This window comes from Perna viridis, chromosome 3 (genome assembly GCF_037379345.1).
Source record: "Perna viridis isolate PV_CMFRI_1.1 ecotype Kerala chromosome 3, ASM3737934v1, whole genome shotgun sequence".
NCBI classification, from domain to species: Eukaryota; Metazoa; Mollusca; class Bivalvia; order Mytilida; family Mytilidae; genus Perna; species Perna viridis.
Genome location: NC_142447.1, coordinates 2,318,295 through 2,390,383, shown reverse-complemented (window position 1 = coordinate 2,390,383; position 72,089 = coordinate 2,318,295). Strand labels below are relative to the sequence as shown.

The following is a 72,089-nucleotide window of genomic DNA, read 5'->3' as shown; positions in this document are numbered from 1 at the left end:
GGAGAATACCACAGTAGTGTTCTTTAACGTGCGAGGAACGTGGCATCTTTCCTTACACGGTGCACCACTATGGTTTGCGGTCAGGATTTCCGTATTATAGCCTGACAACCCCAGCATGTAACACGCCAGGGGTACCCCATTCCACCACCTGGGGCACACATCCCAGTTGCTCTGTGGGCAGAGCGCCCTAGCCCCTGCTAGGGTTCTGAGCACTTTTTAGTCGCCTTTTACGACAAGCTTAGCGCTCCTGCAGGCCTATTCTTTTAACACCCGGACCTGCACGGGGCGGTTTACCTTGCAATTAGACGAGATGCTGGAAAATCCCCTTAAAAATATCCGTGCACAGCCTGATGGAAAGACAAAAAATAATGACATACAATAGATCAATTATAAAACACTACGCTATCACCAAGAACAATGAGCTGTCGACAGTTGCGCACTTCCAATCTTCATAAAATTGCTAATAGCATTTTGGCAGTTTGGTATACTACCGGTTTCGTATAAACATTCTTGTATTTAACTCGGATATTTCAGCGCCCTCTATCGGTCGAATGGAGCAATCGGAGATCGGCGGAATATAATGTTTATCGGATTATCTTGCACTGGTAAATTTACCAGTTTTATCAAACCAGTGATTCGTAAAGACGTTTCCAAAACAGTAGTTCGTAATTTGGTTCGTTCATGTTAAAAACAGTTGAATCAGCTTCTAGACATGTGAGCTTGTTCCAAATCCTTAGCAAAGAATCCGGCATCTCTTCCGGTGTAATTTTGTCGATTAAGATAACAATAAGCATGTCTCTATTTTGGCTAAGCATTTTCATCCTTGCCAAATCTAACTCGTACTCACACCAAGAACTTCGTAGAAAACTTTTGCTTATGACAAGAATTACTTTTTCACTCTCTGAAATTGCGTCAAAAATGTTGTCGGCGATTAAATTTCCAACTGTGAAATCTCGATCATGAATACACAATGTTAATTTTTTCTCAACCTCAAGGAAATAAAGAAGAGGCCCACAGGCCCACCTCCCCATGTCTTGGTGATAGGAAACGAATGCTTTGTATTTGAAATGATCCGTTTCTTCTAATTTCGAATAGAGTTTGTATTTTCTACGAACTTTCAGATACCAATAACTAAGAGTTATCCTGTACTTATAGACAATGCTACTTAAAACAATACATAAGAACATGAAGAAAGTCAGGCAAGAGGCAAAAATCACCCAAAATAATGTAGAACATTGTTTTGTTAATACATTCATATGCTTAAAAGCATAGTATGTTGTTTTGAAGCTGCCATCTATATACCTACAAGAGTAATTCCCCTTGTTGTCTAGCTTGATTTTGGTAGTAAATAGCCAACGTATGAAGGACAAAGAATTGCAATCACATTGAATCATATTTTTGTCAAGTACAAGCTGAAACTCATGGTTAGCACCTTGAACAAACCTCTCCAGAGAACTGATTGTTTTATCGTCCAGGTAAAGCAAGTTATTCGATTCCAAATTGAGAAACGTCAAGTTTTTGAAGTTCGAAGTATCAAACGGAAATTTTGATAGTTTATTGTATGAAAGATCGATAATTGATAATGAGTTGTACTGAGAAAAGAAGAAGTTCTCGTGTATATCCTCTAAACCATTATAACGAAGATCTATTTGTTCCAGTCTTTCTAGGCCATTCAAAAATGTACCGTTTGGGTCAGCTTTCAGTCCTGAACTCAGATTTGTATGTTCGCAAGATAAATTCCGCAGACGCTTAAAAGGAGAAAGAAGCCGTGGGTTTAAAACTCTGCAATTAAAATACGACATTCCAAAAAACTCTAGATTGTTTAGTCCTTCTACAATGCCATCACAATTTTCAAAGTGTGTACCACTGAAATCTAGTTTTAGTAAATTGTCACCATTTCTGACTTTGATATAAGCTAAAGGTGTACTGTGAACTACCAAATTAGTAGCTATGAGAGTACCTAACTTGGGAGGCAGGTTATATACAAAATGTGAGGTTTCCTTTATAGTTCTGTTCTCGTCTCTAGTTATAGCATGTGCGCCAAGTGTCGGATTTTGTTCGGAGAAATCAAGATATTTTAAGTTAGAAAGGAACTGCAACTCAAGGAAGACATTAAAATGAACATTGAAGTAGTTTTCAGACAAGTCTAAACTTTCCCAACATTGTTTATATTTAAGATTTAAAATTGCTCCACTGTCAATATAAGATATTCTATTGTTACTCAAACTTATCTTTTTGACGCATCCATTCCCAAGAAATGCTAATGCTTTCTTACTTAACTCGTCAGTAAGATAATTTGTTTTGTAATTCCCGTGGAAATCAACGTTTGTCAGATTTTTGTCTTCAAAGGGAGATAACACAGTTAATAAGTCCGAAATTTTTATGAAGTAATTTTTCGATATAATTATGTTCTCAAGAGAGATGAAGGGTTTTAATGACCCAGATTCAACAGATTGTAATCTGCAATGCAAGTATAGAGATGTAATTTGTAATCCAGCAAAATTCAAGAAAGTGTCATTCGTTAAAACGTTGATAAGACAATTGTTAAGCGTTAAAGATGTTAAATTCCGAAGGTGTCTAAAGTTTCTGCCAAAGACAGCATATTTGCTGGGGCTTAGGCTCAAAACCTGCAACTTTTCAAGATGCTTCAAACCATATCCCGGATAGTGCGACCAAAGATTGTTTCCATCCAATATGAGACTGATTAACTCCGTTGCATGACTGAACGTTTCTGGCGGGAAATCGCTTCTGGACGTAAAAAGGTTCAAACTTAAATCTAGGTGACTGAGGTGAGATAATCCCTTTAACGCACCCGGTTCCATTTTCCTAATTTTTGATGAATATATACAGAGTCTAATAATATTAGGAAGATGACGGAACGAATTTTTCCGTAGAATGGTGATATTATTTCTAGCTAGATTGAGAATAGTTATCTTTCTTGGAAGTTTTTTTGGTACCTCCGTCAGCCCTTTAGATGAACAGTCACAAATGACTTCATTTTCCTTGACCTTCAATGAACATGGGTTGTGTTTGGATATAACCACGTCCACTAGATGTAATATAAAGACTAGCAATTTCAAATTAAAACTCATCTTATTCCACCCAATTCCAAATTCAATCTGATGTTGACAACATGTAGTCGGGTATATAGTTCCCACAAGCGTAAGTAAGCATGCAAGTACACAATGGCCAAACAATTGATAAAATTAATTTCAATTAGATTACAACAATATAGCGTTGCGGAACATGTCCATTATATCAAGTATCTGTCTCTCTGATAATTAGAGAATTGTCGATCGTACTTGCTTTGAATTCGTAGGAATAATATTTCCACCAAATCAACACAGAAAAACAATCGTGAAATTACAACGGAAGTACTCGAAATAGTTAACAATAACACTGGATGGAAAAGTGATAATCGAAAATGATGATTAATGATATTTGGTTTAACGGTGGAAATGAACTCTACATGTTGTCACATGTTTTCGTCGGTTTTATTTGTCGTCGTCTAGGTATAAGAATTTTACTTTGCTCTAAAGTATATTGAACACAGAATATGGGAGCTGGACTCATGTATTTCGTTGATATTTACAATTTTATGTTAGCGATAGATACAGAATATTATGCAAAACCCGTTCCCTAACCCCCAATATTATGACGAGCACTGACAGCGTGATCGCAAAACACCATCCCAGATTTAATGACGAAACAACATATAAACATCATGTTTGAAAATAACTGACCTCTCAGCTTGGCCTATTGAATTGTGTATTTGAGCCTTAATGTACAAGAAAATGATGCTTCAGTACATTTTTGCCGATATCAATTGTAGACTTGACAATGAGTTTCCAATGATCCTGTCTTAAACTGACTAAAAAATATATCCAGTCCATCAATAATAACAGATGTCATAGATTTTTTTTTCTTCATTGAATATAATCAAAATGTCTACGCGTATATGTATCTAAACCATGATATAACAACACGTAATTTATGCAGGAACATTTTTACTTTTGTTTTCAACAACAAAACTTACTAATATTGACAATTGATTGGAAAAAGTTATTTCACAATGCGTGATTTTGATAATGGAATACTTGTTTCATCTGAACTACATGTATTCGTCATCCTATACCATACAAACTGTGTTAGGCAGTTCGTTATTTGTCTTCGTTGGGTACAGACAAATGAGCATAGGGTAAGTTTGTTCGGTTTTTGAAAAGTTAGAAATGAACATTTTTTCGGGGTTAGGGGTGGGTTATTTATGTCTTAAATGGTGCATAAACTTTTATACATTTATGACCAAAGTTTTTCAAAACAGTTGAAAATCATCCGCCTTAGATTTTTGTTCGCCCATCCTTTATTTTGTGTCGTTTACATCATAAATTATCCGTCTGTCCGTTTGCTCTTACGTCTTGCAATAAGTAAGAAAACCTTTGATATGCATTTATATTTCCAGATAAATATTTTCATAGAAAAAGAACTAGATATCTTTTTAAGTACCATTCTGTGTAAAAAATCAGGCAATGCATGGCACATCATTTTTCTCAAATTGGTCTTTTTTGTCTCAAACATATTCAAATACATCTAGAAAACAACTGAAAAGCTATTTAAATTTATCCGGAAGCATTGATAATGTAAATATTTTTACTGCTTATATAAGGAAAAAGTTCGGGAAATTTTCCCGCGATTTGTCCATAGTGCATTACATTAAATTTGACCTATCAATATATTAAAATGGCAAACTTTGCAAACACTTTGACAGTAATTTCTTGAGGTTACGAGGTATAAGTATTTGAATAATGCAATAAAATCTCTGTGTATTTTTTCTTAATGTGCCACACCTTATACACATTTTGCCTGATTCTTAGACGAAGAAGTACTTAATTGTTGGCGATTTCTATGATATCAGACTGAACATAAAAAAAAAGTGGACGAGTGTGTCATTTTATTTTCAATGTACATGTATGTTACAGTGTAAAAAAAAACACATACTTCGTCCGTGCATATTTGCTTTGAAATATTCTTATATTCATGAAACGTACCCTTTATCCCGGTCTAGAAACGAATTCAACCTCCCTAAGTAATACCTACTTTTAATTAGTTTAAACAATATTTCATTCAACACAAAGTGAAAAGTATTACGCTGCAAACAACGCCTATGTAAGCCCTCTCTACTTATTTTTGTTACTTTGTATGTATTATGATTTTTGATGGTTATTTTATGTTCTTTGTTCTGTGTCTGTTTTCCATGTCTGGTCTTTGCCCCTGGATTCCATTCTTTTGATTTCCGCCAGAATCTTGGTTCCCTTGATTACTCTTAAACCTTTTGTAAGACTCGGACTCCACTAAAAACTGGGATCATAGACCAGGTGCACCGTTAGGGTAAGCGTCCTCTGCTTTTTTAGTAACATTCGCCGGGCTGCTCATAAAAAGTCAAGTCCGATGTAGGCGAAAGAGGAAAGGAAAACTATGACACGATGAACAAATCAGTTTTCATAGTGCAGATGGATACCCGCGAGTTCTTGGTGACAACCATAAAACTTCTGTATTGATGACTTCAATCTTACAGCAACACAACCTTTTTCCAGATGCCTAATTGTAAGAAGTCTAGCGCGATACAAAAAAGTCTGTGTCGTTACAGCAAGCTCTGGCATAATGTATGAGTTGTGAAAACTCATACTCAGGTGATGGATAGATGGCGCCACAGATGAAAGGAAAGTAGACAATACTGAATGAGAAATCACCATGTTTGTCGTAAAGTTTGGTCAATAGTTTTCCTTTACCATCGATCTCTAAGTGTATGCCAAGATATGAGGCTGTCTTCACAGTTTCTATAGTATCCTTTATCTCAGGTTAATTGGAGTAGATGCGATGTATCAAATCCCCGAAACTAGGATTGTTTAATGATAATACGTATCTATATAGCGGAAATTGAGCTTAAAGAATCTAACTAAACGATGTTCTTTCTTTCGGATCAGATTAGGTATATTAAAGTCAGCCTCATAAGAGCGAAGGAATAGGTCTGAAAGTAGAGGAGCACAATTTGTTCCCATTGGAATGCCGAACATACTTATTCATGACTCTAAATACAGAAAACAGTGTATACTTTTCACGTTTTGCTTTTTTTCTGTTGTTCTTGAATCCTCCGCATAACGTCGACTGAATGCACAATATCAATGACACAACATGTACTTTCATATCTAATTCTGGCTATTTCCGCCTCCGCAATCATAATGGAAAGTCACTTGAGTCAGACAATGAAATTAATATTTTCAATTTAAATCAACAATCTCAAAACTATTTTTTTAATATGAAGGCGTATCATGTGACATGAAATAAAAGTACACTATATTGGCGATCAGCCAACTGAAAAAAAAATCGGATTATTTCCTTCTATTAAACAAATTGTGTTTATGATTACATACTAATTTTTGATTTGCTATTTCGTGTGCAAGCTACATATTTCTTCTCCAGGTAATAAGGGAAATATGGCTGCTTTGCATCCGGACACCTACCCCTCCAATAATGCTTGACGTAGAGCAATCAACCGATAATCTTATTTAAAAATGTACGATAATCTTACATAGTCATGAACGGTTGGTAATCTTGAAATTGCGTACGCACTGTATTTCATGTTCTTTATTTAGAAACAACATGAACGTCTCTGCGTGCATTCTTGGGGTATGTTTACTTCTTATATCCGGAACAGAAGCTGGAGTCTTGATTGAATACGAGAAACGTATTGTCAGCTTCAATGCCGAGCTATATCGTGGTTACTGCAGCAAATTTGAAAACGAGAATTGCCAGGACTTTGATATTCGGTCTAACTACATAGCTGATGCAGTCCCTAAGTACTTGAGCGATTCTGATGTTATTTGTCTGCAGGGTATATATTATGACAAAGAAGTCGATAAAATAATACGAAAGTCTAAGTCAATCTTCCCTTACTCCTATAGTTTTAACCATAATAAAAATGGAGGTTATACGAAAAAGGCTAACGCTCCGTGTGATTCGAGTGACAAACCGCATGTGCGAAAGGTTGCCGAATGCGAGGAACATTCCTGTCATAGCGAGGCTGATAATGAAGCATTCATTGCTTGTATGGAAAAAACATGTAACATCAATAGAACAACTTCTATTAGTGACGTTTTTAAGATGCTTACTGACACTTGTATGAGCTGTATCGCCGCAGGAACAAACAAATACGCCCTCGATTGTCTCCATAACGACTATGCCTTCAATCCGACTGGCCTACTTCTGCTTTCAAAGACCAAGTTTCTAACTTACAACAGCGAATATTTCAACCATAGTAAGGAACTCATACGTCATGGGTACTTATATGCAGATGTAAGTATAAATAAAAGACTATGTGCTGTTTTTACCATGCGCGTGTTATAATGTAGAATTATAATCGTTCAATATTGACTATATGTCCCTTCATAGAACATCAGGGTTAGAAAGAAAATAGCTAAAAACAGATTTAATCATTGTTGTCTTCCCTAGAAACGATCGTTTGCTATAACCAGTATACCCCCTGCATTATTAGAGGTAAATAAGTTTCTGCTGACCTATCGTAACTGTTTTTTCGTTTTAAAAAATGCTGTATTAGATGCATCCGTTTTTTTGCATTCGAAAAAAAAATGGTAGACATATCTACAATGTGAACTCTGTGTAAATCATAGTTAAGGAAAGACGCAGAACGTCTTGCTGGGTCAAACAAGCATTTAATTTACGAGGGCCGTAATTAAAATATTTAGGAATCTCTTTTTTTTTGTCTAGTTTATGCAAGGACACTTCGCTTCGGATGGCATGTTTAAATCTTGATATTGAATTTACATTTCGCACGTGTTCGCTTAACTTGTTCCATTCTTTTATAGCAGAGGTTTTAAATATTTCACCAGTTAATGTTAATCTACAGAAGGCTAATATTAATATGATAATTAATTGGAAAGAGTGAATAACCAGAATATAATCACTAGTGCCGAAGAATGCCTAGATTTAATGATTGTGCGGAACTTGTTCCGCGTACGATTAAATCTTTTTTTGCATTCTTGGCACGAGTGATCGTATTATTAATTATCATATTTATTATATAGATTTCCTCCATTATTCATTGCTATTTTCAGTATGAATATTATACTTTGTGAACGGCGGATTGATATTCGTGTTGCGAAGTTTTGGCGAGAGAAGGCGCGAGAGTGAAATTTCCCAATTTATTTCACAGTTTGAATTATGATCGACTTTTTTACAATTGGAACATTCGGTAAATCACTGCTATCTATAAAATAAAATATCAGATCCATTGCGTAGCGAAAAGACTTGTACTCCAAACAAGAGGGGTGGTAAGTTCGCGAAGATAGTTTGGAATATTTGGATATTGTAATAAAACATTCGTAATTTTCTTTATTTCGCATTTCAGACAATTTTTTACACCCTGATTCTTCGTAGAAAATATAGCTACATCATTTCGTAAATACTGGAAGATCTGTTACTATCTTCGCGGCTTCTAATTGTAGTTTCCAATTTGTTAGAGTAAGTGATACCGCCATTATCCCAAACCTCACTGGCATATTCTGAGATGGAGCGTATAAAGATAAGATATTACTTATCGGGATTTTTTCTACTTAAACTTAGAATAAGGTTATCCATGTGGGTGTTCCATTAACAATTATAAGAGAATGTTACTGGGTGGAGGGGTATTATATAATCACAGAAAATAGAACTTACTAGTTTGACAACACACTAAATTGATCTCATCGGGAAATTACTTATAGGGGAAATCCGGCTGTGATATTGAAACGGTTATACATGTATACATGCACATGTGTATGATTTGACAATAAAAACAGAAATGTTATTCTAAATCTGGGTTGCAAGTATTATATACAAACATTAGCTTTGTTGAGCTTTAAGCAGATACATGAACTTTCGATTCTGATCTATTAACATAGTTTATTTTAAACAATAAAAACTGATTATCATTACAGATCGAAGAACTTGGTCAAGTTTATTGTACGATGATGCAGCCGTACATTGGGAATTATTACATCGACAGTAAGTATCAAGATCATTGTCCAATCTGTGAGTCAAAGGTAGCGCCAAAACAAAAATACGATTACCGTAGCACATATATGTATCGAACAAAAACCCCAGAGTTTGTAATCGGTTTTAGGACTGTGTGTAGATACAATGTACTGTAAGCTATACATACCGGTATAACACAGAACTTTTTGTTCAAACCAGAACCAGTAAGACGATATTATCCAAACATCCAACTAAACCGAAAAATGGTATTAACCCCGCCACATAATTTATGTGCCTGTGCCAAGCAAGTAACCTGCAGTCCAGTTTTTTTTTTGGTTTTTTTTCTATAGATTAGATCGATTTCCGTCTTTTATGAATAGTTTCACATCTTTTTGGGGGGCCATTTTTAGCTTGCTTTATGGTATGGATTTTGCCATCATTGAAGACCGTGTGGCGACCTGTAGAAGGTTAATTGTTAACAAAGGACACAAAGTAACTAAAATCATACACATAAAGCAACAAAAGCAAAAGATCAACTCTGATTCCACTATTAATTGTTTCTTGGCATTTGGTGGATGACTATATTATTTGCAATCATACCACATCTCCTGTTTTTATATTACAATTTCTCCTGCAACTTATCAGTGATACATATAGCTTAAAACCATTTTGATTGCTATCAAATTTCCAATATTGGGAATATAGATAGAAAAATACACATAACTATTTGACCTCGTCTTTTTTTTATCGCAAGAAATAATATATATTATGAAGTGGATCATTTAACGTAAAATAAAAAAAACAAATAAGTGAACAATAGCCGCATTTAAAAGGTAAAAGGAAACTAAATACAAACAAAAAATACAAACAAGGCATATAAAAATATAGAAATGAGGCCCAAAGGAAAAAAATTTCGGTCTTAGAGCCTTCGTCAGGGGCAAAAAGTTTTAAAAACTGTCGACCAAGACTGCAGGAACAAGGTTTAGAACTTTTTGAACCTGACAAAGGCCGTATGGCCAAAAACTTGGGTTTCATCTCTATATTGTTATACGTTCTATTTGAATTTTATTCGTATCAATTTTTAGAATTTTGACTGAAATACAGGTGTCGCAGTCACTAATATGAAACTATTATTTACAATTTCTACATTTTCTACATAGATTTAAGACCATATAGGTAAATTGGAAGTCTTCACACTCATAATTTTTCCTAAAAATGGCATTTTAAAGAATTCTGACAGGAATATATTGTTTAGCAGCTGCAATCACCCATTTAATGATAAAATTGTCAATTTCAACATTTTATAGAATGATTTGAGACCCTGATATTATTTTAAAGTAACTTTATAGTTTCACTCAAAAATTACTTTGTCAATCTTGAACTTTGTGAGAATTACCAAAAATCTGAGTTATCCGTTGTCGTAAACCATTTTACACTTAGAACCGAATCATAGACCATTAATTATATAATTAAATAAATTAAATTACAAGTCTATGACAGAATGTAAAAAAAATATACATGTAAACAATGATGTTTTTGAACGATGAGTGACTGTGCTATGAGCGACGAATGTTGGAAAATGAACCACGATCGAGTGATTGTGGGATGATGATCATGATGAGCTTTTAATATAATTGGAAATTCAATGTAAAGATTTTTTTTCTAATCGGATTATCTAATTAACATTACGTCACAGTTTCATTTATTAATCGCAAACTTCCAGTTCTAAGTTACTAAGTTATGTCACGCAGAATAGATATATTTAGTGTCAGAAACTGTCCAGGGGTATGACAGTTTAGAACATGTTTTCGTATTTCATGTGTCATGGCCCAGGACAATTTCTGTCAGGTTCTGTCAGGGAATAGAGCAAAATGTGCCCTGACCCAGGACAGCCTCTGTCAGACCCTGTCAGGACCTGTCAGGATTTCTTCTCCATCTGCTGTCGTAGAACAGTTTTCCTGACAGATTCTGACAGAATTAAAGAGAGGTTAGAAGTGATCGCAACTGTATTTACATGTGTATCATTCTTATTCCCTATAGGGTTTCTGCAATAAAATTGATGTATTTTGAGTTAGAGTTATCTTTCTTCGGTTATAAATATCTGCTTTCTCTACTCGCTTTTAAAGTTACGAAGAACATTTCATCATATGAGGAGAAAAACATCATAGAAGCAGAATCCCTAGTAAACAAAACTGCAGATATGGAAAACGTAATCATAGCCGGAAGCCTAAATGCCAGTCCTAGTCTAACAAAAGGTTATATCAAACCTCAGTTTGAGAGATCGATTAATATATTCAAGTCTGCACGTTTTCTTGATCCCATCAGTGATTCTTTCGAAGGAAGTCATGCTAGCTGTACATTCTGCTTCAACAATATTTATGTAAAGAACAAATTCAAAGACGAACACTTTGATGGCTATATATTTGACCATGTGCTTGTAAAGGGCTTCGGAGTAGAAAATGAAAAATTAAAAAACGGTGCTAATAAGAATGTAAGTACAAATACAAAAGTCATGTAATTAAGAATATTTTTTAAGTTACATGTAGCAGTATACAAAGTAAAACCCGTTTGATCCGAACATCTTAAGGACTGATGGAGTAGTCCATTGTTTGTCGTTCGGTTTACACAGTTTTGAAATGTATTGATACATGTACATGTATGAATATATGAGGACACTTCGGAAAGTGTCTTGTTTAGACAGGTTTCATGTTTATTCAGGATTTGATCACGATTTTAAACATGTTGTACTGTATATAAAAACACCAACAATCTTTGATAATGACGAATGTAATGTATTTATCAAGCTAAAAATTTCAAAGAACTTTAGAGGATCGGGACTTCCCTTTATTTTTAGAATGTCTGCAATCAGTATTTATCAATTGTGGAATTTTAACGAAGTCAATACGTTCTACATGGGCCTGTGCAGATTATATTGACCAAGGACAATATCCGAGGTCAATATAATGTAACGTGATCATATGAACAAAGAAGACTGTTACACAATACATGTATGTAATATAATGTCATATTTGAGACCGGAATACGATATAAATAGCTCGAGAGTGTTCTGTCTGTTCTACTTGACACAACAAAATGGAAACATGTACTTGCAAAACGTTCTGATAAGAAGGCTCACATTCATAGTACTGCAGATAAGTAACAGTTATTATATTAAGACACCGCCAATAGTAGAGGTGATTCACGGTATAGAAAAAAAACACCGAACGAACTGTTTTCTATTAATCTACATACATATACGCCTTGTTGTAACTATATTCCTTTCTGCATATTTATCTGTACTTTTGAGAACACTATGCATTCATCACTCGCTTAAATCAACTAAACCAAGAACGACAACTCTTGCAAAGTACCAATTTCAAGTACTTTCTACATATTTTTTATCTAAAAATATTCAACAACCAAATGAGAAACTATGACTGGTTGTGTGTTCAGGAACTGTGTCTGAATAAGAAATCAAAGTGAATTTGATGGGTTTTTTTCTGTATGTGTGAATCACCTGTTGTCTTATTTATATATATATTTTTTCAACTATAAACCAAGTTTTTTAATGACATGGCTTAATAAGTTGATATACATGTATTTCATTCTTTGGAGATTTACGGCAATTGATTATTCCCAGAACAAATTTCTCCTCTATGAAATGATAAATATAAAAATGTGAAATGGTCTCTAGCTATGATCTAATTTACACAATATCATGAGAGGTTCTGGAACTATGAACATACATGGGAGGAAATTTTATAAAACGGCAAGTCTACATAAGTGGAATCATTCTAACAAACCTAGATAATGTATTGTCTCATTGATAGAGTTGACGATATAGCAATACGTATTGTAGTTTTATGAATATTATCTGCCCTTTTGTTGTCTAGATATACAGAGTTTTGATGCCAGTTACAGACGAGGAAGAAGACTTACCGCTCTCCGCTCATTATGGCGTTTCAGTTCTCGTAAAAATTGACAAAAGAGTGAGCGATGCTGATGAGCAACTACCGGGCGATGATAGTGATGATGAGCAATCCAGGAGCGATGGTAGTGAAGATGATGATGATGAGCAACTCTTAACCTATGTCAGTGGTGAAGACAGGCAACCCTTGACCGAAGTCAGCGTTGACGAAGGTCAACCCTCAAACGATGCCAGTAACTACAACTTGTAGTGAGCATCCTATGACTAGAAATACATGTGATTAACCAGTACATGGCTAGTTTGTTATGATGGAATAAAATTTACTCCAACATTCTTTGATATTTTTCAGAAGTACACAAATGTATAAAAAAAATTCAAAGAACACAAGCTAGGACCCTTTGAACAACAACAAAACCAAACGCAAAAAATCGTCATAATTCTCATGTTGAAATGTAAAAATGTAGAAAGTAGATTTCAGAGCATACATTGTACACATGTTTAATTTTTGTATGTTTAAACAGGTATGGAGCTGACATGTCAGTTAACTGCTAGTAGTCTTTTGTCCATTTGTGTAACTAACAATCAGTTTCTTTACTTATGTTTTAACAAAGGATTCAAGACATTTTAACTGATTTTTAGGTAACAATGTTTAATTGTGTAATATTTTTCTAATGTGGTCAGTTTAATCAAAGCACCGAGGGTGCTGAAACTCGGAAGTCGCTTGACGTGCAACCTGCAAGATAGGTTCCCGATGTTTATTTTTAGGCAATGTGCTAGAAAGCCGGTCATGACATGGACTAAGGTTTGATAATGTTTTGGCGTTGAACCCATATTTCCTTTTCAACCAGCAGCAAAACAAAACAAAGATGTACACAAATTTAGTGAAAATAAGATTATTGCATTTGTTTACGTTCTTGAGACCTTAAACTTGAAAAAAAGGCAGCTGATGATGTTGATTGTGACGCTTCTTGATATATTCTTTTTATTATAATACCATTCACGAGCATAGTTAAAATCCAACACCACCCAAAGAAAGATAACTCCAATTGAATTGTATTGGCTATTATTTATCTTCTTTGAAATTACTACGCGGCCAAGCGCAAAAAATAGTTTGGCGTTTCGATTCACCAATTCGAACAACATTTAGCTGAAAATTAACACTTAAAATGTTTGCAATATCATTCATTTGGGATATCGGTGAAATATTTAAAGTTTAAAAGAGAATTACGCATTAATTTGAAGAAAGCAATTCCGTCCATGAAGTTATCTGCGGAAGCCTTTTTGTCATTCTTATACTCACAATACTCGAAGCCACTGACTTGACTTTCGAGTAAAAAGGGGGAGGGTTGTAATCACGCCAAAGTACTTTAACCGCGCCGCATTTTTTACACCTGTCCTAGGTCAGGAATTTCTGGCGTCTGTATGTCCTGTTTCGTTTTCACTTTACTCTATCTTGCTGTAGTATATAGAGGCAACTATTTCGCTGTACCTGTGTTTAATGTTGTTTTGGGATAGCTGCAGCCTACCCAGTGGTGTGAGGGCTTCCTTGTGGTTCATATATGACCCATGGGTAGCTTTGAGCTGACTTTTTTTATCCCATAGGGTTGTTCTCTCTTTGACATATTCACCATATTCATTCTCCTTATATTTAAGATATAAAGTCTGCTCAGTTTGGCTGGTTGCGAAATCATCTCTGGGATAATGTGCATACCATAGCAAATATACAAGAGGTTTGATGGTTCTAAATAACAAAAGAAGTAGCTTGAGTACTTTTCCGTCTACATAAATTTTCAGTTATAAACATAATTAGGGGAACATAACTTCTTGTAGGTTTTAAAGGTCTAGAGCTAGCATGTCAGTTAACTGTAAGTAACCCTTAATTAGTTTGTATATTTGTGTTATCTATATTCAGTTTCTTTTATTGCCGTTGTAACAAGGGATTTATTTTTGAACTGATTTTTATCTGCAAAAAAAGGAGTTTTGATACCGGTATCACCACTTACTAGTAGTTTATCCTGTATTGTTTGCTTATAAACACCATTTACCATCATACGGGTCCAGATTAACACCGTAAACGGTGTATATTTATTGCTCATTTCCTATCTAATTGCTATGACAACACCTTCAAGTGGCGGATCCAGGGGGATGGTGCAGGGGCGTTGGCACCCTCTTTTATTGGAAAATTTGTCATTTTAATGTGTGAAGGGAAATAATGTCTCAGCACCCCTTTTTATGAGGAACCCAGGCTTGCACCCCTCATTTTCAAGATGTCTGGATCCGCCCCTAGCTTTTAAAAATGTATTTGTAGGTGGTGTCACGGTGATTGAAGCTTTTTCTGTATCTTGAAAGCATGACATGTGAGACTTTTATTAAAGTAAAAGGAAACATCCAGTTAAGTAACATTTTTTGAAATTTCTCATTTCTTGTTCCGTCCAGTGCTTTCTAAGAAAAGATAAATTAAAAATCATTTAATACACTTGTCAGGTGTAACATTTTTTTTCAAAGAATATTAATTACGAAATAGCAATTATACATTTGCATTAGGATCGGCATGTATACAGTCATGAAAGAGGTGTTCGAGTTGGACTGTTTTCCGGTACTTAAATTCGTGAAAACCAGTGTCCGTGGATAAGGGAAGAAACACAAGTTCGTGGATTCTTGAATTCGTTGTTGGAGGTTTTCAGTATACACATCAATGGAAATATCCTATTCGATTGGAACCAAATTTCGTGGATTGACCTTCCCACGAAAACCACGAAAATTGGTACCCCCACGAACAATAGTACTTCCACAGTAATTATTAGGGCTTCCACCAGATTATTGATGCACTTTATCGGTTTCCCAGTTTGTGACGAAATCAGTGTTATTAACCTATCTATGTGCTATATGATACAAATATTATTGTATTGTCTGTTTCTTGTTCTTGTCATGTTTTTTAATATTTGCATTTTGAGCTGTGTTCAACGTTTTTAAAACAAAACACAAGATCATAGTAAATATTCTTTACAAACAACCCATCTCCTGCTCGGAGTATATAATATATTCAAAGCTTTCACATCTCTTCCCCACTGGTCCACACTGAGAATTACACCTAGCCTCTTTCAGTGGATTAAAAATGAGAAGTGCTCGTGATTTGTGCAATTTATAACATTTACGCCCTGGATAGCTGGATTAATTAGTTAACGGAGTGATATCTATAGTAAACCAGGATCGAAGCGGTTATTGGGTCTGCGGAGGAAAATTAGATATAAAATAAACGGAAGTCGACTTGCATTCAGCATGACTCAAGGTTCAAATTCAGCAGAAAAATCGATTTTCAGGAACACATTTTTTTGACGTTTTTGCACAAAAATGTGCGAATGTCATTTTGCAAATGAAATAACTCAATGACATTAAGTGACAAGAACCCACCCAACATTTCTGATTTCCGCCATTCCTGTATGTTTCTGTATGTACAGTGAGTGGAAAGCTTGTCTTTGATCTGCATGCATCCTCCTTTGTAAAGGTGACCTAATGGTGACAGACACAAAAACGAAACCTCGAATACGACGTGAAGAATTGACCAGTTTCTATAGGGCTATACACAAATATTCATAGACCGCATGGGCGTGTAATATTAAACATTTTAAAAATTGTGACAACTACCGAAAAAAAAATCCAATCTCAATGGAGTCTATATCACATAGATATTTAAACCTAGACTAAGTATCGTCCTATGATTATTTAAAATAATGTCATCATAGAAACCATTTTCACTGCCCGCCATCTTGATTTCCCAATGCGAAGATATTTAACTTCGTCAGAGGCTACCTTGATATATTGTAGAGTTTGAAATCCTGACAAGCTTCAGTTTTATTGCAGTTTTCAGACAGGAAAGGAACAGCAGAGCCGTGAACAAATCTGTTTAGAGTATATTTTCGGATATATTTTGCTCGATCCAAACGACTCCAAAGAGAGCCATTAAAAATTTACGCGGACCAATTAAATTACTGTTACAGGTTTATTAAGTTTTGGCACCTTAGTACGTCGTATTAATAATACTTTCATTACACAGTTCTGCCCTTAGTGGTTTAAGAATTCCTTCTTAATGAATTTATAAACTGTTTAGGCAATCACAGAGGGGTAATGTAAGCTAATGATCAATGCGTTCTCAGTTGATGGTCTATCACGCCGAGTCTAAGGCGCGAGCTCCAGAGGTGATAATCAAATAACAGTCTTCATTGTTGTGGGAAAACTTTCGAAACTTGTGCGTAAACAAAGAAGACGAAGATTTAAAGGCTGACTTATTGATCTTTCATGGTATTTTCCAGAATGGGAAACTTCAATTTTCTGAGAATGATTGAAATTGTAGCAGTCGGTTTGTAACACATTTAGAATGTTGGTGTTATAATTATGTCTGAACTGATCGCGAATTAATTCAATAAATTCAATAATTCATAATGTACTCACAAAATGATCTGCAGAATATAGTTTTCGTTACAGCACCTTCCGTTTCGCTTAGCATCGTATAATGGTTTTGAGATGCGGGCACCTGTGATACCGGACGACTTGCTAAATAAATAGTTCGTCTTTACTCAAAATACAACAATGGACGTATACTAAGCTAACTAAGGCATTTTGTTATTGACGACTTTTTTTTTTTATTTGGGGGGGGGGGGTAACAGAGTTGGCTGTGTAAAGAAAAGGTTTAAATGTTCTAAAACACTAGATGGTATGTATGTTACCCTTTCCACTACATGTACCTGTACATGAGATTTTTTGTCGTTACCTAGGACTGTCCACTACATGTACCTGTACACGAGATTTTTATCGTTATATACAAATAATGCGCCTGTTGCTTTCACAATATAAAAGACCTTTATACTTTGAGAAACCTCGAAATAATTCTTGTGTTGAAAATATATCCTAAGAACAAAAATAAAGAAATAAAGAAATAATTGAATAGATAAATAAATAAATAAATAAATAATAAACATAAGCACTTTTCAATTGTCGTCTTGTTTTTTGTGTATTAAATTGAATTGATTGATGCAAAGAATAATAATAATAATAATAATAATAATAATAATAATTTCTCATATCATTTTCAATGTACTTATTATTATTATTAAATTGTTATTATTATTATTATTATTAGTGGTAGTATACTTATTATCAGTATTAATATTATAAACTTTTTACGATATAACTTTGAAATTGTTGAATTGGAAAAATAGATTCAGAAAATATTACTTTTTTAAGTTTTACGCGTTTAAGTGAAATTTACTTACAAACATATTTGAAGTTATACCACTTTTCGAATCGGTACACAAAAAAAAAAAACATTTATATTATCTACTTTCATCAAAATTTGCGTATAAAAAAAGGACCGGGAAGAAATCTTTCAGTATTTATTTTTACAAAGAATTTTTTTTAAGTTAACATTTTCCCCGTTCAAATATGGCTTAATAAACGGCATCTATCTGTTGTTTTAATTAACTTAGGTTACAAAATACCACATTTTAATTTGGATAAGATAGTAAAATATCTTTAAAACTTTGATTATAGTCTTTGTTTCTGTGCATTTAACATGGATACATGCAAATTGGTCATAAGAAACAATTTTCTTTCCTATTTTAAACAACAATAAAATCGCAATAACTCTGTTTCGTACCGTCATTAAACAAATCAAAAATTGATACGAAAACAATTAAAAGTATCGAAAACTAAGTCCAAAACACACGCCAGAGGAAACGGTAAAGGTTTTTCAATTCTTTAGATTTAAATTATGAATTAGAATAAAACTGTGGTTAAAAGAAAGAGATTTTATTGTCACGCGATCATTGAATTTATTTTATATCTCTGTTGCACGTTTTGATGGTTTAGATGCCTTGTTTGTGGTTTTGTTTTAATTAAACTCCGATTAAAATGAATTAAACGAAGATAGAATTAACTTAGATATGCAAAATTTAGTAGACATAAAAAAGATTTTCATGCAAAAAAATCACTTAATTTGTCGTTTGTATTTATTTGATTTGAAAGTTACGTAATTCAGCTGGGGGTAATGAGAAGAAATGCAGTTAAAATCATAAAATTCATCCAGACAAAGATTTTTGTTAATTGTGTAATGAAAATATTAACTAGATTATTTCAGTCATGAATTTGAAATGGGAATTCCAAAGTAGTTTGTAAGATACTTTCATTTTTTTCTCAATAATGTCGTCTTCTTCACATTCATTTTAGACGAATACATAAATTTTATCAAATAAATGAATGAACATAATTACATGTATCTCAAAAATGAAACAAGATATCTTTATTTAAGTGTTACGTCTACCTGGATTTAAAACCTACGGAACCTGACAATTTATTAGTTTAGCAAAATTAATTTCACTCACTAACAATGTGAATGGTACCGCTGGCGGAGTAAAATATTTTATCCGTGCACGTGCATTTGTAACTCATGTTGTTCTGCGGGGTTCACATTGCAAACGCTTTCGCTTTTTTTTGTATCTCTTATAATTAACTATATTTTCAAATTATTCTGTGCTCTACATTGCATGTGTAGATCGTTTCACCTTTTGAGCATGTGTTTCAATTGTTTATCATTTTTTTTTATCTTTTGCCCCATGCGGATGTTGAGACTCTTAACTTCAGATTAACTATGTCGTGTATTTATCGCGTTACAGATCTGTTATATAAGCATGGTGTTCTCTGTCAATTTCAAGTATGATCATTTAATTTCTTTCCCCATCTCCGATTATGTTTGCTTAAAGAGGGTGTAACTTCCATTTGTAATTCATAACAATGATTGAAACCTTACATAATTATATCAGAAATATTTTCTCACGTTTCCCTTTTAGTTTAAGTTCAAATTTGCATACTGAAGACCACAAATAATTGAACAAGCAATTCGTAACCGTATGTTTCCCGCCACCGCAAAAACAAAAATGACGTGCAAAAGTCCCATAATTCCTGTAAAATTTGTCGAATGAAAATGGTGGTGCAACTACAAATGATAACTAATAATCCTATAAAATTTGAAGGAAATCCGTCAAGCGCTTTCCGAGGAGTTGTCTCCACAAATGTGACCGGACGGGCGCACAGATGAACACCAGTATTTCTACTGTATGTCCACTTCCGCGTAGCGGCGTTGGAAAATCGCTTACTACCAGCTCAAACTGATATGAATAGAAATTTGGTTGTTCTGTGTTTCGTTGTTTCTTGCATTACATGACGTCCGGTTGGTCTAAAAATTTCGAAGGTGTACTCCATACCATGGAAACGAAATCACTTCGGTTGTTTAATAGTAGCTATTGCCTGCATTGTTGAAGGTCGGTAGTTCGTAGTCAGGGCAGTCATACGCAATTGTTAGTCACTGTCTCTCCTTTAAGAGAGTTGTCTGTCTTAGTGGTCGTGAATAAATTACTTTGAACAATTTATGTAAAAACCATAATGTTATAGTTATATTATTTACATTTATATGGACAATATATATTTTTGATTTTCAGCAAAATGTTTTAAGTGTCAAATCTTGTAGTACTACTGATAATTTTGCATATCAAAATATTACATAATACCATTTGATATGTTCACATTTAATTTAAATGTATTGTTAAATAAAGATAAATACAGTTGTTTGACCAGGATTACTTCATTGTGGTGCCCTCTGACATATTTGACTGTAGATATGCATGATTAAGTGACTTCATACTCTTTATTGATTAAACTAATATTCTGTGTATTAGATCAAATGTGGAGGAAGATAAACCTTGGAAATAACTCGCCATACCGTGGACATATTTGTGATAGTTATCTATCTGAAAAAATATAGAAGTTAAATATATGTTTATGAATGAATTTTAGCCCGGTCAATGACAACATGAATATTAGACATGACAAGTATTAATTGACAGACCCTGTGATATGAATCTTGGTGAAATCATGAGACTTATTTTAAAGCAAACTTAAAAAATCTTTTTAAACACTACAAGAGTTTATTTTAAAAGGAAAATAATCAAGTCGACTTCACAAGTATGTTTTATTTTAAAAATCTCCAGTTGTTGAAGTACTTTAAGGAATACCACTGACACCAATCGAAGTCGATACATACAATTTCATGAGATAATAACATGTTATGCACTGCCTTGGAAAGTGTATGACTCCTGAGTTCCGGGGCAAACGCTAATGCAGAAAGCTCCCAATAAAACTTACATAACTAATATGTATATGCATGCATATATGTATATATATGCATCATTTAACCTGTGTACTCTTCAATGATTTTTTTTCATGTTGACTTTCTGATTACATTACATCTTTAGTTTGAACTTGATCGTTTGGCATTATATCTTAATGAGGAAATAAAGATACAAATGAATAACAAATGAATAACAAAGGAAAAGAGCCTGTTTATACTACATAAACCGAAACAAAAACAAAATGTGCTCACAAAAAAAAAATTAAAAATTTAGTAGTCTTCAACATGTTCAAGATGTACACCTAAAACTGTTATCATAGCCTTCACAACTTCTCAATAAAGACGTCATTGATTTTTACCCATATTTACCCCGTTAAAGCCGAAATACCTCAATCATGGACTCAGTGGAATTCAGAGGTTGGATATAGCTTTATTCAGAGACTATATAATACTTACTATTAGGAATATAAAGTCCATGTCTTATTGGGTTAAACATGCAACTGAGTTCCAAAATTAGTGTAAAAGTTATATGATCAAATTATTTCTTTTTTTAAAAACTTGATGCTGAATTAATTTGATGTTTATATGAACAAAATAAACGAATGAAATGTATTGTGATGCAGGGGCGTTTCAGAACCCTGCATCCAAATACATTCCATTCATTCAGTTTACGTATATAATCGTCCAAGTTTTAATTCAATGCCAGACTGTAACAACTGAAAGAACTAGCCCACTTTGCGACGTATATACAAAAAATCAAATATTTGAATGACCAGGCATAAAAATAACCACTTTTGGAAGTATATACAAAAAATCAACATATGAACAAGCCGGCATAAAAAATAGGAATATTGACAGCTATCTTAACATCTGTCTTATGTATTGATTAAAATAAAATTCTTATTCATGTAAAGAAGCATGAAATGTATATTTATAACCAGTCTATGTCACAGGCTGTTAGAACGGCGAATTTTTTGTCTATACTATCTCGTCAGATAGTAATGATAAAGTACTTAAGTCGAAGTCAAGTAAAAGGGTCCGTTTCACAAATGGTGTAACTAAATACCCAAAAAATCTTCCACACCTTTTGTAATGGGTCCCCCCATACTATAATACCTCTGGTCCAAGTTACTTTGATGCTTACATAAAATGCTAAATACAAATGTTCCAATGATTTCTTAGAGTTGTGTCACCCTAGTCTACCTCCTAAAATGTATCTTGAATCTGAACATCTGTTTAAACCATAGTCTACTGTCCAAACGATGCTCGTTTAAGACAGGCTTCACTGTGATACTATAAGGCAGAACCTGGTCCAATGACCAAACGTCTCTGTTCTGAAATACTTCACAAAATGCCTGCCAATGGATGTTAAACTAGTATCAATCATTCGATCGATCGATCTATTTACGCGTATAATCCTAAAATTGTTTTCTCATTCTTCATCTCATTATAAAACATTCCAAAGCCTCTTGATGGCGTCAGTGTATAGGTTATCAAGCTCTTGACAAATATAAAAAACATAACATCAATTAACAAAAAATATTATACTACCCATTCAGAACTATAAATCTATTGTCTCCCTTATGTTTACATAAGCAGTTCTATTACGGGATTAAATTGTTATTATCTGTTTTAAATGAACATATTATTTAGCAAATATCGAGGCTTTCTACTCAGTTAAATTTCAATTCTGTTTGAAATTGTTCACATCTTCATTAATTGTAGTTACCAATTAATTCAAGGTCTACGTTCGCAGCTTTATGTCTCGTTAAAGTTGTTGAAAGCCGAACAGATGAGAAATAATTTTTAATTATGATTCTTTTCCTTTAAAAATGACAACTTGTATATCAATCAGCCATAATTGAAAAATGCATTGAAGCCTTTTATATATTGTTTATTTTAAAATCAATTTTGTTTGAGATGTTTGTACCTAATAATACGAACATTTTTGTAATATTTCCTATTATTGTACTTTATGTTTAAATTCACTCCTGGATCAAAGTTTTGAAGATGAAAAAAACAAAGGGTACATTTTGTATCCATCATGAGTACAGCTGATGAAATTACACGGAAATGAAATGTTTATTAATAAACTATTTATGAATTTGTTTAATAGTTGTAAAAATGTGAATGTGACGAATGCGCAAACTTAAATAATCACAAGGTAATTACACTTGATCATAATTTAGGAGACGAATATGTAATTGTACCCATACTGTATATATGGCAGAATTTCTAAGAAGATGCAGTAATGTCATACCGATCCGTAAAACCTATGATCCTTTCCATTTTTCATCACGTGACCTTTGATTTGTAAATATAATTTATTTGAATATGCATGGCATTATATTTAATTCGTTCCAACGAAAATTCAGAAATGATAATTTCGCGTTCAGATCGGGTCACTGGTCATTGGTTATTGGTCCGTCAGCGGTCGTCGGTCCGTCTAATAATCGGTTCAGAAACTGTATAAATGATACACAAAATCTACAACACAATTGAAATAAATCAAACAAACTGTTAAATACCAAGCTCCATACAGCGTTTTACGTTCGTTCCGTCTCTTACTAACCGCTGCAGACTGGCCTTTCGAAATCCTCGGACACTTTTCAAATAAAACGCCGCATGACAATCGGATTACATCGCGTGAAATCATTCACTTTTCCCGACTTTGCTAGATTGTTGCATTTTCTGAGCGAGCTGGTTTGCAGCGTTCTGAATTTCGAACGTCCAGACGCTGTTTCGGAGATTGGTGTACATGTCCAAACGTGTCTGCACTTGACCAAAACAAATATTCATGTTAGCCTTAAGAGGGCGTCCATCCAAATAATTAGGTAGTCAGTGTCACATGACAAAACTTGTTTTAAAAAACATCTAATAATATATTATATCGCAAATGCACCCTTTCTCAAAGTTGAATGTTGGTTTTTGATTACCTGCAATGGTTAAAGCAAAATAAATTAAATGGAATGATGAGAATTCATGGAATAAGGGAGATAACTCTTTCATTAGCAAAATTTGTTGCTTATTTAGGGGACTGTAAAATCATTTTCTGAGTCATCCATTGTCGCTCTGAAAAAAATCTTTCTAATATTGGACATACATATGCTATAAACAGAGGAACAAAAAATTAACCATGTGCCATCCATATTATAGGAACCGCCTGGCTTCTAAATGGACAGTCTCCTATTCAAATAATATCTTTTTACTTTAGTTCTATAAAGTTCTTACACTACTTCATTCTACTTACTGTTCAGATAACCTTTCTGCTCTGCCAATCAGCTTTCCGTGATTAAGAAAGTATTTTACAAAGAGAAAAAAAACTCCTGGATTATGAAGATACCATCTGAGAAGAAAATATAAAGTAGAATTTGTTCGCTTTCAGCAGGTGGTTGGTTTGTCAATGTTCAAGATAATTTAAACTGGTATAAATGGACTTTAAAATGTATTACGTTTACACAGGTTTTTGGTTAATCAAGGTTTCGGTTTTAACAGATATCAATGTATTGAATGGTCACTAAAATGTTACAAATTAACTTATGATAGTTGATGAGATATAATCAGTGTATAACTGTTATATGGCGTAGCTTGAAAAAAAAAACGTGTAAAACGCACGGCATTAACTAAACAAAACCCCCCAAAAAAAGAGGCGTACAAAAATGAAAAAACGCTCATGGATCTGCACTTGTAGACACTTACTTCACAGAAAATTTATTTTAATTTCTGTAGAATTTCATCACATTTTATATTCACGATGAGAGCACTTTTGAGGACATATTAAAAGCAATTTATACCCAAAGGGTCGTGCACGTTTATAATTCGCCCCTTCATTGTTTTGAATCGTCGTATTTCTTGTTGCACCAAGGGAGTTTTCTCAAATCATCTCAAAATATGACAAGAAATTAATATTTTATTAATGTGAAGGGAGCCTTGAGTACCTGGCGACCTTCGCCGCACACGACGACATCACTCATCAACTCAATGCTTTTTTTCAATTCTTATTTGTCTCGATCAAAAGAAGTTTATTGCTATTTAGTTTGCACAAACATTTAGATGGTAACTGTCAAAATATACTATAGATTTTTCACAGATAATTACCAGATGAAAACATGCGGTATAGGCATTCAATGCAGGCTAAATGACACTCGACCACTCCCCCTTTTTAAACATGTTTGTAAAGTAAACAGAAAACCGATTGATCATCAGTTGGTAATTGAAATTTTTGAGACCAATCGAATAATTGAAATACAACAATTACAATTTCATAACATCTCTCTGTGCTTTGACTGTCTCATTTATCGCGATATCGGGACTGCAATCATTCTTTTAACCTTTTAAATTGACAAAACTTTTTTTCATTACTTATCAATTTTTATAATTGTATGTTCTCTGGGTTTAATTAGTGTTTATCGATTTTATAAATATGTATCTCGCAAATATGGTGATAACTTTGGCGCTGCTCGAATTAGTTCATTTATAATTCAAATAAAAGTTTGTATATAAACCCACCGACTATTTGCTACAAATCCTATTCTCCGACGCACAATACATTAGGATGATTCATGACATTTCATTTGTTCTGAGGAACAGACCGGCATGGTCTATGAAGCCACCTTTTTTTCCTCCCTTCTTCGTTCTACAGGCGAAACCCGTGTAGTATACTATTTCTAAATAAAGCTCAGAAAACCAGACACTCGGATTTTTTATGCTAACTGAAATGGGAAAAGAAATACAAATTTAGATACTAGTATTAGAAAGCTAAAAAATGCTGAGAACGAGAAAACGTCTGTCAATTGTTTCATTTTTATTCATGAAGAAGGATCTCAAACTTAAAGTCGATACCCATTATTCACTGCAGTGCATTTTTGTAGCATAATTCATAGATTTTCAAAGAAAATTCCGTATTGCTCATTACATTAACAGACCAACACACGTGCCGCCATCCCGCAAATATAATGATATATTCATCCTGATGTTGTAAAAGATGCTGATCTCTCATGATTAAGATGATAATAAAGGTGTATTAAATATTAATGAAAAAGAGTTTTTAACCACAATAAATAAATGTAAATAAATACAAAAAATAAAATAAAATTTTAAACAAAACATGAATATTTGATTATGAGACGTTAAATGCCAGGCAAAAATCCATAAAATATATACAAAAAACAAAGGTATCTTCTCTTTGAACAATTATTCTAACGCCCTCTTTAAGGATCATAGTTTACATAATTCTTTCTGTCAATAATTTCTCTCTCAAGTGACATTCTAAATGTTAACATCTTGTTATCCACCAGTTGATAACATCGCAAAAACCATTTTCTTGCAATCGAATATCACAAATAAACAATAAAAGTAACGATTTGCGGTTTCATCGAACACTTAATTGGATTTGTATTTCCTACGCATAAATATTTGTTCAATTAATACCAAATATTTTCATCAACAAAAGACTATTAGGTAAAAATGTCATTTTTACTGAAATAATTTTTTCGGTCCTTTTTCTCATTAGGGAAGAAATTGAGAATAATTCAAATCATGAAAATATTATATGCGGCGACAATTGTTTAGTAATCTATTTACATTCGCTACATTTAAAGTTACGTGGTTCATTGTAAAGCAAAATATTTCTATTTAATTCGAATCAACAAAGGCTCCCTAACGATCCAATGCTTAACCATTTAGTCGCCTAATTAAGTCATTTTTGTACAAAAGGAAGAAATGACATGTTTGTTACAATTTGATAAAGATGACATAGAGTTTTCTTAGCCTTTCGTGCTGTGTTATTGGAATAAGAAGACTGCCAGAATAATAGAAATTAATAAACTTCCCCTTCAGATTTTAGAGCTGTATTTTCTCTTATTATTAGATCAACGTTGTCAGTTACAATGAGAATGACATGTCCAAATCTGTTTTGTAAATCTGAGGGTTAGCTTGTTTTCAACGCTTCCGATCACGGAATATTACATTCAGTTATATATTCAGCTCAATTTCAGAAGTTAGAATAACAAATTTGCCTGATTTACAAATGTCCCCCGAGTGTTATTCGAAAACAATGAGATATTCTTGTGGAAAATTAAATCAAAATAATTTCCATGTCTTCACGATTTTCTTAGAAATTGTCACGCTATTACAAAAACGGAAATATACATTTTTAAACCCTGGATAAATTGTCATTTGTCTTAGTTGTTACCGGTTCTAAAAATGTCAGTTTAATGAATAAAAGACGAGGCCTCTGATAGACAGTATTCCTTTTCTTAGCATCTGTTTCAGATTTTCTAAGTCACAGTGTATACTTTTCCAAACACTAGAAATTGTCTGGTTCTCAAATTTATTACCAATATCTGAGCACAAGAATGTTTAAAATAATTATTCCTATGTTTTTCTCGAAATTTGTAGTATATTTTTTAATGAATTGCCCAAAGTCTTGTCTGGTGACTATTCGTCAAGCCTCTCTCGAGCTCTATTTCTGTACATTCCTAAAGGAATAAATATGTACATATTTTGCTGTAAATATTGTTTGGTAGCCAGGTGCAGCCTGCGCTGTAGTGTCCTTGTCGTTCACTGAAGACCCATGGGTAACCTTGAGCTGACATTTTTCATCCCAGTGGGGCTGTTTCCAGACTTGACTTTTTATGAGCAACTCCATGGGTGTAACTAGAAAGCAGAGAACGCTTACCCTACTGGTACACCTGGTCCATGCTCCCAGTTTTTAGTGGAGTCCGAGTTGCCCATTTACTTTTGTTACCTTGTATGTATTATTTTGGTTAATTTATGTTCTTTGTTGTGTTTGTCTGTTTTCCAGGTCTGGTCTTTGTCCCTGGAATACATTCTTTTGATTTTCGCTAGAATCTTGGTTCCCTTGATTACTCTTTCACCATATCCATTCTAGTTACATGATTTTTAGTTTGTTTAGTAAATGTGCCTTATGGATCACTTGTGAGTTTAAGGAGAAATATTTTCAGCATAATTGTCCATGATAAAAATAATGTTCAATATTCGGTTATTGTGTGTTTTGCCTTGTCAAAAACCATAAACATGCAAAAAACAGTGTCCCCGAAAACAAAAATGTTCATGCTTCTTCATAAAATTAAATTTCAAGAATGATATTCAAAATAAACCGTACTGAGTTGATTTGCCCTTAAATGTGGGTTAAAATTTACGTTTTGTAGTTGTTCTTGGAAATTAATCCACTATATAATAGTCCTGTTGGGGTCAATATTCAAACGAATACTTCTACTGATTCCAAAGACGGGTTTCTTTCTAATACTACACCCAAGCATGATAGCGACGGCTCACTAAAAGTACCGAAGAAAGAAGAAAAAAAAAGGCATTGGTGTTATGGTGAGTTGAGACAGCCTCGTACTTTACTATTTTTCCAATTGGTAAAACGACAAATGAGTTTAAAAGCGACCACCATAAATAAAACATTATAACAATCTTTTTCTGTTTTTTTTCTACAAAACATATCAGATACTTGCTATTTTTTATTGGCTGAATTAACTGGGTTTTTTGGCGAATGTATACGTCCGATATACAGAGTACACATTTTTTAGAAAATCAAAATGTCACTTAGTCTATCAATTTTTTTAAAAGACTCAATAAGTGCAACTTTATAGTACGGTATCATGTAAATTATTATAAGATTCGTACCATTTTAATTATTACACATGCATCTATGTAAAACTATTTTACACTTTAAAATCAAACACACTTGCTTTGGTTAATACGAAAAATATGTCTTTCGGAATGACAAACATTTATACCAGGCCATTTCTTTGACTCGTATTCCAATCAATTAAGAAATTGGTAATTGGTAATTGAACTGTGAACTTATCTTTTCTTTAATTTTAAAGGGTTTTATGTTTTTCCTAATTAAATCAAGAGATAACTCGGGGAAATTTTCTACCGAATCATGAAATCCCTCGGTCTCAATCTCTGATCAATATAATTAAAAAGTATATTGCTACGTACACACTGGAATTATACCTAGATTGACTATGAACAAGGTTAAAATATATCAAGAAATAAGGGAACCTAATAGAGGACAGTCTTCATAATGGTAGTCAATGCAAATTAACTTTTGACCTCAGACAGGAGACTAACTTGTAATACCAAGTGTAATATAAAGCAAGGATCATTTCAGTTTCGTACTTTCAACAACATAAGATGTGTATAGCTTTGTTAAATCATAAATAAAAATCATAGTTGATGTAAAACTACAAGGCATAATCATTTAAAAAAAATATCAATATATTCAACTTCGTCCTCTTCCAGGTTACAACTGCCTCATACTAAATTAAACAAGTTTCCGAACTCCAAAATAAATTAGTCCTGGTAATATTAATCAACACGAATTTGACCTATGACATTAGAAGCAATGAGAGCTCGATTTCAGTGTGACATGAAGTTAACCAGTAGTACGGAGTTATGGTATTTACAAGTTTCGTATATTTAAAATTTGGTTGAATTATGAATAAAAACGAATTCCAAGTACTACAAAACTGTATAAGATGCAAAATATAAGGCAAATAAAAAAGGTAATATACATCAATATATTCAACTTCGTCCTCCTACAGGATACGCATACCTCGTATTAATAATCAATTTAGGTTACACTCCACCCATTGAACCAATGGACATATGGAACTACGCAAAAATAGCCCTACGCGGAAATTACCTCCCGTTCCTAATAGCGCAGAGAAAAAAAGTTCTCATTTCATCTCAAAACAAAAATTAAAACTGTTTCTGATATGGAAAACATTTTTGCACATTTTATAAGGGCACTTTTCTTCATATGTGCTTTAAAATCTAATCTCAATAATTCTAAATATACCCATATCGTGTGAAAATACTTGGATTACCCATGCTAGTACGAGACCACAATTATCTGCCCTTAGCTACGAATATATTTTGTTTTTTTTGTTGGGGTTTAACGTCCGAGCAGCAATATTTCAGCTATATTCAGACGATGAACATGAAATTGATGATAAAATGAACATGAAATGATGATGAAATGAAAAAGGGATGGGACACAAGGACAATGGGGTCGACCAATTTTGATTGCCACTGGAAATAGGGAGAGGTGGGTAGGGTCGGGCGATTTAGCCTCCTGTGGCGGAGCCTTATGGTTACTACTCCGGAAGAATACCACTGTAGGGTTCTTTAACGTGCGAGGAACGTGGCATCTTTCCCAACACGGTGCACCACTATGGTTTGCGGTCAGGTTTTCCGTATTATAGCCTGACAACCCCAGCATGTAACACGCCAGGGGTACCCCATTCCACCACCTGGGGCACACATCCCAGTTGCTCTGTGGGCAAAGCACCCTAGCCCCGGGCTAGGGTTGTGAGCACTATTTAGTCGCCTTTTACGACAAGCTTAGCGCTGCTGCAGGCCCATTCTTTTAACACCCGGACCTGCACGGGGCGCTACGAATATAGTTCCTGTAGATAGTAATAGGGGATTTTTCAAAAAATTTTGAAACACTTCCTTTCAGAATTTCTCATACTTTTTGTGCTCAAATGGAAGTTGAATAATAAAATTATTTTAATAGATGTGTTGAAAGGAGAAATTTGACATTTAGGTTCTGATTTGGTGAGGTCAACAAAGGTAAAGTTTGTAACATCCGGAAACCAATTTGGGTCATTTTTAGGGAATCTCTGTGTTTATGCATTTAAATCGAAAAAATAATGGTAATTTTTTTTATATTGTTTATATAAGTTGTTGGAAGGTTCATATTAACATCCCTGAAAATTTGAATTGAATTGCACCAGTGGAATTATTTTAAATTACAGAAAGGCTATAAAGAAGAAAGTGGGAAAATTAATTGTGGTTTCGTGTCTGCTATTTGTAGACCCTTCATTTCCGGTAACCAGTATTGCACTCCAAGCCTGCTAACCCATGTTATGAGCTGACACAATCACGCTGATATATAGTCATCTGTACGTTTAAGTTAAGGTATAGTCAAGGGAAGCCATTGATTATTGTGAAATTAGCATTGAAGCCTATTGAAAGTTGAATGAGTGGTTACTAGCATTAATTTAGTTACGACCTTTCACCAATGCGATTGACTGTCCAACATCGTAGCCACCGCTGACGCTTCGGTATTTTTTTGGCCGATATCCATTCAATACACAGGATTTTTTTATAGTCCCTACAGCGAACCGATCTCGTAAAATAATATTTAAAATAGCGACAATAAAATTTCATTTTTATCAAATTAGGAGAACCATACCAAGCACTAATAACCGATAACCTCCAGAAATAACCATCAAAGTGTTCGTAAATTTGCCTTTTTTTTAAAGATATCGACTGGTCAAATTTAGTTGAAAATGGCAAAATGGCGGGAAAATTTTCCCGCACTTTTTCCTTATATAAGCAGTAAAAATATCTACGTTTATACGTGCCATGAGATAGTCGTGTAGATTATATTGTCCTATTTTCTCCCATGACATGTACTGATTTTAGAAGAGCTCTTAATGGTTGTCTTTATAATAGTAGGATTTTGTTATTTAATTTTGACAATCATTTTTTGTTGGGTTTACAATAATTCTAATTAACATTATTTTCAGTAAATATTTTTATCACTTCCCACATACAATAACTCTTATCGTAACTTATCACCATATAACGTTCTATTGTGCCTGAATTAAATGTCCTCGTTATCACGGAATGGGGCCTCGTTATCATCATTACTAAATGAGGTTAAATAGAACTCCTCGGTTATTATCCATGTCTATATAATGCCATCTTTTGTTGTTCAAAGGTGAGAACAAATTAACGTTAATTTGGCGCTACAGTTTTTACTATTGTTGAATTAGGAAATAATGCCACAAAAAGCTAGTTTGCTTCTTAAAATGGGATGTTCAGTAAAAGATTTACACTTTTATTCATAGTACAAATATATATATATTGAGGAAACTGAGCTTTGTATAAAGAGCTAATGACTTCTGCACATGTTACCTATAATTCTCACCTATCTGTGTGTTAGTAAGTCAGTACTTATATTTGAAAGGTTTTGATTTTGTTCACAATTAGGTCGAAACAATTAACACACTAATGCGAGGAGTCCTTAACTGGTTCAAGTCGAGACGTTTCATGCTACATGGCAGCTTCGAAAATTACCGTCGTTCACTGTAGTGGGCGTTTTGGTTTTCTGTTTCATATTTCCTGTTTACTATTGATGGTTGTAAAATTGATGACAGTAAAATTGTTTTGTTTTAAAATGATCGTTTTATATTTCTATATATATTGGACGTTTTTTTTAAATATCTATGTGTGTTTTCCAAAACCCTCTTAAACCACAGGTGAGACTTCCAATATTGGTTCGTATCATAGTGTTTTGTTCAGGTGATATACCAGACGAAACGGAAGAAGAATTAGAGAAGTTCGTTTATGATAAAGGAAAATGAGCCAGCATCACTTCAAAAATAACAACATCTTTACCCGACGAAAAAGTCAAAGTCCTAATTATATATAACTCAACAGATAATTATTAAACGTACGAATTGTATTTAGCTAGCAAGTCAACACACATGAACGCTTATTTATAAATGTCACAGAGAAGGAAGATTAAACATTTATACCATAGCTCTGATTGCGGTTATCTTGGCTTTAATTATATCCCAATTCGTAGAAAAGGGGGTATTATCAGTTACCCACGTTATTACCCTAGAGTACGAAAACTGCACCTCTGGAAAGTACCTCTGGACAACTGAGGATTCATTACCCGACTGTCTGAAAATTGTACCTTCTGAAAGTACCTCTCTACAACTGAGGCTTCATACCCAAGTGTATGGAAACTGTACCTGCTGAAAATACCTCTGGACAGCTGAGGCGTCATTTCCCGTGTGTTTGAAAACTGTACCTCCTGAAAGTACCTCTGGACTGCTGAGGCTTCATTACCCGAGTGTATGGAAACTGTACCCCCGGAGAGTACCTCTGGACAGCCGAGGCGTCATTACCCGAGTGTCTGAAAACTGTATCTCCTGAAAGTACCTCTGGACAGCCGAGGCGTCATTACCCGAGTGTATGAAAACTGTATCTCCTGAAAGTACATCTGGACAGCTGAAGCGACATTACCCAAGTGTATGGAAACTGTACTTCCTGAAAGTACCTCTGGACAGCTGAGGCTTCATTAATCGAGTGTATGGAAATTGCATCTCCTGAAAGTACATCTGGACAGCGCAGCTGAGGCTTCGTTACCCGAGTGCATGGAAACTGTACCTCCTGAAAGTACCTCTGGACAACTGAGGCTTCATTTCCCTAGTGTATTGAAACTGTATCTCTCAAAGTTCCTCTGGACAGCTGAGGCGTCATTTCCCTGACTGTATGGAAACTGTACCTCCTGAAAGTAACTCTGGACAACTGGGGCTTCATTAATCGAGTGTATGAAAACTGTACCTCCTGAAAGTACTTCAGGACAACTGAGGCTTCATACCCGAGTGTATGGAAAATGTACCACCTGAAAGAACCTCTGGACAACTGAGGCTTCATACCCGAGTGTATGGAAACTGTACCACCTGAAAGAACCTCTGGACAACTGAGGCTTCATTTCCCGAATGTATGGAAACTACCTCCTGGAAGTACCTCTTGACAACTGAGGCTTCATTAATCGAGTGTATTAAAACTCTACTACCTGAATGTACCTCTGGACAGCTGAGGCATCATACCCGAGTGCATGGAAACTGTACCTCCTGAAAGTACCTGTGGACAGCTGAGGCGTCATTTTCCGAGTGTATGGAAACTGTACCTCCTGAAAGTAACTCTGGACAGCGCAGCTGAGGCTTCCTTACCCGAGTGTGTGGAAACTGCACCTCCTGAAAGTACCTCCGGACAGCTGAGGCGTCATTACCCGAGTGTATGGAAACTGTACCTCCTAAAAGTACCTCTGGACTGCTGAGGCTTCATTGACAGCGTGTATGGAATTCGTACCACCTGAAAGAACCTCTGGACAACTGAGGCTTCATACCTGGATGTATGGAAACTGTACCACATGAAAGATTCTCTGGACAACTGAGGCTTCATACCCGAGTGTATGGAAACTGTACCACCTGAAAGAACCTCTGGACACCTGAAGCTTCATTTCCCGAGTGTATGGAAACTGTGCCTCCTGGAAGTACCTCATGACAACTGAGGCTTCATTATCCGAGTGTATGGAAACTGTACCACATGATAATACCTCTGGAAAGCTGGCTGAGTCTTCGTTACCCGAGTGTGTGGAAACGGCACATCCTGAAAGTACCTCTGGACAACTGAGGCGTCACTACCTGAGTGTATGGAAACTGTACCTCCTGAAAGTACCTCTGGACAGCTGAGGCTTCATTGATCCCGTGTATGGAATCTGTACCTCCTGGAAATACCTCTGGACAACTGAGGCTTCATTACCCGAGTGTATGGAAACTGTACCACATGATAATACCTCTGGAAAGCTGAGGCTTCGTTACCCGAGTGTGTGGAAACTGCATCTCCTGAAAGTACCTCTGGACAGCTGAGGCTTCATTAATCGAGTGTATGAGAAAACTGTATCTCCTGAAATTACCTCTGGACAGCTGAGGCATCATTACCCGAGTGTATGAAAACTGTACCACCTGAAAGAACCTCTGGACAACTGAGGCTTCAATATTCCCGAGTGTATGGAAACTGTACCTCCTGGAAGTACCTCTTGACAGCTGAGGCATCATTACCCGAGTGTATGGAAACTGTACCTCCTGAAAATACCTCTGGTCAGCTGAAGCTTCGTTACCTACGTTATTACCTTAGTGTAAGGAATGTACCACCGAAAAATACATCAGGACAGCTGAAGCTTCATAACTTATTACCTGGGTGTATAGAAATTGTACCATCTGAAATTACCTCTGGGCAGCAGAGGCTTAGTTCGTCCAAGCTGTCCACAGGTACTTTAAGGTGATACAGTTCTCAACTCCCGGGTAAAAACGTAGGTAGCAAATTTATCCCCACGCTCGGCTTACAGAAAACTACTTATATACAACGTCTAAATATTAAATTTAAAGACCTCAGAAAACTGAAAATATTTCTTCATGGAATGTCATACATGTATGGACCTAATAGCACTCATATGCAATTTCATATGCAAACTAGCCAGGACATGGACTATGTACTCAATCAAAAGTCCAAAAATTGCTACAAGCCGTGGATAAATAGTTCTACCTGTATTCGTCATTTTGTCATTCCGTAACACATTTGTTTCGTAATGAATTTCTCAGCTTGTATAAATCACAAAGCTACGAAAAAACGGTATCGACAGATACATCGACACCGTCTCCATTACTAATACATGCGCATAGAATTTATTCTAATCTTCTTTCATAACTTCAACTAATAGACAGGCGCTTGTTGTGTTCCGACGCAGTCGGTATTGAGTTCGCTTTTGCATCACATGACATCCATGATGCTTAACCATGGCAACATAACTGATGTAGCCTACAACCTCGCATTTCATTGGACAACTGAGATAGCACCTGTGAAATTTAAGGCTCCATTGGGGACATTGGTGTCCGGAATATTTTCGATCACTTTTCTATCTTTTATAAATTGAATAATCGGAAATAGTTTACTTGTTGGACCAATAAAATAATTGAAATATAAAACATAGCACAATGATCACACAGTTCACCAAAATAAAATCTTAATCAGATTTGGGTATTAACAAAGCGAGAATAGGCGTCGGCTACCTTTTTTTAAGTTAGTACTTGTTTTGTTGTAGAGTCTGGCTCGCCTATCACTTTATTTATTTGCTTACGACATGTTTGTGGTTTTCCTTTCTATAAATACAAAATTTGAATATCCGTCTTATGGTCACATAGGTTCTTTGACTTAAGTACTGGAGTTAGTAGCTTTTCATAATTTGAAGGTTATCTAGGACGCCTACACAACGTACGTCGAACTCTTTTCGCATATAGAAGTGAAGCAATACCGGAATTCGGTCATTGCTAAGAATAGATACCACGTTTTGTCTTGAAAACGACCTTATGATTTTTTTTATGTGGATCGTAGGATTGAATATATAATTATGTATAAAGTAAGATTGGATTTTTGTTTTACCACTTATTCCATATATAATAAAGTTGTTTACCAAATAAATAATCGGGATTTTATTCGTGTTTGTAAATTGATGCCTTATAATCAATTATCTGCCAATAATAAGTTGGTAGTAAAATACGAAACAACGACAAAGCAACAGACCCTTTTGTGGTAAGTTGGTGAGCATGCTCAATATACACTTCCGCGAGGAATGGCTTGGGTAGAACAAAATATATATGTCAAAGAGACGATAACCCCACCGGGATGAAAATGTAAGCCCAAGGCCTATATATATGTCAAAGAGACGATAACCCCACCGGGATGAAAATGTAAGCCCAAGGCCACCCATTGGTCTTCAATGAACGACGAGGAAACCCTCATTCCACAGGGCAGACTGCAGCTGGTCTTATTAAATTTTTTTTTTAAAAAATATATATATTCTCTTTATTTACCTACTACATAAATCCAAAATAATATACTTAAGTCCCAATCTACATGTATATAAAAATTCAGACACTGCAATGGTAGTAAGAGGTAATACAAGGTGCAGAAAAGCAAACCGAAAAGATACGCCATGTTTTCGTACCTATAGACCTTTCTGTATACAGATCTGTATATTTTGTATTTTAGAAAAAAAAACAGCCCATTAATCTCCCTTTTAAATGATCCAAATTAAGAACAATAACTCGTAAAGTGCAAATTTCTGAAACAATCCGTGTGTGTGTGTGTGTGTGTGTGTGTGTGTGTGTGTGTGTGTGTGTGTGTGAGAGAGATACTTGGAAAAATGACGTTTGCCGACACCGTAATAGCATGATAAAGTGATGTAACAAAATAAAAAGTATATCTGTTATCTATAAAACACCACACCTTTGGCATCGCACAAAATGGCATTACAAAAATAAATACATTACGACATTATCACATTTGATTACAGATTACAGTTCACAGAGATGATTTGGGCGCGATTTGCATTTATTAAGCTTTTAGCTTCGCTTATACATGTATTTGTCGTATTTGTCGTATAAGCCGATTCATTATCACTATATTAAGAACGGTTTCATTTTTAGTAATTATGAAAGTTATTTTTGATTAAATACAAAAACCTTCTTATGATTAACATGTTCTTAATATATAATTCTATATATAACACAGTAAACTACATGTACATGCTTTATAAGCAGTAATTTATAAATACATGATGGGTATAAATATTATATAAACTCTATAGGCAATAGTCAAAGGTAATAGTAAGAAGGAAAGTCCGTATAATAAATGGCAATATCAGGGAAAAAACAGAAAAGTGGAAAATACTGCAAAAAAAATGGTCCTGATTTGGTATAGCATTTCAGATGGGAATGACTGATTAAATAAGGCTTTATAGCGCGCTAAAGCTCGCACTTCTATCACGGTATATTGCAATACAATGAACAGCATAAAATAACCCCCGGTCGAATTAGTAAAATCAGTAGTCAAAACTGTACAGAAGAAATTAACAACAAATATGTATCAAGTTCAAGATGAAAATAGTAGGTACATTTAAAAATACAGAAAATAAACTTGTTGACACTATGAAAACCATCCTCTATAAACAGAATGACATAAAACTTTTTAATACACATATGTCTGATACGTACTTGTACAACCTTTCTCGTAAAGCCTGTTTCTAAGGCAGTAATTGCACATTAAGAAGTCGAAATAGTGTACACTAGCTCTGGTATACCTTAAAAACTGAGACAGATAAACAGATTAGGTGGATAAACACGGGAAGGTGTTATATTACTGCACTAACAAGAGATTCCTAGGAGCCTGAATCGCTCATCTTGTTAAATGTTTGCCTTTCAAGGGCACAAACTCTAACAAGGAGTTGTCCGACAATTTTGACTCAAAAGAAGACTTCAGTAGGACTTATAATAAGGATAATTTCATCAATTGAAATTTCATTCTATCCATTATAGTTTTCAAGATATTGGCTGGAAACTGCTAAAAACATATTTTTTAAAGCTTTTCAAGGGCAATAACTGTAACAAGAAGTCGTCCGAAAACTTTGATCCCCACACTTGTGTATGCCTTATCATAAGGATCATTTCAGGAGCTGAACGTTTCATTCTATCTATTATAGTTTTCAAGATATTTACTGAAAACTGTAAATTTTTCACCTTTCAAGGGCAATAACTCTAACATGGATTCGTCAGACGTCTTTGATCCCAAGGAGACTTTAGTGGGTGTTATAATAAGGACCATTACAGCAATTGAAAAAAAAATGGCTGAACCAAACGGTTTTGGAGATATATGCGAAAAACTACTGACTGATCCCTTTGTTCTATTTTTAGTAACAGCAGCCATGTTTTTTGACAGATCAAAAATCTCCACACCAGTTCTATGTAAGAAACCCAAAGGAACATTCAATTGGTTTGGTTCCAATTGGTCAAGTAGTGTCAGAGGAGGAGATTTTTGAAAGAAATAACATTATAATAGCAAAAATAACATCGAAAAAGGGCAATAACTCCAACGTGGTTTCAAAGATTAAAACGAAAATTTCACACAGAAAGATATCATTAAAAAAGTGTTCAAGTCAGAAGAACCAACAACTCCGGACAGTACGTAGACAACTCCGGACAGTACGTAGAAGGCATTCAACAAGTGTAAACACACCTTGAAATAGGCTCTGAAAGGCCCCACAATAAAAGTAATAAATCCACGGTAACAGAACGTTGCTATGTCTTCTAAATCAAACCAAAACTGATATAACGACACAAAGATCATATCCTGACTATGAACACGAATATGGCATGTTTAAACTAGTTCCATAAGGCCTTTACCACCCCCTTTAATGCATAGACCAAATCTTCACCCATTTCATGTTGCTGTCTACAATAATTAATTTTGTTATGCATGCGGGTTAGATTATTAAGTTTGTACACCTAAATTTATTAAGTTCAGCATGTTCGACAAAACCTAAGCCTGTAAATTTGCTGGCAAATAGTTTTATAAGTAAGACCTATATCCATCCTTTTTCATGGCTTGCTCCTCATAGAAAAAAACTGAACGTAAGGCAATAGAAAAAGCGCACAAAACATCTACTGCATTCGGAAGACCTTCCAAATAACATCGATAAATAGACCGTGATTTTGCAATAAATCCCTATAAGTAACTGATTGAAAACTATAACAAATTATTATTAATGCACAATATTAATGATAGCCTGCAACCAGGATTTTTATTCTTGGCTAAGACTAGAATCTTGTTGACATGTACCAGTTTCATTTGCAATCCTCTAAATTCATTTCCAAACAGATTATTCTCTGACCATATCATATGAGTGTTCTTATGAAATTCAACTTACGTATACTAGTAATTAACTTATTCGTAATAAAGTAGCACTCCAGCTAAGAATCATGCAAAATGTGATTCATGGGTAACATATTTTTATTTTTGATATTTTGTTTGAATTTTTACTTAAAAAAAGACGAATCGATACTACGTCTTCTAGGAAAGCAGAGGACGCCAACCCTACCGGTGCACCTGATCAATGCTCCCAGTTTTTAGTGGAGTCCGGGTTGCTCATTTACTTTTGTTACTTTGTATGTATTATTTTAGTTACTTTATGTTTTTGTTGTGTTTGTCTGTTTTCCATGTTTGGTCTTTTTCCCTGGATTACATTCCTTTGATTACCGTCAGAATCTTGGTTCCCTTGATTACTCTTAACTACAGCTATTTAATATTTTTTCATTAAAATCGGTAAAAATCAGATGTTTTAACATACGTTGGTAACATTGTGTTTAAGCAGTGTTGTTTAATAGTGTTCGTGGTACTTAAATGCCAATTTCCATTTTTAAAACACTCTAGAGATATGGAGATCGATCATTGACCATTTTCTCTCCCGTCGGTTAATCCACTTTTAAATGCAAAAGCCGGGAGACCAAATCAACTTATATATTCAACTGATTTGTTCCTTGCCATTGTTCAGTATTCGTCATTTTTTTTGCAATATTTGGGTGCTTAGCGTGTTGTGCTTATGCAAGAAATAATGTCGTATTAAATTACTGAGATATATGTGGGTGGATGCCACTGCAGGTGAACCTTTGATCGCCAAGACTTTTTACTGTTCTGTCCACGAATGATATCATATTTATCAAAATGTGTAGTATTAAAAAATTCGAAATACATAACGAAAGTGAGGCTTTGTTCCTTGTACTGCACATGTTAAACCTCTCAGTGATGGATTTGGCTTTATATTTTCACTTTTGATTATGATTACATTTTGTATACAATTATTTTTTTTTTAGATTTGGAGCTTCCTATATATCTGATTATAATTCTGCTGAAGAGAGGTATTTCCTTGAAACACGCGTTTTGCATATCGAAATTTGCAGTATATATGATCGGTTATTTTCTGTATATATAAGTATAACATATATGTACACACATTGAGAGGATTGAGTGTACGAGAATAAATACAGAAACTACGGTAACCATTTGTCACCCAATGAAGATATAATATAGTCAGTAATTGTTAGTTCATCAACCTATATCGTTGGACTCGTTCTACTAGCACAGTAAACCCGGGGTCTATGCATGGGAGCTGAGAGTAGGTCAACTTAGCATTTTATCATGCTATTGGTCTTGAAATTAACATGTAATTTTCAACCACTGAAATAATTAGATTAAATGTAAATTGTCTATGCATGGGAGCTGAGAGTAGGTCAACTTAGCATTTTATCATACTATTGGTCTTGAAATTAACATGTAATTTTCAACCATTGAAATAATTAGATTAAATGTAAATTGTATATGCATGGGAGCTGAGAGTAGGTCACACCAGAAACCACACTTTAAGTTAGCATTTTATCGCATCATATTACTTGTCTGGAAATATACATTTAATTACCAATTATTAAATTATCAATTATGGAAACATACCGGTAAACAGTAAATAACCCATTAGAATATTTGTAAAGAAACTATGAAGGAATATTCATACTTTAGCAATATTTTACTAGACTAATTAATGTCATATATACTGGGTATGACATGTACATCAAATATTTGAAAACATTTGTATGTTAAAGTTACATTTTTAAAATTAACTTGTCGATAAAAACTATGAACTTTGAATAAGGATGTTTTATTTTCTATATCTTAAATTTTGCAGTTTTAACATAATTCTCATAATGAATCGGTCACCTCGTGTTAAGTACACGTAACTACTTATCTGGATGCAATTTCCTTCATGTCTCAGATATTTATTAGACAGATATATGAAAAAACAACACATAAAAAACACGTACATTTTTATCTCCATGGTAATGAAAACTAGTTCATACTATTATTATTTTTATGATTTTGTCATTAATTTATTTTAAAATTTGTAACGTATTTTTTTTCTTTAAAATTTTCCTTATGTACGGTTAATAAAAAATCGTATTTAAAATCATTCCGATTTTTTTAAAGATCAATTTATTTCTTTTGTGCGTTTTTTAAGTACAACTCGGCTTACTAGATAACGTTTAAATGTTGACAAATGAAAAATAGATTAAAAATTAAAAAAAAGAGAAAAATCTTAATTTTTATATTTAAATGACAAATTCAAAAAACTTTTTTTTATTTTTTAAATACAAAGAAATATTTTAACAACTGAATTCTCCCTAGAAGCCAGCATAAATGAATTATAAATTTAAAAGTGGGTTGAAATTTAATGCGGACTTAAGATATTTTTAAGCGAGTCAGAAATAATTCCTATTTAATTCATACTGAAATGATAAATAAGGTAAATGTATATGTCTTCAAGGTAGTTTACTAATAAATCGATCATTTTTTTCACAACAAATTTTTAACATATGTAGTGATACTAACAAAATAATCCAAAGAAATACAAAAAATTCAATTAAATAAAATGTTAAGTAGTTACTCTATTCGCTTTTCACCGAGTCTTCTGGTGCATTTTTATCTGCAGTGTCTACTGGATTTATATTTGATGTAGAAACTCCTAATCCATGTTGCCGGCGAATGTAAGGATAAGTTGCCAAATATGGCATAAGAGAGTTCCATGCACGTGCATGTGCATTCTGAAATGCACTTGGTCTGCTGACCATCATGACTGAATCTCTATTATAAATATTCGAGTAATCCGTAACTTCATCTTCCGTCACTCTTCTATTGGAGGTATCTATTTCATCAAAACTACTACCACGAGATAAGTTCTCTTTCTCAGAATTTTCTGAGTGAACACTACTTGAGTCACTTGGTGAGTGTTTAGAATTTTCTTCAATCGAATGATGAAATGAAATATTTCTCAAGTCAACAATTTTCGGCCGTTTGATTACGATATCATCGGGTGCAAGTAAACTCTCCACATCAAATAGACGTTTTCTGGTGGGTGGTTGTTCTTTAGGTATAGATTTTACGACATGGGCAAGTTCGTCTGTTTCCTCTACTATTTCAACCTTTACCTCTTCTTCATCATCTATTTTATCATCTATTACAGCTTGATCATTCTCGTCCCAGTTTTGATGTGTAGAACTGGGAGATGGGGTCGGACTATCATCGTCGTCAGGTACCGATAAACCCATATGTTTCCGTACCCGTCTTTGGGCACGTCGTCGTCTAAAATCCCCCTTCTGAAAATCGTCAACGTTTGCGGGGTGAATAGCCCAAAAATGTCCCTTACCGTTAGCACTGCGACCAGATTTGATAAAACAGTCATTCAGGGACAAATTATGACGTATGCTGTTCCTCCACCCAGGTCCTCTTGTCCTGAAGTAGGGATAGTTATCTAAAATCCACTGATAAATGTCACTCAGAACCAATTTCTTCTCCCTAGAACTCAAAATTGCCATAGCGATAAGCCCAATATAGCTGTGGTTCGGTTTCGGCTCCTCATGGATGAAACGAGCCCTCGGATCCTTGAAATAATGATGCATGTAGGCCTCTGCCGGGCTTGGATGGTACGGCGAAAGTCCAAGTGCATTTGGATACCTACTAAGTCCATATTGCAGTCGAGCACTGTAGTCGTACAGCTGTTGTGCACGTTGAATGTCCAGGGACATCGATGGTACTCCAAAATGTAGATATGGACTTTGTGTTGATACTTTAAGTCCATAAGGTAATACCATTGCCGCTGGGTTCGTGTTGCACATTCTCAAGTTTTGTTGACAAATACTTTTCAACAGTTTATGTGTGAGGCAATTCTACCTTTCTTGTATTTCTATACTGACTATAAACTTTATACAAATGGTTTCAAATACAATAATGTGATCTCTTTTACCGTGAGATGCGATTGGTAGATGGTTCATGAATATTCATTCATTATCCATCATAGATTCTTTATTGATTTACTTCCTCCAATCATAGGCGCACTACTATCGCATTGACACTATTTTCCGATAATGATTTAACTAGAGATATTAATGAATACTAACACTTATTCCTGAACGTGTTATCCTCGCAGTTTTCATTCGTGGCATGGAACTAAAGTCCAGTACATATTTTTTTTCAATTAAACTAATTTTAAAGAAATTCACTCTAAGGGTAATAATAATGAATAAAATTTGTAAGAATAATTTTACGGCAAAGTTGAATGTTTTGTTGTTTTGTCTCTTTATTTCAACCAAAATAAAATTCGGAAAACAAATAGAAAAATACTTTATTAGTTTTGAAATATTTTCTGATCGTTTAGGAAAAATGCTATTTTAGTTTAGGCACATGTTATATTTCTATCTTCAATGAAAAGATTTATTTTTCATCTTACCTTTCGTTAAAACAGACCATAAATAAATCCAAATTATCGAACATTCGTCTTCGTCTTTTAACCCTCAATGATAAACACATATATAAATAGAGTTTTATCATTTTATAAATTGTGTAAAAATCAAACAAATTTTTTAGTTAAATTAAAACCGTTAATTTATATTTTTCATACAAAAATTACTTTAATACTAGAAATTTCCAGAACTTCTTGAAGGAATATCCACATTTAGCGTTTTCTCATGCAAAATTCCGTTTTCTTCCGAGAAAATCTGCTTACAGAAATTTGAAAGAATTATCTTTGATTAATTACCTGTTCGTAGCACTGAGATACTTATATCTCTCTAGAACCGTACGCTTGTGGTCGGGTTTTCCGGGCATTGCTGACCGACATAAGGTCATGGATTTATTTTATCACAAAGCGTCTGGCGTATCACTTCTTTAAAAGGATAATGTGTTATTAATATCACATAATATTACTGAGTACAAAGATTAATCATATTGGAAATGTTAATATTTTTATTAGATGATGATATTTTTTTGTGCAATTTAATTTTGCTACAGTCATGGAATATTTTCGCATCAAGACAGAAAATTGTCTTAATTCGATTACGACTGAGACAGTTTTATTTACAAATCTGTATTTTGATACGGTAAACACGTCTGCTATTTTGCGACATGTATATGGAAAATGCATTGGGTGCAAATTTGTATGTATCTAACAAATTTCGCATTTGGATATAAAAATGCATGCTATTATAATTTTTGATATGGAGATTTTACGATTTAAAGTTAAAATCCTTTTATTTAACTTTAAAATTGTTAAATCTCCATATCAAATTTTATCTTAAATTTTTTTTTTACGAATTTATACTGGTTATTCAGTGTATATTCTTGGACATGTGTGGATTTGATAAGAAGCTACACGGATTAATTCAGATTAATCTTATCAAAGCAGTCACTGGAACCAGTGTCTGTTTAATGAAACGTTCATATTAAAATATGTCTTGAGTCATCTCTTAGGACCAAAAGGAGGACAATCTTAGGAGTTTGAAACATCTTAGGAGTCTGAAACTCCAAAACAAAACTATCACAAGACTATCTTAGTAAAGGTGCACTTTAGTAAATTTTTCCTGAAGTAAAAAATGTATAATAGCATACACAAACTTATTGTACAAACAAATATCTTTGCTTTTGAAATTAAAAGTAGATTTATTAGAAAATTGAAGGAAACTTATTAGGTAAGTTTTTAAGTGTAGAAATGGCAGTTAAGGCACCTTATAAAGCATCTTACCTTTTATCATGCAAATTCATATAGAAATGTGTAACATTTTTTCTATTAAACATATAAAAAAATATATATTAGACAGAAAACGACATAAAATTATGGTCAAATAACAAAATTGTCGTCTTTACTTCTTTATTTACAATATAAAGCTGTCAAACTGGTTTAAAATAGTTATAAACCGGAAACATGTCCACACTGTATGAGGATGTAACAATATCACAGACTGGGTGAATATATGAAAACGATCATTATAAATTTTACCAGAATTTTTTCATTCTTTAAATATATTAAGAAATTTGCTTATTGAACTTCGATATTTGTTTTCTGAAATATAGTAAAATTCCTGCATGCTAAGTAAATATGGTAAGTTCTGTAAAAAGTAAACTGCTTGCCAATTTTGATAATTATGAGAATATTATCATGCAATGTATGTTTTGAAAGCAATAAAAAAAATATTCCCAAGCCAATATTGTAAACATGTAATATGAAATTCATTATCTTTGTTTCCTGTGTTCACGTTTAGGCCTTGTTTCTTTTTATTATGATGTATTTGATTTATCCAATTACTTTCCCCCCCCCCCCCCGACATTCATTCAATCTATTCCAGCAATGAAAACAAAAGGTACAACATAGAAAAATAAAACATGTATTTTGTTCACATTAATTTGAAACATTCCATTTCCATGATTTTGTAAAGTTATTTAAAATCCCAAGTCACCTAATTCGTTGTCTTAAAGTTAGGATAAAAATGTAGTATATCAATGGTATTTTTTACGCGTAATGTTCAAACAAAAACTATACAGCAGTTCTCACGGTCCACTCGAAATGTCTGAACAGTGATTTCATGCGTACCTGCGATTTTCAGGGACGAAATAATGCTAACCTGGCAGCCCGGGTAATATTTTCGTTCCACAAGTTTCTCTCAAATATATTTTAGCGATCCTAGCGTCGCTTACAATATTGACCAGGGAACCAGATAAGAAACAATGCGTACATGAAGATGTAGGTCGGTGCCAAGACTTTGACCCTTACATGTTTATATGTCTTTATGATCTGGTCTACCGTGACATTTATCTGTCCTTTAAGATGTGAATAATAAGACAATGTTTCAAATAGTTTTATAAGCTTGTAAGTGTTGTGTCAAGTCTCAATTGACGCCATTCTCAAAGGAGAGGTAGTTGAGCTGAAATACGAACATTATCTACATTAATCATTTAAAGTGCACTTCAAAAGGATGTGCACAGGGGTGTAGTACTTAACAAAGGTGTACAGAGGGGGTACAATATTTAAGTTTTTTGTAAGAATCAGGCAGGAAAAATCAGAAACGTGGATGTAAAAAACCCATCGATCTTACCATATAGTTTTACTCAAGAGTACTTTCCCTATTTGAGAAGACCATGATCTGATATCTGCATCAATAAATAGAATTTGTCGATAGAATATTAGAAAAATGAGGTTTTTGACAGAGTTATCTGCCCTTGAAATGCTCATTTTCAGTGCATTTAAATGAAATTATTATTATTACTCAAATTACCAAAATGAATTTTGAACACAAGCTAACGAAAGCGATTCCTATGTTTGCTCTTACAAACTACCTGATTGAATCGAGCCCTGTTTGCTCTTGCACACTAGCAGATGAAAGCGATCGAGTCTCGTTTGCATGTCAAAACAAGCTAATGAAAGCGAGTCTTATATTTGATTGCGCACACTAGCTAACGAGAGCGTGTCCTGCATTTTTATTTTGTGCACACAAGATGCCGAGAGTCCAATGTTTATTTGTGCACAGTAAATAAGCGTTTTTAAAAGTTCTTTGTGTACTTCAGCTGATGAGAACAATTCCTACCCTTAGTATTTGTAATTGAAATTAAGATGTAAACGGCGTTTGTTGATGATATCCCACGCATCCCTGCTTTAATATCAAGATGTATTTAAAAACAATTTAACGTCACGTCTTGGCCTTTTACTGCTAATTAGTTGTTGTTAATGTCTTGTTTACTTGTTTATTGTTTGTGCGTTTCTGTATTCAATATAGTTCATAAACAACACTGACGTTGATACCCAGGTCTGTTTTTTTTCTCTTCACTGATGAATTACGTATAACCAAACGCATTGAGGCCTTGGGAGATAGACATTTCAGTTGCATTTGTGAAGGTGCGAAATACTTATGAGCTAACGAGAAAAAAAACACGAGTGACAACTTCGCTAACGTTATGTGAATGCTATTGGAATAATAGTGTAAATAAATAAAAGGTTTAGATAGTGCTTTATGAAATGTCACTTTATTACGTTTCTCAGTTAAAAATACAAAACAAAATTGGAATGAGATAATTGTGAAAGACAGAAGTCTAACATCATTCTCAAAGTACCATACACAATCATGAAATGGCCGAATACATATTTTATACTTATATATATTTTTAAAAATATAATATGTATGTAATATTTTATTTTTACTATTTGATAAAGGTTATTAACTTCAAAATTGTATTGATTTAAGTAAAAGAGTAATCAAGCCAACCAAGATTCTAGTAGAAATCAAAAGAATGTAACCCAGGGACAAAGACCAGACACTGAAAACAGACAAACACAACAAAGAACATAAATTAAGAAAATTATACACACAAAGTAACAAAAGTAAATGAGCAACTCGGACTCCACTAAAATTGGGAGCAGGGAACGGCTGTGCCGGTAGGGTAAGCGTCCTCTGCTTTTCTAGAAACACCCGCCGAGTAGTTCATAAAAAGTCAAATCCGGGGTAGACGAAAGAGGAAAAGAAAACAATGACACGTTTAACAAATCAATTTTCATGATGCAGATGGATACACCGTCACGATCCACGGGTTCATGAGATGACGACCATAAAACTTTAATAGTGATGACTTCAATCTTGTAGCAATATAAGACTGTTCTAGAAGACTATTTATAAGAAGTCTAGCGCGATTCAAAAAGCCTGCATAGTTACGGCAAGCTCTGGCATAACGTATGAGTTGGATATGAAAACTCCATACGCAGGAGCTGAAGGGATGTTACCACAGTTAAAAAGAAAGTTGGCAGTACGGAATGAAAAGTCATCGCGTTTGTCTATAGTTTGGTCAATAGTTTTCCTTTACCGTCGATCTCAATGTGTAGGTCAAGTTATAAGCCTGACTTCACAGTGTCTGTAGTATCCTTTATCTCAAGTTCTTTTGGGGTATACGCGATGTATCAAATCCCCGAAACTAGAATTGTTTAACGATAATACGTCATCCGTATAGCGGAAATTGAGATTATCAATAAAACTGAATTCCGAGACTTAGTAATAATGGTACTTAGTACTTCTTTGCCTAAGAATCATGCCAAAGGTGTACTAGGTGTGACACATGAAGAAAACTGCTGAGATTTTGTTGCATTATCCAAGTACTTATACCTAATAATCTCCAGAAATAAACACCAAAGTGTTGGTAAAGTTTGCCTTTTTAAGATATGAATAGATCAAATTTAGTTGAAATGCACTATAGAAAAATGGCGGGAAAATTTTTCCCCAATTTTTCCTTGTTTAAGCAGTAAAAAATATCACGTCACATATGTTTCAGGATAAATTAAAATAGCCTTTTGGTTGTTTTCTAGATGTACTGAGTATGTTTGAGGCAAAAAAGAGTGCCATCCATTGCCTGATTCTTAAAGAGAATGGTACTTAAAAACCTAAGATGATGCGATTCGTACTTCAAACTCCTTGGAAAGAGTTCAAAGTACACTATTTCAAAATCGTGTTTAAATCCCGTTCTATTCATTTGTTAGGAAAACATACTCATTTGAAATATAACCGTCTATAAATATTGAGAATTAATATTTTTTATAGCATACTTGAACAACAATGCTATTCAAGTCGAATTATTATTTCTTATTATTCTCTCAATGTTGAGTACTTACTTTTGAAGACCTTGTATTTTTTACCAAAGAAGCGTTTGATGAATTGAGTATGAAATTTTCTTTAACTAATGTTTCAACAACAAGCGTAATGTACCGAAAGTACATTGTTTAATGCAACATGAACTGCAAAATGTAAATTTTAGCGATTGAAATAATTATCAACTCAAGTCGGACCACCGTGGTGCATACTATCTCGCATGGTTTATGAATTTAAGAGGACATCTTCTTTGCAGTTTTTTTAATTAATCTCCCCTAATTGAGTTTGATGACTGTATTCTATCATACCTATTTTCAAACTGTCATTTCAAAATGAGACTGATCGCCAACCGCTGAGAAAAAAAGAAAACGGTATTGTGTATATGCCAGAATCGGACACGGAAACTGGCCTGTCATGTACAAAACTGTTAGTACCCACTGAGAATCAACCACTACCTTCCCTGGTCGTTATCTACCTCACCGGTAATTAGAATCATCCGTTAAAACGGATTATTCCATAATTGTAATTTAACAAACTTGACATATGAAATTTACGTCCATCACTTATGTTAATTAGATATTTTTGAAAAAAGACAGATCCAGTCATCCGGCACCCGTCTGACCAAATCCCGCTAATCCCAGGTTCTCCTATTTCTACTTTTATCACTGCTTGCCAGCCAAGGATTAGCAACCATCTCTTTTTGACCAGTATGAAATAATATGCTTTTTCTGGAGATACTATCTTTTATACATATCGCCAGGATTGGTTTTTGTGGTCAATACTATCAAAATAACAGTTGCTCGTGTTCGTCCGAAGATTAAAAATGCGGCTTTGATCGAGATGATTTTAATTGTTATTGACAATACTACAAGGGTCAAACAGTCCAGTCGCATGACAATTCTTTTGTCAGATTGGCAAAATTATTGAAAATTTCATTTTTTATCATGAAATTGTTGAATGTTTGAAAGAACTTTACTTTGATCATTAAAAGATTAGCCTTTAAAATGAGGACGGCAATGCATTCAATTAATTATTTGAATTGACATTTAATATAGTGTAATTAATAGATACATGTTGGAATCTGACCCCAAACTGTCGGTTTCATTTTTTTTAAAATAAATAACAATTATTCAATTTTTTTAAAAATAAGTTACAATGAATCAGTATTTTTTTTTTATTTTAAATAAACTGTCTAAAAACCAAACAGCAGAATAAAATACATTTTAATATAAATCAAAATTTTAATAATTCCATTGATACATTATAAATTTTAAAAACAGAATATTTTTTCAAACGATGTCGTAAAGATTTTGATACTTCTTTATGAAAACCACAATTATACTCCGAGATATTGCTACTATATCGATAGCATAAACATTAAAACCTCTGCTTAAAATGTGTGCCATAACGGGATATTTTTTCCTATTATCAGATTATAGTGAATTAAAATGAACAATCTGGCGAGCAAATTAAATAAGGAAACTGTTTATTTTTCATGTATAAAATAATTTTTCGGTTCAAAGGAGCACAAAAGATTTCAGGAACAGTACAATAATTAACTAAACATTTAACATTTAATCAAGAAATGGATGATTTAATTCAACAATATGTCGTAGTATCAAGTTTCTTAACAAAATAATGAAGTTACGATAGCGAGATTGAATTTAACACCCAAGTTGCGACTTCAGTATTCAAAATTTCCCCAGGCTTAAAACACAACTCCGAATGATAGGGTATTTGTCAATAAACACAGACGACAAAGAAGTCAACGAGGTCTTCCAAATTGAGTCTGTTGACTTCTTTTGTCAAGTGACATTTGATGATACAGGGACTTTAACCACCCGTGAACATTTTGCAAAAATCATGTTGAAAGTTTTTCTTTAAAATGTGAAACTTTTTTTAATATAAAGAGTCGGGTTTGTTTAGTAATTGCACGTTTCCCAGGGGATGGGCGGTGTAGATGGGTTGTATTTACGGTATGTTCATAAATGCCACCCCGAAGACGGTCCATTGCCATGTTTTTATCAAAACAAGATACTTTTCTCGTGAAAAATACATAACAATACTGCAGTACTATGACACGTTAAAAAGCTAGCCTCGCACTCAGCTTGTCAGTTAAAAGAAAAACCTGTTCCGGTAATTATCCGGGATGTTTCCCGGGTAGATTGTAATAGAATAACAAGTCGCCATGTGGGGCACCATGTCATCCCGAATTGTCACATTTGGGTTGTCAGTGTCACAAACCCAAATTGCAAGTGAATCATTCAACACTTAATTCGATAAAGAATAGAGCGTCGAATACGTTAAGTACTATTACAACTAATATCTTTTAAGTAAATTAAATATACTTACAGTTTTCTTTTTTTTCTGAACATTAACATTTCAATTTTACTGCGATTTGATTCTAAGGAATCAGATGTCACTCACGTGACCAGGGTGTGAATAAAACTGTACGTGAATTTTATTTCATATCATTTTTATTCACATTAACTTATTTGAATTTTGCAATAGAACTTAAATAGGCTAAAAATTATGAAAGTTAACAATAATCTGAAAGTCATTGCAATATTCTTTTTTTTTTCAAGCGTGCTCGAACTTGGGAGTATATGTTAGTGTGATATAAAGCTCCTGCTCGAATATAGTAGTTGCGTTTGAAAATATGTAGTCGGAAGATACAATTTGGGAGAGACACTTTAACATCGGGGGCCGTAGAGGAATGAGCTTTGGATGATTTCTAAGAATAAGAGTTATGTTTACATACTTACAAATTATCTACATGTATGAAAATCATGATGTTTTCGGACCACACTTTTTAGAATATATATATATTTTTGTTTAAAAGTTGAAAAAAACATTTTTTTTTGCAATTGGAGATCAAAATATGTATATACATTGTATATTCAAAAAGGTCTGAGTCAGAATATTCATTTCAAAATTCTTCGTAGACCTCGCACCAACCAAATCAAATGTCCAGTCTCGTAAACAAGGCCAGATGTATTTACACAAATCACTAAAACAAGTTTATTCGGCTTTTTAGGAAAAAACAAAACCGAATACCGTTATTTTTCTGACACTCCTTAGATTAGCGATTAGCAGTTTCTCAAAATCCAAACAAACAAACTGTTATTCGGGACTTATCGGTATTGATGTATCGATTAAGCGGTAACTATTGTGTATTTATCTCTTCGACACCACTCGGCTGGTTTCATTAAACAACAAAAACTTCAAAGAAAGAAAGTGATAATTGTAATTTGTATACAAAATAAGATGACACTTCCACTGCCGTTCTATCTGCCTGTAAGTTCATTAGCAGTTTATTGAAATGAATGCGGTAGATAATTTCTTGTGAAACTGAACATTGAATAAATACCCATGACAAATAAACAATAATTAGAAGCGATGATGAAAATGGATTAATCTTTGTGGTTATGCAATAATTTTAAGAATTTTCAATAACGTTATGCCTTCCTGTTTGTAAATATTACTGGCAACAATTCATGACATTTGAGTCAACAGGTTAAAATTTCAGATTGTTTGTAATGATGGCTTTATTATGCCGTGAGGTTTCATCAAAATGGAGCTTTTCCCGTTTTAAAGACATCAAGTTTTGATGAACGATTTTCGGGATTTTATGATAAAATTTAAACCTAGGAGTATAAATTTACTTGAGACTACATGCACATTGATTTCGTAGTTTGGCATGATCGAGACAGCTTAATTAATTCGGCCCATGTTTGGTAAAAAAACACTGAACAGCTCTTTTGCTAGAAATTTTACCGTTATAAGTATTTCAGAATTCCTAATCCATGCACATGTAGTCCCCCCCCCCCAGTTATAGGTCTCAAGCAAATTAAACCATAAAATCATTATAGATAAAGCCGATGCGAGAGTAGTAAGGATTTTCATACCGACCAGCGAACAAGCCCGTACTAATGCTCCTTTTACGCAGTAATTGCGGCTGTGAGTTTAACTAATAAACAGTTGAGTTATTTTTTTTCTTATATTACCGGAATAAATTAATATTATCCAAATCTTCCATAATAGTAAAATAAAAAATCTTATAGATACAAAAGATGACGATTATAAATAAGTATTTGTAGCAGATATACTATATATACTTATCATTATTATAACATAACGTTTAACTTAATATTTTTGTATAATGTATAAAAGACATTAAAAGGGGTGGCCGTACCCCTAGTTCTTTTTGACGTATCGTTTTAAGAAACCGTTTTCTTATGAAAAGCCAGAATAAATATTAATAAAACAACATTGTGTAAACTTGAAAAAAAAAACATGTCATAATAATTATGCCGGTTTTTGTAACGGTGCTCTATCGAAACAGTATATTTTCTTTTATTAAATTGATTTAACTTTAAGTCTAAGGATCAAGCAATTACATTATTTTCCTATGAGAAACTCGAGAAAAAAATAAGTTGGTTTTAATAGATGGGGTCAATCTTCGTCTAACTTCCACAACCGCGTCCTTTTTTACACACTATATAATCTGTCGGAGAAAATAATAAAAATGAGATCAAAAGAGCTCTTTAAAAAGTCTTTAAATATAAGTTTTCAACAAGACTTTTAAGCAGACAAGTTAAAATTAAGTCATATCAAGCCGCTCGTGTTTGTATCTAGTTACAAAATGTTAATTTATAATTCGAGCTTTCAAGTTAATTACACGTCTTTCTCCTGATCAGAGTTAAGTCGTATGAAGACAAGCATTGTGACTAATAATACCATTATAGATATCATGGATTAAAAATGAATAAACCGAGTTATCCATCTTCCATATTTAATGTTAGATACTGTCAACAGATCTTACTCTTTACCTGTTAATTCTTTCTTTGTACTTTTGCTGAGTTGTCACCTGCGCAAAAATGATGAAGCAGGAAGAAACTGCTAATTAATGCTTTTTAACATGTTGTAAATGCTTATTTCATGGCAAATCAAACTAGTTGAACGAGGTAAGAAGTAGTTTTAGTAAGAATCGTGCAAATTCTGTAATATGTGATGCGCCTTAAAAAATGCTATACATTTTTATTTTTGTTATTAAGTTGCTTTATGGGTCTATATGATGAAATGTATAATTATTCATTCCAATCTCTCTACCCTAAGGAGATAATCCACATCGAAAATCCAATAGTTTCTATTGTACAGAGTTATTTCCCTTAATTATGAATTCTACAATATATTCTATATGCATTTTATCTCATATGAACAAGAGCCATATGAAAAGCCACATGTTTTTTTTTTCTGTTTACTATGACATTTCAAACAAAATATCAAAAATAAAAATATGTAGGCTTTTCAAATATGAATCACATTTTGCATGATTCTTACAAAGACTGCTACTTAACAGCTTCTTAAGGTCATGCCGAGTTGAAATTCATCTCTACAAGTAAGCATTTCACAGCAATAATTTATCATTTGCTGGACAAAATAAGCCCCATTGAAGACTAAACATCAGAGGTAAAGATCCGAGCTGAAACTTAAGCTGATTTGCTGATAAGCATCGTTTTTAAATTCTTTATTAGTAGTTTTCCTGACAAAATGGAATAAAAAACATAATTCCATGTAATGTATTCGGTATCTTAGCTTGAAAAGTAACATATGTTTCTTTATTTCAATAATGAAATGGAAAATCAGATTCTTTTTATAAGCGATAGTAATACAAAACAAAAACAAAGACTAAAAAGCAAACAAACAAATTTCGTATATATATATACGAAAACGAAAGACAAAATCCAAAACAAAAGTCTAATCAAAACGAAATAAAAAAACAAAGATCATATATTTATTACCAATACGAAGATGCAGAAATGCAGAGATTATCAATGGCAATACTAAATTTCTAAAATATTTATGAAGATAAGGAAAACTATTTGATTTGCGTTACTCTAGTTTAGTCAATAATAAAACGACTTATAGATTTATTTTTTTAAAGTAGCAGTTTTCATAAACATCAGAGAAGAAGTGATTCATGCATGTCAAAAACCCACCAAATTCACTTTTATTTCTTATTCAGAAACGGTTACAGACCACATAACCAGTGTTACAATATAGTTTGTCATTTAGTTGTTGCGCTTTTGAGATAAAAATTATATAGATTGTGTATGAAATTGGCACTTTGCAAGAGTTATCGTTCTTGATTTCATTGGATTCAGTTGATTTTAGTTGGAGGATAAAGTGTGGTTTGCTCGAAAGTACAGATCTAAGTACAGAAAGAACTATTGTCACATATATGTATGCATATGTAGACCAAACAAGCACCGTTTGTACGGTCACCGTGGGTTTTTCTTCATCATGAATCACTTCCGTGTCTGAAATTAATATGGACTGGTCATAATAATATGACTGAGTTGATTTATTTCTTTTTAATGTAAATGTAGGTGTTATAAGGAAAGGTCAACGAACAGCTGTGAAAAAAACTTTTGTATAACGAAAGTACTGCTAACGTCAAGTTAAATTTATTATATTGTATTTAGATTATCTATCAAAAAAAGGGGAACATTTTAGAATAATAAAATAGAAGAAAAAAAGGAGTCGAACAATTAATTCTTAGTTCTATTTAAATCAATTCAGTAACATTCGTTAAAGTATTCACATAAAACTTAAAACGGGAATTAGACATTAATTCAAGGACATGGAATTAATGCATGTATTTGACTTAACGATTCTTCAAATCATTTGTTTAATTTTTCCATTTTATCTCTTTCCTGACGGTTTTAAATACACGCTTTCCTTTCTGAACCAGCAGAAAGTATCTAAAAACGTATCAATCGATAAACGTCGAGTTCATGCATTCCTTCCTTGAAAAGTGTTTATTATATATTTTTAAAGGCATGGAACAAACTCGACCCATCCGTTCGCGGTCTAGTTTTTCTTTCAAAATTCAAGGCAGCATTAAAGGATGAATCTTCAAAAATAACCACCCCTACAAAAGTGCATATCATTATTATTTTCCACGAAAACTCAACATAATACTCTCGCAACTCCGTTGTTCGGCTTCGTTTCTAAATGGAGATCTGACCTAAACTAACATAATGTCTAGCCCAGCGTGTAATTGTGCTAAAACTGTGGATGTAAATAATACCTTCTTTGTAAGTCCTTTTTACAATGATATCCGAAACAACCTTATTCATAAATTGAATTAGCTACCAATGGAAATAGAAAGTAATATTCTTTTAAGTAGTCATCAAGGTCTTACAAACGAAATGAACGTACATGTAGCAATCGTAGAAGTTTCAACATTTATCAAGACATTCGAAACGTTTCCTCGTTGTTTAAAATACTTGGAGGCTTCGGGTCCACACACAAACTATATGTATTTGTTAATCTTTTTTTTTTTGTTCTTTTATTAACCCAAATGCTATTAATAGCTGTGTTTTTTTCTTTTGCATGTCATTACTGTATATCCTTGTATTATGCTCTTTGTAATATTGTAAAAATGTAATTCATGGGAGAAGACTTCATAAGTTGGACTAACTTGTGTCCTATCCCATTTGTTCTAGTTGAGCAAATAAAATTGTTATAAACTAAATTATTATATAGTCATAGGCGGATACATGGAGGGCAGCCCCCCCTTTAGGTCGGAAAAAATTTGTTCATTTTATAGGAAATCACTGAGTCTTGACAGAGCCGATTCCCTCTCAGCCGTATCAGGGACCCTCTTATTAGAATCTCTTGATCTACCTCTGAAAGTGTATAGTAAGATTCCAACTTTGGTTGCCGTCAGGTACTTGATGCACACACGGCGTAACGATCTATGTTTTTGACAATTTGAGCCATACATTGATGACATCAATTTAATTTTGGCTTCAGTGGTGGCGAAACAAAATCGAACCAGGTTAAACTGCGAATCTAATTAAACAAACACACAGTGAAACCAGTCTAAACCAAACCTTTTGAACTTTAAAGTTGTTTCTATATAGACAGGTGTTCTGTTTAGACAGGTGTTCTGTTGAGCAGGTGTTTGGTTGAGACTGGTGCTCTGTTTAGACTGGTGTTCTGTTTAGACAGGTGATCTGTTTAGACAGGTGTTCTGTTTGGGCAGATATTCTGTTTAGACAGGCGATCCGTTAAGACAGATATTCTGTTTAGACAGATTATCCGTTAAGACAGGTGATCTGTTTAGACAGGAGTTTGGTTGAGACAGGTGTTCTGTTTAGACAGATGATCTGTTTAGACAGGTGATATGTTTAAACAGGTGTATGGTTGAAACAGATGTTCTGTTTAGACAGATGATATGTTTAGACAGGTGTTCTGTTTAGACAGATGATCTGTTTAGACAGGTTTTCGATTTAAAAAAGTTCAAAATACAGTTTGATTAATATAAAAAGGTCTGCTAAAGTTCTTCTTTTGAGATTTTTAGATTATTCAGAGTTTGGTTAAGACAGGTTTTGGATTATTCAGAGTTCGGTTTAGACAGTTTAAATTATTCAGGATTCGGTTTAGACAGTTTGGGATTATTCAGAGTTCGGTTTAGAAAGGTTTTTGGATTATCCAGGGTTCATTTTTTACAGGTTTCATTGTATAGGATCTACGTTAAATGTAAACATACGCATGATTATCTAACCTTTGTCATAACAGGCAGAAACCTACCGCTCTCGTTTAGTTGAGGCGGAAAAGTGAATCATGTTGTTTATTGCCGTTGCTAATGATCTTAAAAGTTACTTTTAGACAAAAAAGTTATTATTTTCAATTTAGATTATGAATATCATTATTAAACATTAAATTATCAACAAAAACTGTATCAAATACTAGTAAGATAAAGCCTCGATCTTTAATCGAAATGATTTTGGAGTGGTGGTACGTTTAATCAAAATTAGATCACGCTTTGTGTTTGATCACACAAAATCAAGAAAAAATACTCAAGTCCGTCAAACGTGTATCTAACAACATGCCAAATTTGGGATTTTTTCTAGCTGTAATAATCGTAGAATTTTTTTAAGTGAGCCGAGACATCGAAGGCTTGCCGATGTACATATGCCATACATCTACCTTAATTTACCTGTATAACCCCACCAATAAGCTTGTCAACAATTAAGTTCAAGGTTACATGTACGCGTATATCGGAAAAGTGGCATGGTTTGGTACCAAAAGTGGTTTAATACAATTATACATCTATCAGTGATATTTACTAAGAATTTTAATCGTAAAATTTGATTAATTCTTGCTTTTGAGGTGTCTGTGGTAGTGATGAACATGGCTTTTATTTAAAAAGTTTCCGTTCGCAGATTTTTTTCTCCGTCAAAATATGCGAACTAAGTAAAAATCTGTATTATCATGATTCTGTTGAATTGTCAGAGGTTTTGGTATTTTGTAATCCCAAATTTCTTACTGTATGTTTGTGTAACAATCACACTGTCTCTAATTCTATGGTTTACGAAATTTCACGATTTATTTTCAATAGTAAAGGTAATTACACTACACATATGCACAAATTGTGCAAGACGGGGCACCGAGAAAAATTTTGGTTGGCCAGAGGTTGGCTACGCGACATTCCTCCAAAAACCCAAAATTAATACAAACCTTTCTTTACCCTGTTTTAAAATTTTATTAATATCAACCTAATCTAGAGGAGACATGAATCTTTTCGTAAAGCTGAAAGCATGCATCTCACATCTCTTTCTCGTCAAAATTATTGAATTTATCTATGTACATGTATACATACTATAATACGATTATCCCCAATCAAAATTTCTTTAAGTTTCACCCTTTTGCAAGTATATGGTGCAACTTAATATTAACCAATTCTTATTCAACAAGGAATGTAAAGCTTCCCGGGTTGCAGTTTGACACGACCGTAAAGATAGACCCCTCAACAATATAGACAAGTATTAACACAACATTCCAGTTTGATACAACTCTGAATTTTTCGTTTTTTTTAATAGTAACCAAACCAGGAATAGCGGGAATCAAAGAAGTAACAGTGTTATAAATAAATATTGAATTTATTTCGTTTTTTAAACATTTTTTGTTCCAAACAGTTCTTGACTTCTTCACATATTTGATAAATATGTTCCTTCTGTTGCTGTTGATCTAGGTATAAACACATTGATCCAATCCGACATAAGCTGTTCTATTACACTTATCTGTACTTTCCCTGTAAAATAACAACTGTATTATATAGTAATACTGACTGTATTTATATTTATAGTATACATATTAGTGGATATTGATAGAAAGAAGTGCCTGTGCTATGTGGATGCACGTAAAGAAAAAAGTTCAAAATTAAACTTTTAATTTATATATTTAGTTTACTAATGAAGACACCGACCATTTTTATCTTCTAGGGGGGGGGGTCGTGTGCTTAGATTTTATTGTCAGATTATAATTGTTCAATAAATGGATGAGTTAAAAATCATAGAATTTGGAGATCTTTTTTTCAAACAGACCATACAATCTGGCCCTTCTTCACTTATAAACATGGTGCCTGTAACAAAACCTTGTGACGAATTTTAACTAGCTGTCTGATTGTCATATGCTCTGAATGAAATATATATATAGCGTCTTGGCGTAATATAGAACCTATTCCAAAAATGGCAAAATCGTAACTTGTCATCTTGTGAGTATATAACAATCGTGTATTAGCTACTATTATATTCTACTTTAATTTTGAATTATTTTAAGACCGATACGATTGCCGTACGATGATTGAAATCAAGAATGAAGCTATAGGACAGTACATGTACGTTCTACATTACAACCTTTGACCCTTTTCGTTTACTTAATAATGTACGTGTGTTGTGTCTTCAACGGTAAAATTTTAAGTTTAAGGGAATTACTTCTATATACGACTTCGGAGGAAAATAATTTTTACTTTCTAGGAAACTAGAAATACTTACCATAAAATTAAAACGCATGATCCAATTTTAATCCAAGAAATATCGTCAGGGCACCACAGTTTACCATCAATATAAGAATTTTTCACAACTTACCCATCCAAAGAAATCATCGTCTTACACATCTGTCAAGCAAACGGCACGATCTACACTTGTCGTTTCCTGTTCAACATACATGCAGAAAGCACTTTCCGCCAGTCATATATTATCAACACGTGAATGCCGTTCATATTCGATCATCTTCCGTGTCAGAACCATCAACGGCCTATCGCTGCCATTTCCTTCTCGAAAGACAAAAATCACAATGAAATGGGAGATAGTTTAACTCGGGTAGGTTTCTGCTTGATAAAGGGGACAATACACTGCCAATAAAGACACGTTATGCAACAAGAGTATTACAGAAAATAATCATATTACTTGTTCTTTGTATTAGAGTTTTATTATCTGAAATGCTCTTTTCATGATGTTTGGATCAACTGTAGAGCGCACATCTGAATCGGATCGCGATCGACTTACTTATGTTATTGGCATGAACAATTAAGCACATTTATTATAGCGATAAAGTACGATAAACTGAACATAGTGTATGTCAATTGACCAGCTTCAAATCGAACTCGGAATATTGGGACCACTCCTGTCGACTTATTATGACCGTGTTTTGTTTTATGTTAGGGAAAGCTGCCTCATTACGTTCATCGCGATAGCAAATAATTTGACTCTTCAACTCTTCACTGAAATATGTACGATATGATTGGTAAAACGATAAAAAAAAGATTGAAAATGGTGTACAGCTTATACCTAGGACCCTATTAACCAAGGACCGGTAACCAAGATTACAAAATTGTAGGAATACAAATCTGCTCAACTAGGGTAAACTCAACAAGACCGGGAACATCAATGAGAAAATGGACGATGAGCAAGTCATTTACCACACAAAGAAACTAAAAAATAATTTATAAAAAAACGAACAGAACGAACCCATAAAGACAGTAATGTAATCAACACGTGAATGTCGTTCATATTCGATCATTTTCCGTGTCAGAACCATCAACGGCCTATCGAAGCCATTTCCTTCTCAAAAGACGAAAATCACAATGAAATGGGAGATAATTTAACTCGGGTAGGTTTCTGATTGATAAAGGGGACAATACACTGCCAATAAAGACACGTTATGCAACAAGAGTATTACAGAAAATAATCATATTACTTATTCTTTGTATTAGAGTTTTATTACCTGAAATGCTCTTTTCATGATGTTTGGATCAACTGTAGAGCGCACATCTGAATCGGATCGCGATCGACTTACTTATGTTATTGGCATGAAAAGTTAAGCACATTTATTATAACGATAAAGTACGATAAACTTAACATAGTGTATGTCAATTGGCCAGCTTCAAATATCGAACTCTGGATATTGGGACCACTCCTGTCGACTTATTATGACCGTGTTTTGTTTTATGTTAGGGAAAGCTGCCACATTACATTCATCACGATAGCAAATAATCACTCTTCAACTCTTCACTGAAATATGTACGATATGATTGGTAAAACGATAAAAAAAAGATTGAAAATGGTGTTCAGCTTATACCTAGGACCCTATTAACCAAGGACCTGTAACCAAGGTTACAAAATTGTAGGAATACAAATCTGCTCAACTAGGGTAACTCAACAAGATAAGACTGGGAACATCAAAGAGACAATGGACGAGGAGCAAGTCATTTACCACACAAAGAAACTAAAAATAGTTTTAAAAAAAACGAACAGAACGAACCCATAAAACCGAAAATAAATGTTGACGCTCAAGAAGGAAGAGGAGTTCTCACGTCATGTATCGGTATAATGTAGGAGCGCATGCGTACAACGAAGGGCATTCCCGGTCGTACGTAATAATTGGGATATATGCCGTAACATCTTAATTTGAGCTAATTGGTTTCTTCATCTATACTAAAGCATCAGAATCTAAGTACATGGCCACCACGTGAAAACAGGAAACCGAGACTATCTACGTGAGCAACATAGTAAACAAAAACTTCCAATTTTTAAAGCTGAAAATAAGAAAAAAACAAGATGTCACTCTACAAGCTAAATCACTAGCAGTATGAGCTCCTTAAAAACGGAAATGACATCATCTTCCCTGGAAGAGTAAACATGTCCTACACTGTCATCAACAAACCCGTCACATTGTATGTAAATGAACAAACTGTAGTGATTTTAAATGAACCAGAAACTCCACTTTCAGTAGAGGTACCAATGTCACAACCTATGATCAGTGGAAAGGCGGAAAACTTGACAAGAAGTCAACTGCGGAAGAATATAAACAAAACACAAATACGAACCCAACAATATAACAAAAAAATGTGTAATGATAGATATTAAATTGATAACAAAAACTGCCACTACAAATTAATACATATATTCTTTTAAGGGGATACCTAACGTATTTGACTCGTTTAAATTTTTTGAAATTTTATTCAGTGTTTTACTTTGATGAATGAAGCAAAATATACAAATTTTAAAAAAATAACTACATATTTCATTAGAATAATTTCAATGAACATTTAGTTGCTTCATCAACAAATCCTTAAAGTTTGAGATGCTTTGAATTTGAAATCAGAATGTACCAAAATAAAACATGCATGATAAAAATGTAAGTCGAAATAATATGAACAGATACGAAAATGTAAATATATTATAGATACATAGCTTTAAAGTTTCAAGGAAAAAACATGTACTGACCGATGCACCCCGCAATCATCGAAATCAGTCAAACGTTTACAGTCATTTTGTAAACATTTATAACATGCTTATTCAACCTGTTGGTGATCTCTGAAGGTATTTGATAGTTTGTATTTAGGTTATACGATGGTGCATGTGTAAAGTTTCACCATATCCGTTCTTATTTCTATAGGTTATATTTATAATGAAAAGTACATATATAAATAGGTTATGGACCTTTTCTTCCTCAACAATATGACAATACAGAAAGCAATTGTGAAGTAAAGGTATCGTATATAAGTGTCACAAAATAGTTTCCTTGTTTTGTTTATCTCATTTACTTTTGTTACTTTGTATGTATTATTTTGGTTATTATATGTTCTTTGTTGTGTGCGTCCGTTTTCCATGTCTTGTCTTTGTTGCTGGATTAAATTCTTTGATTTCCGCTAGAATCTTGGTTCCATTGATTACTCTTTATATTGAATACGGTTTAGCTGTCGATAGTAGTAATTTCTACATGTACGTTTCATAAACAATGCATTTTGCTTTATTTGGTATTTGAATTAAGATGAAACATTTTTCTTGACAATCACAATTATTATTACTTTGTCACTAAAAACTAAACGGGAAAAGACATTTTTATGTTTAAATTCTTAATTTATCTTCTTCAAAATGTCAATGTCGCGGAAAAGGAAAGTGGAAACTTGACTTTGTAAGTATTGATAGAAGTGGCAGAGTATTACTTTCGACAAATTTGGGAAATAGCGAACAGAAATACAGAAGCATCAAAATAGATTAAAATAAAAAAAGAACAATCAAAACTTTACAATATTAAATCTTTTGAAGAGGAGAAAAATACAATTCTTGACGGGAGAAATATTTTAGGATATTAAAACTCATTAATGACAGCGATATGTATAGCACAAAATACCCCGAATTTTCATAACTAATGTTATTTTTATAACTATACAAAGAACATTTAACAAACTGAATCTAAACAATTACTAAAACAAATGTTTTAATGCTTTTTTTTCAAAATCATTTGATAAACATTTAATATAAATTCTGAGGATAGGGGATATATCCCAAACATCGAACGAATTTTGTTTGTGGATTGATCGAAATCTTGTTCATCTTTTACACTTATCTTACTGAATATTTGGATTCATTTCAAGTAGCCTTTTATTTTCTGGTTGCCTGCATGTTTCGTCTAAAGAGTAATACTTTGAGAATTATGCGCTTTATATCTTCTCTTAATTTTGTTTTTGTCTTTGAATTTTTATTTGATCAACACATTTTGATAACGAATAATTTGTTTAAAAAGTATCATTATTGTTTCATTATATTGCCTTCATGTTGCAGTCCAATTGCAGTGCCTATAGCATTTGCAAATGTCTTAATTAAAAGTAAATGATATGACATGTTAGTTTGGTTAAAGAACGAAACAAATTGACGCATGCCTTTTATACAGCACCCGAGCTTGGGCATCCAATTTGCTCTTTTAGTATTTTAGATTAAATTGTATGAAAAAACGTGTTACGACAAAATAATTATTTTACGCTTCAAGAGACATATGAAACGACAAAAAGGAGGACGTCTTTCTCTATAAAGAGCGGAGACCACGATGAGATAAATGAAAGCAAGAACTATAATTAACCATATTGATTCCGGGGCTTTTCCGACTTACAACCGTGTTTTAAATTGGTTCGTCAAACAGGAAACGTGAAAATGTCTGATTACCGGAAGTTCTTTACAAATAAGACATCTTGTTATATGGCTAATGCGCATACATTCCGAATAAAACTGATAACAATTTGTTTCTCTTCAATGCAAATATTTGATAAAAAGTTTGCTGAAGGCAATACACCGATAGAAACATTCTCATTATCAGTTGCTAACGATGCTTTTTGTTGCTTGATAAAGACATGTTGAAATATAACATAATTGGTTGAAGAAATTAATTTCCTTGTCTTTCGTGCCTAACTCGGAACTTTTCGGGCATTTACAAAAGGAACAGACTTCCTGGAGAGTTATATATATAAAACCATAGAAAATATACAGAAGTGCGTTATACAATCATTGGGTGATGACTCTTACGACACTTTTTTTTCTCCCTGTACTTATTGAATATTTGAAATCTAGACATTATCATCGATGAATGTAGGCAAAAAACACCGAAGCATCAACACAGAAGGACAATTCAGAGACATCAAAATCGTAAACATGAAGAAGAAAACAGAGACGATCTAGTAACACAATACAGATGACAGAGTAAAATTCAATTCAATAAAAAAAAACTTTAGGTCAGGAAAACAAAACCCACAATAAAAAAAAGCAAATTTAAAGCAAAAGCACTTACTATAGAAAGTAAAAAAAAACAAGAACAAAGCCAAAACAAAAACAAAAAAAGCAAAAACGGTAGTAATATCAGGTACTCCGCCAGCCGTCACATTGTAACTGAGTAATTCCCGGTAAATCTTTACAGCAACTTTCTGTATGGACCCAAAAAATAAGAAAGAAATTGGCAAACACAAGGGGCCAATATTGCTTATTTTACTGTATGAAGTCATCTATGCATGTAAATTTGTTGACGTGGTTAACAATAACAACATTTTACGCTGCTGTTAGAAAGGTCATCCAGTGTCATTTTTAATTGTTCTGTTTCCATGTAAACTATCAATGAATTTAACCATAGACCTGTAATTAAAGAGATTTTCAACTAACTTTCATATTAACACGCGACAGAGAACGAGATCTCGTACGGACCGAATCAACAATTTACAACTTGAATTTAAATGATCATAACTAAAAAGAAGTATTGAAAACAAGTTACACATGTACCTAGCCCTTCATTTTTAAGAAATTCAAAATAATTCGAAACTGAATTCATTATTTTCACAATAACCCATCACAACTTCTTTGTTTTAAATGATAATTAATAAAATATTTAGCTTCCCATTTTTACGTCTTCTGGGAGTTTGCTACAATTATTTTAGATCATTTCATCAAAAGCAGAAAATGTAGTTTAAAAAATAAGTGGAAAGGTAAGGGAATCTTGCTCTCCGCCGCGTGATAATGTATCGATGAAATGGCTAATTAACAAGTTTCTTATCTTTTTAATCATATGTCTTTGATTCAATCGATAACTTTGTTCTACATTTATTAACACTTACATTTAAGGAGGTAGACCTAGGGTATGGGACATAACTCTTACAAATCATTGGAACGTTGATGTAAAGCAATTTACATCAATCTCTTCTGAGCATCAAAGTAACTTGGAATAATTTCATTCTATTTCAAATGAAACCTTGATAGGCTTTGGTAAAAGTGAATATATTGCAAACATATCACTGATTTCAAGAATTATGTCCCTTACCCACGGTCTACTTCCTTAAATATCAAGTACAGGTTCTTGTCATTGTAATAACACTGCTATAAAAATGTTTGTTCAAAAAGTGTCTAAAAGTACATTTGTACCTTTAAAAAAATGCCATTTGCCTTATTAGATACTATTTTGGCGATTTTCAATGTGCAACTTCAAAAAAATGCATAGATAAGTGATTCTTTGAAATATTACAAAATATGAAATAAACTCTATTACGTAAGAGAAAACTAAACAAAAGGGTATGTTTTTCTGTTTTATGAATGACATTGAGTATGGTTACCATGACAAAAAGATTCTGAAATATGATTTTTTTTAAATATTTGCTATACCCAATACATTTGATCTTTGAATAATATTTCATTTCCTTCAAGAGGTAATAATGTTAGTGAACAGAAAGAAAATACCTGTAAAAAAACAAGTATATTTCGTGGTGAAATTAGGGGGCAAGGTCATAAGAAAAATGAATGTTTGTAAAAACAGAAATTATGATGTCGGACTTTTTAATGAGCATGAAATGAGAAAATTTAACCTTGAAGTTTAAAATCAACCTTTGTTATGCATGTTCGTTTTAATAACATGCTTACTTAAAACACCTAAGAGTATTAATGATACGACCTGTTGAAAAATAATTTAAAAAATTGCTATTTTCTAGAAAATTACCATAGTGACCATTTTCCAAAATTAAAAGAAAAAAAATAATTAAAAAAATTACACATCCCTAGTTTTTATTTCAGGACATTTTTATCCACTTTTTAAAATATAAACACATTGATGGATGCATTTTTGATTTTTTTTTTTTTTGGAAATTGCGTTAAACAGGATATTGAAAACGAAAAAGTTACTGTTTTTGGAAACCATTGTAGACACTTGTTTTGTGTAATTTCTAATGTGATTACATATAATAACTGGCTGTATTATCACAGAGTCGTCTTACTATCTTAATTAAAGCATAAATTTTTAATGCATTTTTGTGCCTGCTTTTATGGTTTCCATAGTAAAAAGTGCATTAAAAACAAAACAAAAACAAACAAAAACAAAAACAAAACAAAAACAAACAAAAACAAAAACAAAACACAAAAAATGCCTTTCCGTAGTTCTAAATGTTTGTTTCCATCGCAACTGGCTTACAAAAATTCTCTGCTATTTTCGATTTTGCTATGTTATATAGACTTATTTTAGAAATTATAAAGAAATTCGAAAGTTTGATTTTTCCACATGATTTTTATCCAATTACAAAAATGACTCTTAATGAATTACAAAAAAATAACCTATATAAGGAATTCAAGTTTTTTTGTGTGTGTATTGTCAAGTCCCAGCTATCAATTACAAAAATACCAATCTTCTATCAATTGATAGGTGTTGCCTTAAACATTTGTTTAACAACTTGTTATTTGTAGGATTTAACATTGGAAAGAGAAAATAATCAACATATGATTAATAGTCCCATAGTGCATGGGCTGTAGTTTCACCGAAAATGTGAAATAAATCGTAAGTACTGAAAATGTAATTCCATCATGATGCCATAACGAATTTACCACATTTTGTGAAATTAACCACTGGTTCCCAGTTAGATTTGTATCTGCTAGCGCTCTTGATAGGCAACAAGGTTATATGAAGTATCAGAAAATTATTCCTTTTAAAAAAAATAAATAAAATCGTTAGTATCTGTTTGCTAATCTTTTCCTGTTACATTCTTCGCATGTTAAGCTGATTGTCAAGTTCATGTACACACAACCTATAAATAGTTGTATTGTAACATATCGAATCGGATTAATCCTTCTTAGGTGGTGCTACATATTAGTATTGTGTCACTATGTATCTGATAATGACGGAAGAAAAGAAACAACCCGTCAGTTAATAATTTAGGTCATACATTATTGTGACAATCATCGATCCTATTTTATCGCAAATCTGTTTCCCGATTGGCCAAATACTGATAAATTAGTGGCGTTCGATAAAACTGTATCGAAAATTGTGTTATTTTCTTAAATGAAATGTAGAAATTTTATGTAAAAATTTTATGTAAAAAGAACAAAATTTTACTGCGTCGGCTATCTTTTTTAAAGATAGTACTTGTTAAAATACTGTCAGTTGATGTATCTGCGACAACCTATTATGTTTCCTGAACAAATTATTTTGCTTGTAGGAATTTTATCAAGTGCTATAAAACCTTGTTTAACCCACCATTTTCATTGGAAATATCTATACCATGTCAGGACTATTGCGGTTGTTTTCGACATTCCGATGTTTGCCTTGATATTTTATTTGTTATTTTGGCTATCGGTCTTTCAACTCTTCCCTAAGTCTATGGTCTGTTGTATCCCATCAGATAACAAGTTAGAACTTCAATCTTGTTTTAGATATTTAAAAGAGTAATTTTTCAATACAATGAAGATCTACGCGCGCAAAAAAATGCTTTATCTTGAAATGCACCTCCTTACAACTATAGACTAGCATCAAGTAACAAAATTCCAATCATTTGTATAAATCATGATTATAATGGTGTTAATGTCATTGTAAAGAAGAAAAGAAGAAGGATTTTTGTTTGACCTTTAAATAGCTATTCAACACTTTCTTTTCTACAGTTTTATTTTTCGTATTACTGAATACCAACTTCTTATACCGTATCCAATAAACAAAATAAAAGTTTCAAAACCTTGTTCATTTTAGCTACAAACTATCATGCATACCATATTAACTCCCAATCCACCCATATACGAACGTAAGCGCAATAAAAATCGCTTATACTTGAAAAGCGTCTTATCGAATAAAGTAATGAAAGCGTAAGCGTTAAGTACAATATTTACACCAATTTTATGAATGAACATTGAATTAATTGCTTGTTACAACCTTCATAATGCTACAATCACGATAATGGTTTATTACAAGTAAATCTTAAGTAATGAGCTTAAATGTTTAAAGCGATAATAATAATAATAATAGAAATGGAAGCTCAACGCGCACAGAAATATATTTTGTAATTAAATGTACGGTTCTGCGTTTGTTCCGTTCGATGATAATACATGCTTTGTCATCCTCATTAACTGACGTAGTTGATTCCTTATACAGAACAAATTAAATGCTAATATTTTATGACAATATGTTAAGATAAGAGTTCACAAGATTATTATTAATATGATTTATTATGATAATATAATGTATTTTTGAAATGTAAATATTTTAGTCCTACAAATCATGTAGAAAACCTTAACAGTACAAGTTCAATATTGTAATGTTTTTGTCGTCTTAAAAAAATATAAATTTAATAATGTAAATTTTGATCTTATATTAATAACATTTTGCATTTACAGAAAAAACGCCCATTTATGATTTTCACATGTGTAGGACTTAACAAAAAAATGTATACAAATATAATGTGGTAAAACATGTTCTTTATGATTTTTGAAATAAAATGCAAATGTATTTCATGACTTATGATGTATGCAAAAAAGTACTTATCTCAAAATTGCCCCTACATGTATGTTTTCATATGTTTTAAATAAGATAACATTTGTTGCAATATGTCATGTCGAACTTAAACTCTTGCAGCATAGGTGTTTTTTTTTCATGTTTGCTGTTTGCAGATAAAACAAAAATCCAGATGAGACTTCTTCAAAAATCGAAATTGCAACAAAAATTCAACTTTGTTATTTTATATTTTATCTATAGATAGTACACCTGAGAGACTAAAATCGTTTTATTATGACGTTGAACATTGAGATAAATATAACAAGAGAACATTTCTTGGTGTCATTATATTCAGTTTTATTATGTTATCTAACGTATTCTGTTTGTTACATTGAGAATACAGTTCGTCCCCGGTCTCTGTTTCTTGTTTACATGTTTATGCTACGTACTTGAATTTTGATGTATTTTAATTGACGCCATTTTGAATTTTTTTGTTGATATTCTCCTTGTTTAACACATGTTTGTGACATTCACAATTGTAAAGTAAACTTTAAAAATCTGTAAGTAATTAAATCAACATTTTACGTACCATAGATTTCTATATCTAATTTGAACTGTTTTGTTTGTTTCATTTTTGTTTCATGTTTATCTCTTTATCTTTCCTTGGTTTTGTTTCATATTTTGTTGGTTTTTCCCCCAGTTTCATTTTTATGTTGTAATGTCAGTGTATGTCAACTGTAATGTGAAATGTTTCTGTTGAATTTAGTACATAATTTGGTTTTTAAAATCATAATAAATTCAATATAGTGAACTGCTGAAGGTAGAAATAGTAAAGGTATATAAATGAATGCATACCATATTTCTTATCTAACAATTACGCGCTGGTGTATAAACTGTTAATGCAATTTACTATCATTTAAAACATGATAAATGATATTCAATTTTAGACATTTAGTCGTAGGCCACAGTTTATTTTGGATTGAATATTTTTTGTACCTCAGAAGAATGTTGTCCTAATTTATAATGATGATAATGTCATTGAATCTTGCAGAATAGTTACTTTTTTTCATGTTTATTGTGTTGTGATAAATATTTTCATTTTTTAACGAATTATTACAATTTTCTCACATTTCTATTTTTCGTTTTTTAAATGTCTTAAATTCCTTCGTTATTGATGTTTTTGTGTGTGTTTATTTTCAGTGTTTCATCTGTTTTTAGGACAATTTGATAAAAATGAATCTATAATGTCTTATCCATAAATAGTAAAAACAATGTGAAACTATTTAGTATTGATCGATGCATAGAAAATAAGAATTTGGCGAAAGTTTTATTTTTTTTTAATAATTATTTGTTTGGCCGATCCCTAGACAAAAAAGCATTACAATATTTCCAAGACCTTCAAGTGTATAGATCTTTAACAAAAATGATTAGTACACATGATTTACCTAGTACACATGATTTTCCTTTAAGCTGATTTTCTTTCGCAATGAAACAAAAGTCTTTGATTTTTACCGCATGACTTATAAATTCTAAGCAAAACCGATTTTAGAAGAATAAACAAAATTAATTTCTTTTTTCTTGTTAAATCCGCTTACAAAGCAATTTTTCAAAAGATGGAAGAATTTGAAGATAACATCAGCTACTACCTTAAAAACTATGCGTCACGTACACAGTCGCTAGTAGTCGTGACAATACAAAATTAATTAAATATGTAATTATTTTGATCTCCTTAATTAAATTAATACCTGCCGGTTTTTGATCAAAGAGAATGATCAGGTAATGACCAATTGCCTCTAAGCTTCTAAGGAATTAATTCTATCTGATAAGAGACATATGGAAAAGAGGATGGAAAGGCTTCGATGACAAATATTGGAAAAATATCTTGGAAATTACAGACTTTATCATTTATCTTTATTCAAATAATCAATGATTATTTTGTTTCACTAGCAAGTGACATGCATACAGCTTGTATTTGTATACCAAATATTCTCCAGTACATTTAATTAATTGTAACAAATAAATTTTTTGTACATAATATGGTTTTAACCATTCATTTATTACACCGTTTATCTTTGCCATGCATAATACCCTCTATCTATTTTGAATACATTTTACAAGTTTACCCTGTGTGATAAAAATGCATGTATATTGTTCAATTGACGCAATGTACACAAAGTGTTTCTTATTTATTTTAGACACAATTCAGCACATTGTACAAAGAATTTCCGGAAAATACTGTTCTTCTTTCGAATGGAATAACATTTCTAAAAATATATGCTTCACAAATATCGAATATTATTATTTGATCTGTCATTTGCTTGTTGTGGAACTTTACGAAGTCCTATTCCATACAAGAATATTGTTAATTTTGTTAACTTATAAAGCACGACCTAGGCAAATAACAGTAAGTAATAATTGAAACTACCATGCTCATTGTATTAATTGATATTAATAACTGATATTCAATCGATTCAGCATTATGTTGCTTTAATGACAACAATTTTAAACAAATTGTTAACCAAATCGAATAGTTTTCTAATAAAGAAAATAAAATATAAATAAAAAAAATCCTATATTAATTAATTACTCCGAGTCTACATGGAATATAAGTGGTCTATCAATTTATAGATGAATGCGA

The 72,089-nt window shown here is 33.1% G+C and overlaps 3 protein-coding genes and 1 long non-coding RNA gene across 4 annotated transcripts in view; 1 reads left to right on the top strand and 3 right to left on the bottom strand.

Moving 5' to 3' along the window:
- Positions 1-3,464, bottom strand: part of LOC148620635 (toll-like receptor 4) — a 6,086-nt gene extending 2,622 nt beyond the window's left edge. The window contains exon 1 of the mRNA XM_088574303.1: positions 1-3,464. This exon is cut by the window's left edge and continues 2,622 nt beyond it. Coding sequence (XP_088430429.1) covers positions 624-3,092 — 2,469 coding nt within the window. The 5' untranslated portion in view covers positions 3,093-3,464 and the 3' untranslated portion in view covers positions 1-623.
- Positions 3,465-3,997: 533 nt separating this feature from the next.
- Positions 3,998-13,289, top strand: LOC148620634 (uncharacterized). Its single transcript, XM_088574302.1, has 5 exons — positions 3,998-4,198; positions 6,651-7,350; positions 8,991-9,057; positions 11,154-11,518; positions 12,921-13,289. Exons 1-5 carry the CDS (start codon positions 4,089-4,091, stop codon positions 13,203-13,205), a joined length of 1,527 nt encoding a protein of 508 aa, XP_088430428.1. The 5' UTR covers positions 3,998-4,088; the 3' UTR covers positions 13,206-13,289.
- Positions 13,290-41,955: 28,666 nt separating this feature from the next.
- LOC148620633 (uncharacterized) lies at positions 41,956-43,687 on the bottom strand. The gene has a single exon (XM_088573919.1). It carries the CDS (start codon positions 43,313-43,315, stop codon positions 42,089-42,091), a length of 1,227 nt encoding a protein of 408 aa, XP_088430045.1. The 5' UTR covers positions 43,316-43,687; the 3' UTR covers positions 41,956-42,088.
- A 15,346-nt stretch (positions 43,688-59,033) lies between these two features.
- Positions 59,034-60,278, bottom strand: LOC148620632 (uncharacterized). The gene is made up of 2 exons (XR_015920817.1): positions 59,947-60,278; positions 59,034-59,204 (listed from the first exon to the last, which is right to left on the bottom strand). It is a non-coding gene; the product is annotated as an uncharacterized LOC148620632 (long non-coding RNA).
- Between the last annotated feature and the right edge of the window lie 11,811 nt (positions 60,279-72,089).

Bases quoted from the DNA above. Each gene is read 5' to 3' on its own strand.
- LOC148620634 (XM_088574302.1), top strand. From the start codon at position 4,089: ATGGAATACTTGTTTCATCTGAACTACATGTATTCGTCATCCTATACC. The intron at 9,058-11,153 runs GTAAGTATCAAG...TCGCTTTTAAAG, and splicing joins TGGGAATTATTACATCGACA to TTACGAAGAACATTTCATCA. The intron at 11,519-12,920 runs GTAAGTACAAAT...TTTGTTGTCTAG, and splicing joins AAAACGGTGCTAATAAGAAT to ATATACAGAGTTTTGATGCC.
- LOC148620633 (XM_088573919.1), bottom strand. From the start codon at position 43,315: ATGTGCAACACGAACCCAGCGGCAATGGTATTACCTTATGGACTTAAA.